The 72,089-nt window shown below is 38.2% G+C and overlaps 4 protein-coding genes and 1 long non-coding RNA gene across 5 annotated transcripts; 2 read left to right on the forward strand and 3 right to left on the reverse strand.

The window, feature by feature from the left end:
- The first annotated feature begins 10,615 nt into the window (after positions 1-10,615).
- Positions 10,616-17,661, forward strand: LOC107790703 (protein STRUBBELIG-RECEPTOR FAMILY 6). The gene is made up of 16 exons (XM_016612659.2): positions 10,616-11,049; positions 11,779-11,914; positions 12,100-12,171; positions 12,264-12,329; positions 12,407-12,478; positions 12,584-12,655; positions 12,999-13,070; positions 13,155-13,220; positions 13,332-13,391; positions 13,487-13,800; positions 14,680-14,966; positions 15,278-15,543; positions 16,110-16,242; positions 16,809-16,945; positions 17,054-17,210; positions 17,321-17,661. The coding sequence occupies exons 1-16, from the start codon at positions 10,950-10,952 to the stop codon at positions 17,465-17,467; spliced, it is 2,157 nt and encodes a 718-aa protein (XP_016468145.1). The 5' UTR covers positions 10,616-10,949; the 3' UTR covers positions 17,468-17,661.
- Positions 17,662-21,404: 3,743 nt separating this feature from the next.
- On the reverse strand, positions 21,405-27,385 carry LOC107790702 (26S proteasome regulatory subunit 7 homolog A-like). The gene is made up of 10 exons (XM_016612658.2): positions 27,167-27,385; positions 25,874-25,955; positions 25,520-25,611; positions 25,363-25,440; positions 24,859-24,920; positions 24,534-24,678; positions 24,189-24,407; positions 23,693-23,874; positions 23,076-23,251; positions 21,405-21,942 (listed from the first exon to the last, which is right to left on the reverse strand). The coding sequence occupies exons 1-10, from the start codon at positions 27,257-27,259 to the stop codon at positions 21,785-21,787; spliced, it is 1,287 nt and encodes a 428-aa protein (XP_016468144.1). The 5' UTR covers positions 27,260-27,385; the 3' UTR covers positions 21,405-21,784.
- A 5,187-nt stretch (positions 27,386-32,572) lies between these two features.
- LOC107790701 (O-fucosyltransferase 36-like) lies at positions 32,573-36,660 on the reverse strand. Its single transcript, XM_016612657.2, has 3 exons — positions 35,178-36,660; positions 34,831-35,080; positions 32,573-33,145 (listed from the first exon to the last, which is right to left on the reverse strand). The coding sequence occupies exons 1-3, from the start codon at positions 36,416-36,418 to the stop codon at positions 32,969-32,971; spliced, it is 1,668 nt and encodes a 555-aa protein (XP_016468143.1). The 5' UTR covers positions 36,419-36,660; the 3' UTR covers positions 32,573-32,968.
- Positions 36,661-39,455: 2,795 nt separating this feature from the next.
- On the forward strand, positions 39,456-40,122 carry LOC142182123 (uncharacterized). The gene is made up of 2 exons (XR_012711015.1): positions 39,456-39,761; positions 39,873-40,122. It is a non-coding gene; the product is annotated as an uncharacterized LOC142182123 (long non-coding RNA).
- Positions 40,123-40,150: 28 nt separating this feature from the next.
- LOC107790700 (uncharacterized) lies at positions 40,151-46,024 on the reverse strand. The gene is made up of 7 exons (XM_016612656.2): positions 45,696-46,024; positions 45,163-45,573; positions 45,019-45,071; positions 43,704-43,741; positions 42,847-43,165; positions 42,225-42,541; positions 40,151-41,097 (listed from the first exon to the last, which is right to left on the reverse strand). The coding sequence occupies exons 1-7, from the start codon at positions 45,706-45,708 to the stop codon at positions 40,467-40,469; spliced, it is 1,782 nt and encodes a 593-aa protein (XP_016468142.1). The 5' UTR covers positions 45,709-46,024; the 3' UTR covers positions 40,151-40,466.
- Positions 46,025-72,089: the final 26,065 nt, after the last annotated feature.

Here is a 72,089-nt window from a genome sequence, read left to right on the forward strand (position 1 = left end):
CATGAATACCCTCTACTGATACAACATGACCCAAGAATGCAACTGAACTTAACCAGAACTCACACTTCAAAATCTTAGCATACAACTGACTATCTCTCAAAGTCTGAAGAACCATTCTCATATGCTGCTCATGCTCCCCCCGACCGCGGGAATAGATCAAAATATCATCAATGAAGACTATCACGAACGAATCCAAGTAAGGCTTGAACACTCGGTTCATCAAATCCATAAAAGTTGTTGGGGCATTTGTCAACCCAAATGATATCACCAAGAACTCATAATGCCTGTACCGAGTGCGGAAAGCTGTCTTAGGGACATCGGATGCCCTAATCCTCAATTGATGGTAGCCAGATCTCAAGTCAATCTTTGAAAATACCTTGGCACCCTAAAGCTGATCAAACAAATTATCAATTCTCGGCAATGGATACTTATTCTTGATTGTAACCTTGTTCAACTACCGGTAATCCATACACATTCTCATCGATCCATCCTTCTTTTTAACAAACAACACCGGTGCACCCTAAGGTGAGATACTAGGTCTAATGAAGCCTTTATCAAGAAAGTCTTGCAACTACCTTTTCAATTCGTTCAACTTAGGTGGGGCCATACGATACGACGGAATAAAAATTAGCTGAGTGCCCAGAGCCAAATCAATGCACAAGTCAATATCCCTATCGGGTGGCATACCCGGCAGGTCTGAAGGCAATATCTCAGGAAACTCACGAACTACAGGCATATAATTCATAGAAGAAACCTCAGCACTAGAATCACGAACATATGCCAAATAGGCCAAATACCCCTTCTCGACCATACGTCGAGCCTTTATATATGAGATAACACTATATGTAGAATGACCATGAGTCAATCTACACTCTAAACGAGGCAAAACCGACAAGGCTAAGGTCACAGTCTTGGTATGACAGTCCAAGATAGCGTGGTAAGGTGATAACCAGTCCATCCCTAATATGACATCAAAATCAACCATGTCCAAAAGTAACAAATCTACTCGAGTCTCAAGACCCCCAATCACAACTACACATGAATGATGGACATGATCTACCACAATAGAATCACCCACCGATGTAGACATATATACATGAGCACTCAAGGAATCACTAGGCATGACTAGATACAGTGCAAAATAAGATGACACAAAGGAGTACGTAGATCCTGGATCAAATAGAACTGAAGCATTTCTACTACAAACCAGAACAGTACCAGTGATAACTGCACCGGAGGCCTCAGCCTCAGGCCTGGATGGAAGAGCATAATATCGGGGCTAGGCCCCCACCACTTTGAACTACATCTCTGGGACGGCCTCCTGTTGGCTGGCCTCCACCTCTAGCGGCCTGAGCTCCACCTCTAATACATCTACCTCCACCTCTAGCACCTCTACCTCCACCTCTAGCTGGCTGAGCGGGTGGTGGAACACTCGGTGCCTGAACCATGGCACGGGAACCCTGATGCTGAGAGCTGCTTGGTGCTCGAGGGCAAAATCTAGCAATATGCCTCGTATCGCCACAAGTATAACAAACCCTCGGCTGCTGACCCTAATGGCCTGAATAACCACTCTAAAAACGGAGGTGCACTGATAGGAGCTGGCGATGCACTATAGGACTGTTGATCAGAATACTGCATGTGAGAATCACGACCACTTGGGGCACCGTGGGAAGCCTGAAGTGCTGAATGAAACGGCCTGGGAGGATGGCCCCTACCAAAAGAATCCTTGTCTCCAGATGAGGCACCACTGAACCTACCAGAATGACGAGGTCTCTTGTTAGACCCCTGACCACCCCCTATGATAGAACCATCCCAACTCTCCTGGCCACATTGGCCGCATCCTGAAAAGAAATCTCGCTCCCCATCTCCTTAGCCATCTGCAATCGAATAGGCTGAATGAGTCCCTCAATGAACCTCCTCACTCACTCTCTCCTAGTGGGAAGTATAAGAAGAGCATGACGGGCCAAGTCAATAAATCTGGCCTCGTACTGAGTAACAGTCATAGAACCCTGCTGGAGATGCTCAAACTACCTCCGATAGTTCTCCATCTAAGTGATAGGAAAAAACTTCTCCAGAAATAACTGAGAAAATTGATCCCAAGTCAAAGCTAGAGACCTAACTGGTCTAGCCAAACAATAATCTCTCCACCAAGTCTTGGCGGATCCAGATAAGCGAAAAGCAGCTAAGTTGACCTCATTGGTCTCCACTATCCCCATGTTTCTGAGAACCTCATGACAACTGTCTAAATAATCCTGGGGATCCTCAGAAGACGCACCATTAAAAGTGGTAGTGAAGAGCTAGGTGAACCTGTCCAACCTCCACAAGGCATCAACAGACATAGCTGCTCCATCACCGTTCTGAGCTACCACACCCAGCTGAACTGCTTCAACTAGCTAAGTTGCTGGAGTCTAGAATTGGGGATCCATCTGCTCCGGAGTGCGGGTAGCAGGAGTCTAGGCTCCTCCTCCAGCCTAAGAGATGGCTGGTGCTACATGAAGCAAGCCTGCCCGGGTGACACTCTCCATAAGTCCTACTAGATGAACCAGAGTATCCTAAAGTACTGGGGTAGCAATGAACCCCTATGGGACCTGAGCTGGGCCTACCGGAACTGCATGGATAGAGCCTCATCATCAAACTCAACCTGAGGCTACGCCGCTAGTGCTGCTGCTCTAGGCTGAGCCTTGCCCCTGCCTCGGCTCGCCCTTTGCCCCTCGTGGGAGCTGCTGCTGATTAGTGGATGAGAAAGTGTGTTTTCTCGCCATCTACGTAAGAACAGAGTAGAAATTCAATTAGCATTGAGAAATCAAACCGCACGACAGGAAAGAATAGATGTGAAGTTTTCCTAACTTTGTAGCCTCTGAGGGATAAACACAGACATCTCCGTACCGATCCCTCAGACTCTACTAAGCTTGTCCGTGAATTCTGAGACCTAAGTAACTTAAAGCACTCATACCAACTTGTCACAACCCAAATTTTCCACCCCCAGGAGTCGTGATGGTGCCTACCCGTGAAAGCTAGGCAAGCCTAGTGTCACAAATTCATTATCCTTTTTATTAAGTCTTTTTAACATTTTAATATAATATGAGATCAAATAGCGGAACAAATTAAATAACCAGAAATATAGAAGACGAAAACTTAATAGTTTAACCAAACATTACTACAAGAATCTGAAATACAACACTACCCAGAATTTGGTGTCACAAATTCACGGACTATCTACGAATACTACACATAGAGGTCTGAAAGATAAATACAAGCCGTTTTAGAAATACGTAGAAGAAACAATATATAAAAATAGAAGGAGATGCGAGGGCCTGCGGACGACTGCAGGACTACCTCAGGTCGCCTAAATGGATTGAAGACGACACCCTCATTGCGATCCAAAAGCTGCAGCTCTGGGATCTGCACACAGTGCAGAGTATAGTATCAACACAACCGGCCCTATGTGCTGGTAAGTGCCTACCTAATCTCGACGAAGTAGTGACGAGGCTAGGACCAGACTACCAAATAAACATATGTAGTTAAATCATATACAACGGAAAAATAAAAGCAGATATTTATAGTTAAAGATGAGAGGGGGAAAGCATGCTGTGGGGAGTATCAAATAACAACAGAATACTAAAAGAGGAATGTAGAGAATCCAAAATTCAATTGCCAACAAGAATAAGAGAAACAAACACAGTATTCACCTTTATTTTTTTCTTGTTGCAGGCGTGCAACCCGATCCCATTTCATATATTTCCGTGGCGGCGTGTCACCCGATCCTATTTTATATATCTTGTTGCAGGCGTGCAACCCGATCCCATTTTAAATATCATCGTGGTGGCGTACCCCCCGCTTCATTTCATATATCTTATCTCAAGCGTGCAACCCGATCCCATTTCAAATATCACCGTGGCGGCATGCCTCCTGCTCCTATTTTATATATCTTGTTACAGACGTGCAACCCGATCCCATTTTAAATATCACCGTGGCTGCATGCTACCCGCTCCCATATCATATATCTTGTTGCAGTCGTGCAACCCGATCCCATTTACAAATCAACATCAATCATAAAAGAATCACACTAAGGGAACAAGAATATAACAACAATATCCCGGCAAGAGAGACAATATCGTAAACAATAACATCCCGGCAAGGGAGACAATGTAATAACAATAACATCCCGGCAAGTGAGACAATATCATAAATAATAACATCCCGGCAAGGGAACCAACAATGATAATCAACATATTAAGCATGAACGAATTCATAACAATTACAATATGAGACTCACGGGCATGCTTGACACCGACGTATAGATACTCGTCACCATGCCTATACGTTGTACTCCATAATTAACACATAGCAAATAAGACACAACTCCTAATCTCTCAAGCTAAAGTTAGACCAAACACTTATCTTGATGCCACAAACACAATTCAAGCCTCAACTACTGCTTTACCTCTTGTTTCTACCACCAATTCGCTTATATCTAGACACAAGTTATTTAACTATATTAATAAATACTAAATGAACCAATTCCAATGCATGAAAATAAGTTTTCCAATGATTTTCCCAAAAAGTCAAAAGTCGACCTCGTGCCCACATGGTCAAAACCCGAGGTTCGAACCAAAACCCGATTATCCATTCACCCACGAACCCATATATAATTTTTTTTGAAATCGGACAACAAATCGAGGTCTAAATCCCCAATTTTTTTTAAAAAAACCTAAATTCTACCCAAAACACTCACTTTCTCCCATAAAAACCAATGATTTTGAGTTGGAATCATGTGAAAAGATGTTAAAGATTAAATAAAATGAGTTAGAAATGACTTACAATCGATTTGGAAGAGTAGTTGTCTTTGAAAAATCGCCCAAAGATGTTTTAGGTTTGAGAGAGTTTGAAAAATGAGAAATTTTCGGCTAAATTATGATTTTGCAGGTTGCAGATGTCGCAATTGCGACCAGGGTTCGCAATTGCGAACCCCTTCATGGCCTGCTATCTTCGCAAATGTGAAGAATATGTCGCATTTGCGACCATGAAGCAATCCGGTCACCTTTGCATTTGCGAGGGACCTGTCGCATTTGCGAAGGAGGGGGCTTCGCAATTCCCACCAATGTTTCGCATTTGCGAAAATAGTTTGCCCAGGCTTGGTTTGCATTTGCGAAGCCTGGGTCGCAATTACCAAGCCTGAGAACTTCGCAATTGCGAAGCCTGATCTCGCAATGCCTGGGCAAAAATACCAGATACTGTCACTTGATCCTAAGTCCAATTTTACTCCGTGACCTATCCAAAACCCACCCGAGCCCTCAGGGCTCCAAATCAAACATGCACACTAACCTAAAAACATCATACGGACTTGCTCGTGCAATCAAATCATCAAAATAATATCAACAACTATGTTGACCGTCGAATTACGGGTCCGGATCTGTTTGCTTAAAATGTTGACCTTAAGTCAACTTAAATTCATTTTAAAAGTAAAATTAACCATTTTCACAGATTTTCACATAATGACTTTCGGGATACACGTCTGGACTGCGCATGCAACTCGAGGTGAGACAAAAAGGAGGTTTTAAGGGCCTCGTAACACATAATTTACTTCCAAAACAAGTGATAAAAGGTCATCACAATGTTAGTTGAGTGACATTTTTAGGCCTGTTCCGAAAAATAAATAAGAGTAATTTCGTTAAATATCTTTTTTGACAAATATTTTTTTAAGGAGTGTTTAAAGGTAAAAGAGTGATAAGTAATTAAAAGGAAACGGAGGGGGTAGCCTCAATCATAAAAGTATGTATTTAAGATATCCTTTATTTTTCTTTTAATTAAATATCTCACATAATTAAAACTCCACTAATTAAAATAAGAGTAAATTTGAAAAAAAAAACAATAAATACATCATGTTTTTTTGTAAGATGTCAAATATATTTTTATACAAATTCAAATTATGGAAACGGCCAATATTTGGGATTGGAAGGAATATTAAATTGTTGGCCAGGTATTGAACATTGAACTTGAAAGAAACACCAAAAAAAGAAGAAGAGGATATATGAGTAATTGCAGGGTTTTGGTTGCAAAGAAAGATACCATTTCTTAAAGGAATCACGTCTACCTAATTTTGACGTGAAAAATGTTCTCCTTTCACTGCCAAGCGGCCATATTTCACGGGCGCCGTGGCCAAAATCTAGTAACTTTGGTTTAAATTTTATATTTATCTTAAGAAAATTAATTAAATATTTATAAATTATTGATCTAAAACTAAATAACTCAAAAATAATATAAATTTTAAACCCATAAATTTCAAATCCTGGCTTCGCCTCTAGCTATGATCGTTCTTTTTTTCTTTGCTAAAAAGATAAAAACGAGAACCCCACTTCAAATGCTTTAAACTTGAAACTCACTTGAGAAAAACTTGCAATTCAGTCTATCTCCCAACAAGAAAAATCGTTATATAGATATGAATACATGTCACATTCAAATAGTAAGTCAGTCATTAGATTTTGTTTGTTGGAAAAAAAAAAAAAAGCACATCTATCAGCTGTTATCTATTGGTACTCTAATCAGTAATATAATTGCCATTTCACCAAATTAGAGTGAATTTTTCAACGTTGAATAATTCACTAATTCATAGGAACGCGTTTCTTGAACAAAATAGAAAAGAATGTTTCTCTTGATAAAAAAGATAATACTCCACACCACTACTTTATTTGTCATATACTACTTTCATCTTGACAAAAAAGATATACTCCATTTTTGGCATACTTGTACACTACTAGAATATGTAAAACTAAAAACTTAACCGTTTTAAGTATTTACATCAAATTATATTAAGCTATTATAGTAAGTAATTTAACAAAGTAAAAATATGTATTAATTAACTATAGCTAAATTAAAAAAATATATGCAAATATATAACATACATTAATTTATTTGATATAAACACTCTAATTTTAAATTTATTGACAATAAATTAAAAAATTGTCAGATTTACAACTGGTCGTTCAAAAATAGCCCAGTTTCAAAAGTAATCGAAATTTAGCCATTTTTCATGTAAAGATAAATCTGAGCGAAAACACTGTTCAAAACCCGAAAAATACTTGCTGGAACTATGGTGCTCCAAACTCCAGTATATTATGCTGGACCGGTATACTTGCTGGAACTCCAGTATATTATGCTGGATTTCCAACATAAGTATACTTGAACTCCAACATATTATACTGGAGTTCCAAGATAAGTATGCTGGAACTCCAACATAATATGATGGAGTTCCTGCGTAAGTACGCTAGAACTCCAGCATAATATACTGGAGTTCCAGCAAGTATACCGGTCCAGCATAATATACTGGAGTTTGGAGCACCGGTGCTCCAGTCTCCAGTATATTATACTGGAGTCAACAAAGTATATCGGTCCAGCATAATATGCTGAAGTTAATATACATGTGCACCGAACTCCAGTATATTATGCTGGACCAGTTTCTATTACAGCGAAATAGTAGCTATTTTTCATTGACTTGATAAACGCTGACTATTTTTGAATGATCAGTTCGAAAACTGGTTATACCTCATTATTTTTTACGCAAAAATTGGTTCGACAAACCGGAAACGACCGAGAGCATGAAAATGAATGTCTAGTTGGTAAAGACGAAAGCTCACAAGAGAGACAAACAAATCCCACTTTAACGGATTGCCCGTGACTTGCTCCCTTTTGTTTTTTTTCTTTTCGGATCTTTACGCAAATAGACGGTCCTATTTAGCGTTTATTTTTTCTAGTCATATAATAAAAAATATATTAATTATATGCAATTATATATGTATAATATATAAATTATATATATATTATACATTCATCGGCTATTTTTGATTTAAGTAGTTGAATAAACATCTATTTAGGTTAATTCTTTTTTTCCTCATTCTTTTTTCAATTCATATTATGTACTGCGACTGTATCTATCTATAAAAATCTATTGTAGTATTTATCTACCGATACTTGAAACAAAAAGACGGTCACTCCAATATTTATTGGAAAGTTATAGCTGTCCATATGGGTATATATAAGTCAGGTTGGTTCGGATTTATAATTACCAAATCAAACTAATTGTGTCGGATTATTAAATCTAAAGACCAAATCAAACCAATATAACTTGGATTTTTCATCTGGGGTTTTCCCGAGTTTTTGGGTTATTCAGGTTTTTTCGGTTTTTTTTTTCCCGGTAAAATCTTCGTAGAACAAAACATATAACATGTGCTCAAAATATTTTTTTAATCCTAGTAAGATACAATAATATAAAGTATTTTCCAATAAAATAATATAAAATATGAGATGTGTCATGGCTTATCCTAAAATATTCAACAATAAAGACAATAAAATTATGTAATATAAATATTGCTAATTAAAAAACCATAATAAAAATAAACAAAATCTAAAAGTACTAAGTCATGCGAAAATAAGTAGACTAATAAGGGAGTATTAATTACATGACTAAACGCTAAAGAAAAAATAAAAATAGATTATGCATTTTTATTTAAAATATTGCAAAACAAAAATTAGATATTCGACACACTCCCGTTCGTAGTATTGAATTGAATGTCCTTTGTTAGCATTAGTATTGATTTGATTTTGGTTTGAACTTTTGTTAGCATTATTTAATTTACTAGTATTAATGGCTCTAAAACTTATTGGAACATTCAAAAGTTCTAAGTCCAACCTTGAAATAATATTTTAAAAGATAAAATTATTAATTTTTTTTAAGAAATATTTATAAATTATATCACAATAAGTATATTTATATATTAAATATATCTAAAATTTCTATATATGTAATGTCGGGTTGGTTTGGTTTCGGTTTGACTTTCTTTAGTTAAACCAAACCAAACCAATTATGGTCGGGTTTTTTTCCCAATACCAAACCAAATCAAACCAAATCATAGTCGAATTTTTTTCTCGGTTTGACTCGGATTATCGGGTTGGTGCGGTTTGTCGTTTTCTTTTGTACACCCCTAACTACCCACTTTATGAAGTAATCATATGTCTTTATTGAAAGAATTACAAAAAAAATACACATGACTTTACACCATAACAAAAAATGACTCATATTTTTAAGTTTTACCCTACCTAGCCTATATTGTATATATTTTGAAAGCATTAGCAAATCAAAATCTGTGTTCTTATAACCATTGCTTCTAAAAGCTATGGAGTTAAATCTCACGACTATTGCTTTCACTCTCTCTTCTTCTTATAACTTCTACATATGCTTCAAGGGGCCGTATATTTTCTGCTTCTCCCCCTGTTTGCAATGTTAGAAAATTGAAGAGTAGAAGTCCACCATTGGAGGCCATTCAAAGTTTTGCTTTCGAAAATAGGATTTTTTGAGTTTGTTAGTCGTTTGGATTGAGTGTTGTTCCAATTGATTGAAAATATCAAAGGAGTTCAAAATTTAAATTTGAAGAGATTTGGAGTAGATTTGAGCAATATTTGAGTTAAAGTTCAGAAAAAACGCAAGGTAGAAGACGAAGTCAGTTTTTTTGTATAATAGTGTATATGAGTGTATAACCACATCTTATACACTATTATACACTTTTATACAAGCATCTGTAGACGAATTTCTTCCACAATTTTCAGTTACAATTCTTGTTCAAAACCAGTTCAAATCTCCATTAAATGACTTCAAGTTTTATATACAACCTCCTTATACTATTTCTAACAAGTCTAAATAACATCCACTCTAAATTTCTCGCAAAATCAAATTCGAAATTTAAACCCACATATTTTAGCTTGTTAAAAATCTAATTTTCACAATCCAAATGGATTTGGTTTGTTGAACTAATATTTGCGTCACAGTTACTGATTCAAAAATTAACTTAAAAGCTTGAGCAATCTTTTTTAAAAATTAAATAGCAATTTTGAAAATCTATTGGAGTTGAATGTTGGGTATTAGCCTATTATTTGTGGGCTAGTCGGTTGTAAATTGAAATATGAGCTATAAAGTTAAAAAGTAGGGAGTGAAGTTGTTATTATGTGAAACTTTTCCTTAAATAAATGCCAAATATAGAAACCACGTTAAAATTAAAAACAAAATTGATTAGTGTTTTGAAAATATTAATAGTCTAAATTACAATTAAATTGAAATCGATTAATTCGAGAGCTAGATTAAACCCAAAAGAGCTGATATTCGAAGAAAGTCAAAAACACATGGTTAATAGCGTGTTTGGCCAAGCTCTTTTTGGCCAAAAACAATTTTGGCAAAAAATTGAGGTGTTTGGCCAAATTTTTGGAAGGAAAAAAGTGTTTTTGATGAGAAGCAGAAAAAAATAGCTTCTTTTCAAAAAAACACTTTTTTGAGAAGCACTTTTGAGAAAAATACACTTAAAAGCAGTTTTTTAAAGCTTGACCAAATACTAATTGTTGCTCAGAAGTGATTTTCAAACTAATTAGCCAAACACAAATTGTTTTTTACAAAAAGTACTTTTGAAAAAAATATTTTTTAAAATAAATTAATTTTTGCGGCTTGACCAAACGGGATATAACTCTACGCGTATGTCAATCTCAGACTGTAGGTCCGTACCTGTATACAGAAATAAATTCCAATTAAATTCTAAAATGAAAATAATAATAATAATAATAATAATAGGAAAAGGCAGAGTTCTGTGGCTTTGGATTCTTCTAGCAGATCGTGCCTGCCAGCTTTCTCTTGAATGGCTACGACCTCTCCCCACCCAACCACCTCATCTCTTTTTTCACTATATTTTTTTCCTATTTCTTTTTCAATTTTCTTCTTTATTTATAAACTACTTCTAATAATATTATAAAGGAAATTAGCCGAAATAAAAATAGGAAAGTTCTGACAAAGCCTTTCTGTTCCCGAGCTGAAACTTGGGTTTTTGTGACTGGGTGCCTTGGTAGTGGTGGTGGAGAGACTCTTTGAGGACTGTGACTGAGGAGGCGGAGGAGGAGAAAACGCCGCCGTAAAGATGAGGTTACAGCTACTGCCGGTGGTGGCGCTGCCGCTACTCATCGGCATTCTATTCTATGGTCCTAGCTATGCCATTGCCGACACAGATCCGAATGACGGTCAGCTATTCTCTCATTGCTTTTAATCATTTTTATTTATTATCTCTATCTGTTTGTGTATATGCTTAGTCAGCTGATGCATCATTAATGAAGACTGATTGATTTGGAAAGTAATGGCTAAGACTGAACTCAGCAACCGTGCAAAGTCGTTACTTTCTTCACCTGAATATATTGTCTAATGACTTAGATGCGTAAAACTGAAAAGTTTCTTGTCGATCAAGGCTTAAATCAGTTAGAGGAAGCTCTCTTGGATTCTTATTGTGTTTCCTTATTGTATGCATTGTGGCCTTGTCGGTGGACTTGTAATATTGTTGAATATTTGCATTATTACGTTCATTCATTCTGGATTGACTGATTTGCTTTTTTCGCCCAAGCATTACTCCAGAAGATTTTATTTCTTCTGCTTGGAAGGGACAGGGTAGTGGTGGTGGGCTGCAACGAAACAGGGAGGTTAAAGTTGATCAAGAACTTAATGAAACTTTAAAAAGACTGTTGTTCCATGATAATACAAAATGTTTCACTTCTTAATGGCTTGATTAAGGCACATACTGCGTTCTACCATGCTTGTTCATATGTCTTGTAGATACACCATTCATTAACAGTTTGTCCAACAGTTTTCTTTCGTTAATCAAAATATACAATTTCTTTTGAACATTATAAGAATTCTGTTGACAGACAAATATGCCATGGATTTCAGTCTAACTTTGCTGGTAGCTCTTTGATTTTCAGCTTCTGCTCTGAGAGTTATGTATGGCGCCCTAAATTCACCTGGTCAGCTAACAAAATGGACAGCCAATGGTGGTGATCCCTGTGGAGAGTCCTGGAAAGGCATTACTTGCTCAGGCAATAATAGAGTTACTGAAATGTGGGTTTCTGTCTTCCTTATTGCCTTATTTTTAATTATGGTAACATGATCCTTATTGCCTTTTCTTTTTTTTGGATAAGTGGTTTCTGTTTTCCTTCTTTATCTTCGTCATCATGTTTTTACAACCTCTTGGAATTGTTTGCTTGGGGATTTCTGATGGCTACTTACTTTTGGTTTTCCTTCAGCAAGTTATCAGGTCTTCAACTCTCTGGTTCACTGGGTTACCAGCTAGCAAGTCTTACATCTGTGACTAATTTGTAAGATAAATGGCCTTCAATAATGTTCTCGTAGATGTCTCTTCGATTTATATCAAATCCTTATACATGTTTATTCCTTGTGGATTTTGCAGTGACATAAGCAATAACAATTTGGGAAACCAGTTACCTTATCAGCTGCCTCCGAATGTGCAAAGATTGTATGTCTTATAGTATATTATCGTCATTCCAGACTGTTTTTTCCACTTCTCTTTCTTAAACGTGCCGTGTAATGCAGGAATCTTGCTGGCAATGGTTTTAATGGTGGCCTGCCATATTCAATTTCACAGATGACTTCCCTCCGATACTTGTATGTAAAATGTTTGAATTTGAGTGCGATTTATTTCCAGCAGTAAGCTTTTATCTGAGGTTAAGCTTGTCAATGACTTTCTGCAATATTTGCATCTGGCTGTAGAAATGTCAGTCATAATCAAATTCAAGGACAAGTGACTGTTGCATTCGACTCTCTGTCTTCTCTCAACACATTGTAAGGCCTATCTTCTTCTCATGCCATTTCTTGAGTGTTTTAACATTACCATTTTGGGGCCTTATATGAGGTGTCGTGGGTAAAACATGCCATTCTTAGCTCATTAACATAAGCTCTTTTTCCCATCTGAGTTATTTGTTGCCTAGGGATAGAAAGTCAATATCATGAAAATAGTATCTGATCTTTGTTCTGATCTGTAAAGTTATGTGGTTGTACGGATTGAGCTGAGTAATGTGGCTGAATACATTTTGATGTATTATTAAGCCAAGTATTAGAAGCCCAGTATGACTAGCTAATCATTCTTTGTTGCATATTTTTTGATTGATTAATCTTTATGCTTCAGGGATTTCTCATTCAATGCAATGACAGATAATCTTCCTCAAAGCTTCAAGGCACTGACTAGTATGAACAAAATGTGAGATGGTATTTTTATGCTTCATCCTTGTAGACAATTGGTTGAGTCCTTCAATGATTGAAGTTTACATGTTGAATTATGCAGGTATTTGCAGAACAACCAGTTCACAGGAACTATTGATGTCCTAGCCAATCTTCCTCTTGACGATCTGTGAGTTTTGAGTCCGTGCTTCTTTTTGTATATTATCTCTGATGTTTTATCTTATTTATAGAGTTTCAGTAAGCATCAGTTGACAGTCATGCTTATTCCTTTATGCTTTAGGAATGTCGAAAACAATCGTTTTACGGGCTGGGTACCTGATCAGTTGAAAGGGTTCGTGAAGTAAGTATCTAATGTTGAAGTAATTGGTTTTAATCTTCAAATTTATTTCGAAAGTAGTTTCTGGATTATTCAGGCCTTTATCACTTCTGTAACAGATCAAATGGTAATTCATGGAACTCAGGACCTGCACCCCCTCCTCCACCTGGCACACCCCCTGGAAGCAGGCTTAATCGGCACCACAAATCTGGAGGCAACAATAGTCCTTCTGGTAGTGGTGGCAGTGGTGGTGATGGTGGTGGTAAATCAGGGATAGGAGGTGGAGCCATTGCAGGCATAGTGATATCCATTCTAGTTGTTGGGGCAATTGTAGCATTCTTTGTTATCAAGAAGAGATCGAGACGGTCATCGACGGACATCGAAAAACATGATAATCAGCCATTTGCTCCTCTTGCTTCACAGGAAGTACAAGGTACTCACTCCTATTAGACCCTGTTATGGTCTCTGTGATTGTTATTTAATCATGAAACATAACAATCAATCATAGTATCATTAGTCTCTTTCAACTGCTTGAGAAGGTGTACCTGCTGCATAAAAAGAACACTTTCTGTAGTGAATTTGGGAAATCAACCTCAACATTGTGCTTGATCACTACCTATTTAGTGTTCATAGATTTTAAGTGGTGTATTACTAATAGTTGTTCAAAACTTAGCCAGCTACTGCTGTTGATATAGGAGAAAAAAACCAACACAGGAACAAACTTTACCATCAAAATGTAAAACTGCACAGATGTGGCAGGTCCTGTCTTCCGAGGAAACAAAACTTTGTAGTTACTAAATATTCCAAGAACTTAATTGTAGAATCCGAACTGATGTTTAGATTCTGACGTTTACCTGTTGAAGCTGACAGTGGGATAAAAAGAAAACTTCAGTTTTATGTTCTCTTTCAGTGGATCTGGTCCTATGCTTGTTCTCAAGATTTATAAGTCAGCCCTCTTGATGGTTTGACTTCCTATGAAACTAACACTCTTCAGAAATCTAGTTGACCTTCATAGAACAACTATTGATTCAAATGCAACTCTCAGCTAATTGAAGAATCATATTCATGTGCATAGCTGGAAAAATCATTTTTCCCATTCTAACCCATTGTATGCCAACAACCAAATTCATCTCTTTGCAAATTGCAATTCTTTGGGTTTCTCAATTTTATCAGTCAGTTGGTGGGTTCATAATTATGCCTTTTAAGCCTCATCTCACTTCCGTATCTCATTAATCTGAGTCTGGTCATGCATTTGGCTGTTTGTTTCCTTTGCTGTCTGGATATTTGGTTCATTGTCCTTCTTTGGCTGCAGAGATGAAAACTAATCAAGCGTCCTCTGCACCAAGTGTGAAAACATTTGAAGCTCCTGCTGTAGTAAATCTAAGACCTCCACCTATTGAACGTCACAAGTCATTTGATGAAGATGATATAGCAGCAAAACCAATTGTCCCACCCAAGAAAGTCAATACAGCTAAAATAAATGCTAGACAATATTCAATTGCGGACCTACAGATGGCTACTGATAGCTTCAGTATTGATAACCTTATTGGTGAGGGATCCTTTGGGCGTGTTTATCGGGCTCAATTCGATGATGGAAAGGTATGTTTTCTCGCTTATGACTGACTAATTATGAAAAGAAAACGTTTGTCTTTAACTGAATATGGATGTCATATCATGAATTGATTTTGTGCTGGTAATGAAGCAAGACAGTTGAAACGGCAGATAAATGTTCGATAAGAAAAATACCTATGAATTGAAAAAAAGAAGAGCAGTTTGATAACAAAACAAAAAAAAATTATTTAGTTGAAGAGTTATGTTTGCTCAAAACTTTTGTTTTGAAGATACTATCATCTATGCCTGTGTAACTGAACCATCTTCATAAGTTCCTTTCTAATTTTGAGTTGCCACAGGTTCTTGCTGTCAAGAAAATCAACTCTTCTGCACTCCAGAATCCTGAAGATTTTCTCGATATAGTTTCTGAGATATCCGGGCTGCATCATCCAAATGTAACTGAGCTGGTCGGATATTGTTCAGAGCATGGGCAGCACCTGCTGGTTTATGAATTCCACAAAAATGGTGCTCTCCATGATTTCCTGCATCTGTCAGATGAGGAAAGCAAGCCACTAACGTGGAATAACCGAGTCAAGATTGCACTGGGCACAGCAAGAGCATTAGAGTGAGTTTTCATGATCTACAAAAAATATCTGATGCCATTTTAATAATGTTCATGGAGCTTGTAGCTAAGTTTCATTTTTCCTTTGTATCTTTGGTTGAAGTGTTAGTCTCTATTATAGATCTTCTGGTATGTGTAGTTGACAATTATGAAGTTTCTTTTTTGGTGGAGGGGGGAGATAAAATAGAAAAGACCATGTTATGAAATGTTAATTAAAACGTAGTTATTTTCTTTTGGTTGGTTTTTTTTGGGGGGGAGGGGGAGGGGGAGGGGGGAGTTTGCATTTGAAAACATGTACAGAGCAACCCATTGTCCCTGGGTTTACATCAGACTTGGTGCCTTATTATGAAGGCCACTATAGTTCATATTTCTTAAACATGATATTTATCAACCCCCCAAAAAAAAAAAATCTTAAACATCAGTAGGCGCGCATGAAGAAGCTTCATCATCTGAACATTAAAAAATAGAATGTATGTCGCCAGCCATTATTTAGCCACCATGTTGAATATGCTAATCTTTCTGTCTTCTTCTCAAGTTTCTTGACTAGCTAAAATAAGCATCCTTTGCAGGTATCTGCATGAAGTTTGTTCACCGTCTGTGGTTCACAAGAATATCAAATCTGCAAATATTTTACTTGATGCAGAACTCAATCCTCATCTATCAGACTGTGGATTGGCAAGTCTTATCGCTGATGTGGATCAGGTAGCTTGAGCTCCTTGCTTTAGGATTCCTTGCTAGGTGTTTTTTGTTGGATGTTGCAATATCTTCTAATGTAAGAATGTGGATTCTGATTGACTAATGCACATGCATAAGGGTACTCATGCACTATGTTGCTCAGACTCTCCGAAGACATCGTCGGGTGCGTATCGGATCCTCCAAAAGTAGTGCATTTTTGGAGGATTTGAGACGGGTACGACAGCATTTTGGAGAGTCCCTGCAACATAGCTTCCTATATGCCTGTATTTGCATCCTCTTTGAATATTCATCTGTCCTTGGAGAAAAGAAAACAGAAATTCTATTCAGATCTTAAATATAGTTTATTCACGGTAACATTTGTATAGAAGGAATACTCTTTACAATGAACTATCGAATATCAAAATAGAAGGAATACTCTTTACCATCTTAAAAATAAGATTTGACTCATAAGCTGAGAAGTATCCACTAGTCTTTAGCAGGTGTCTTATTTCCTGCCTCTATCCTTTCAGTTGGTATAGATTTTTCATCATAAAACCAGTTTCCTGAAATTTTATATCGAACTCTTCTTGCAGGCACTGAACCATAATACAGGATCTGGATATGGTGCACCCGAGGTTGCTATGTCTGGGCAGTTTACCATAAAGAGTGACGTGTACAGCTTTGGAGTGGTTATGTTAGAACTTCTTACCGGACGAAAACCTTTTGATGGGTAATGTTATTTAGCACCCCATCATATTATCTAAATTTCTTGAAGAAGCAAGATGAAAATTTAGAGCTTTTCAAAATTTTCAGCATGTGTTATGTTCTTTTAATGCAGCGGTAGATCAAGATCTGAACAATCTCTAGTTAGATGGGCAACACCTCAGCTGCATGACATTGATGCCCTGGCTAAGATGGTTGATCCAGCACTCGAGGGGCTCTATCCTGTTAAATCTTTATCACGCTTTGCTGATGTAATAGCTCTCTGTGTCCAGGTAATATTTCGAACTGGAAGTGAGTGTGCTTCATAGATCTGCTTTTAGTTTTCATTAATCTAGCTGAATCACTCAACATTATCTCAATGTACCTCTTATTTTCGTGGCAGCCTGAGCCCGAGTTCAGGCCACCTATGTCAGAAGTGGTTGAAGCATTAGTTAGGCTAGTGCAACGAGCAAACATGAGCAAGAGGACATTTGGTGTTGATCAGGCTAGTCCAAGGGGTGAAGCAGATGCTCAGGACTATGAACCATAGTTTCCATGCGACGTTGAATACTCAGCATGATGCCTATTCTAACACACGTGGAGGTGTCTTTTTTTTTCTATTCTTTGCGTTTATGAGAAACAACTGATCCTGTTGTTTTGCAGACTTGGGGTGTGTTGTACCAATACGAGATGCTAAAATCTGTTCATAGTGCATAATTTATTTTTTCCAGTTCTTTTCCTCTATTTGAACTTCTTCTACCTTCTAATTGTTCTATAGCGGGATTAAAGAAATAATATCATTTTCATACTTTCATCATCACTTTAGAAACTATGATCTGATAGCTTGTTCTACCTTCTAATTGTTCTATAGCCTGCTTGACAAAATCTAACAATAATTGTCCATTGCTTCCTCAACAACATGTGAACTTGAGACTTCTAAATCAGTTGATCACGCCTTGCATGGCCCCACTTACGGACTTGCATTAAATTATAATGTAGTCAGCCTTATGAGATCTCAAGAAAAATAAGGACAAATCCACTGGGGCCTTTTACCGCTCTGAACTAGCATACCCAGTTTAGTAGTGTTCAACTTAAAAGTCATAAAAAGTGTACTAATCAACATGAACTCCAACAAATGTAAGTCGAAAACATTGGGTTGAGCCTCTTCCTCCTGATGGAGACTGACCAGTTGTCAGCAAATTGACCCATTGGCGGAGCGAGATCTGAAGCTCCCAACAACGATCAATCTCCCACTTGTGTTTCTATATTTCGGTTTGCTGCCAGTACAAATTGAAACACTTATATAATATGATTCGATTGTGTATACGCCCTTTGTATTTTAAAATAAAATACTTGATCCTCCTACATAATAGTAACTCAGTGTATTTTCATTGTATAAAGGAGTGGAGTGTTTTAGTTTTAAAAATACAGGTGTTTAAGCGCTAGAACCTCTTCTGAACCAAATCTTGCAAATAGAAAAGTGTGCATTCTGAACCAAATCTTGCAAATGGATCGACTTGCCGAAGAATCCCCTCCTTCGGATGATTTACTTCTCTCTAGAGCAAATCTTCAGATGGATCTTGAGGAGATTTTCAAACAGGAAGAGATATCTTGGAGACAAAAGTCTAGGTGTCTATGGCTGAAGCAAGGGGACAACTACACGGTTTTTTTTTCACAAGATGGCAAACTCGCACGGGAGACACAACCAAATTGACAAGCTGGAAGTGGGGGGAGTTTCTAAAAACAAAGATATCATCACAAATGAGATTCTTAGTTTTTATGAGGCACTTTACAGGGAGAATGAGCCTTGGAGACCACACCGGGAGTATCATAATGCCCCTTGTATCTCTAGTGATGAAAAGGAGAGGCTGCATAGAGCTTTTACAGAAGGAGAGATCTTATGCATCATTAAAAGTTGTGAAAGCGACAAAGCTCCAGGACCGGATGGTTTTTCTATGGGGTTCTACAAAAGGTGTTGGCCGATTCTTAAAGATGATTTGTTGAATGCTCTCAACTATTTCCACAACCATGAGGTATTTGAGAGAAGTTTGAACTGTTCTTACATTGCTCTCATCTCTAAGAAAATTAGTGCAAATGAACTTAAAGATTATAGACCTATCAGTTTGATAGGCAGTTTCTACAAGATTCTCTTCAAAGCTTTGGCAAATAGACTTAAAGTAGTGATTCCGAAGTTAATCAGCTCTTCTCAGATGGCTTTTCTCAGCGACATGAACATTACTGATGCTGCTTTGATCGCTAATGAATGCTTGGATTCAAGGGTTAAGTTAGGAAAGTCGGGGATCATTTGTAAGCTTGACATAGAGAAAGCTTTCGACCATGTTAACTGGAAGTTTTTACTGTGTATGATGAGTCAAATGGGTTTTAGCGTCAAATGGATTAACTAGATGAGATTTTGCATTTCTTCAGTAAAATTTTCTGTTCTAATAAATGGTACTCCACGGGGTTTTTTCTCTTCACAAAGAGGACTTAGGCAAGGAGATCCGCTTTCTCCGTTTCTCTTTATTCTAGTCATGGAGGGGCTTAGCAACATGTTACACAAAGCTTCACAAGTAAACTGGATTTCGGGCTTCCACGCAGACAATAAAGGTTTGGGGAATATTAAAATTTCTCACGTTTTATACGCTGATGACATCTTAATTTTATGTGATGCGGAGGAACATCAGGTCTTAATCTTGAATGATTTTGTCTTTGTTTGAATCGGTGTCGGGCTTGCACATAAACTTTTTAAAAAGTTCCATGTTTTCGGTGAATATTGTGCCAAATATCAGTCAACTTGCAACATTATTGCAATGCAACCACGGTTCATTTCCTACAAAATATCTGGGGTTACCTTTAGGAGCCAAATACAAATCAGTGTCAATTTGGAATGAGGTCCTTGAGAAGATGGAAAAAAGGTTGGCGAATTGGAAGAGACAATATCTCTCCCTGGGTGGTAGAATAACTTTAATCAACAGTGTGCTTGACGCACTACCCACTTACACCATGTTTCTATTTCCGGCTCCTTCTTCAGTATTGAAACGCATGGACAAATTAAGGAGAGATTTTCTTTGGAATGGCAATAAACTATCAAAGCCTATTTGCCTTCTAAATTGGAAAACAATCATCAAAGACAAAAGGAAGGGGGGTCTGGGAATTAAAACCCTTAAGAATCATAACGAAAGTCTTCTAATTTAGTGGCATTGGAGATTCAACATGGAAGAAAAGGCACTTTGGAGGAGAACTTTGGTGGAAAAGTTTTCGTTGAACAATCCATGGCGCAGCAAAGAGTCTAGAGTGCCTCATGGCACCGGTTTATGGAAACATATTAGAGGGATTGGAACAAGTTTGAGTTAAACATGGGTTTATTTTGCCGTCAATGGAAGGAAAATCAGGTTTTGCGAAGATGCATGGTTGGGTCATACGCCACTAAAAGACCAATTTTCAGATTTTTATAATCTATCCTTGCGTCACAATGGGGCAATTGCAGATTTTTGTACATCGCAAGACCGCAATTTGAGTCTTAGAAGGAATATTAATGATTGAGAAATGGACAGGGTAGGCCTCTTGCTATAAATGCTAAGCAACACTGTTTTAGATCACAACAAAATGGACTCTAGCAGTTGGAAGGGTCACCCCAAGGGCATTTTTTCAGTTAAAAGTTACAATATTCTGGGGTTTTGCAAAAGTGAGTTATGGCCTTGGAAAAAAATATGGTACAACATGGCACCTTTAAAGGTTTCTTGCTTCTCTTGGATTGTGGCTAAGGAGGCATGCCTCACAGAAAACAATCTCCAGAAGAGGGGTTTCAAGCTGTGCAGCAGATGTCCTTTATGTGAAGAACAATATGAAGATGTTACCCATCTTTTCTTGCATTGCAAGGTTACAAGCCAGTTATGGAACATGTTCTTTTCAATATTTGGTATGTCTTGGGCCATGCCTAACTCCATTTCAGAAATGCTGAAGTGCTGGACGAGGGAGGGTCTATGCAAGAAAGCTCAAAAGACCTGGAACACTGTTCCTCAAGTTATCTGGTGGTCCATCTGGCTTGAAAGAAACAGTGGAATTTTGGAAGGCAAAAGAAGAAATTTATAGTGCCTTAAACTTAATTGCATTTTGTTGATCGCTTTTTGGTGCAAACTGGCTTTTGCACCAGAGTGTAGATGATATTCTAGACACAATTGCTGATTTGCACAACCTGTAATTACGCCTGTTGCACTAGCTTAGTGCAAATATTTATATAATAGATTATTTACCCATAAAAAAAAAAGCGCTAGAACCTCTTCAGTAAGCCGATGTTAATATGATGTGTTATTAAAGCCAGGTAAGTGTGGAACACACTTACAAGCGTCTAAAATTCAACAAGCAATTAATCGGCATAATGCTAAGGTGGGGATAATTCCCTTTAAATTTTGCAAGGATTACCATTAGTATAAGAAGCACGCGGATTTTGAAATATAAGGAGTTTTGTTTTTGCATCCATTACATGTGGAAGGTTTAATCCTCTATATAAAAAGTTTTAAGTATATAATTTTAAATACAATATTATCGCTGAGTCATACTACAAGGTTTTCAGAATAACCTACTCAACAAAAAAAAAAATCAATATGCACATTACAAATCTATGAATGCAAGCAAGAAATGAAATTGAGAAGCTGAAACAAAGAGTTATCAGAGAAATACAGTTAATAGTTTTGGTACCGACAACAGATCATCAGACATTACAATGCATAAGTGCAGCAAATCCTGCATCTTCCAGGCAGTAAACACGAGCAGCCAGAAATTCATAATTTTCATGGTCAAATCAAAGCCCCTCGTTCCTGTTCATTGCCCCATGTTTCCTTCTTCAAGAGGCAAAAAAGAGGCTCAATCAATTATAGACCATGTACTTCGGTGTTGCACTGAACTTCTGATACCCTTTAATGACCTTATTGACAGCATCTAAAAAGTCTTTCTCCGTAACAGTTTTCCTTCTCGCTCGAATAGCATACATTCCAGCCTCCGTGCACACGCTTCTAATGTCAGCTCCTGGAACAAAAAGAAACATAGAATATTAGGGTGTATCTCCGTCTGCCTATACACGTATACCTGCTTACTGATAAGAGACTTTATCCAATGTGATAACTAAAGTAAACCCCTCTTCTCTAAGTTATCAACAATCCCTCTTACAACAACAAAAAACCCAGTATAATACCACAAGTGGGGCATCAACAATTCCTCTTGTTTTTGAAATGCCATTAATAATGTAATTGATATCCAGAACTCCATTTGTCGTTGTGTCATATTCCTAGCATTATAGAGCCATGAAGTTAGTAACGATGTTTTTTGCCTGCCAAAATTACCCTTCTGCTTCAAATACACTATACTCAACCAATGAATCACTGTCTACCACACATTTCCCCTTTGATGCTGCAACCTCAACTTCAGTTTTAAGTAGTGCATCAGTAGCACACGGAGATATATGTTATTTGCAATGTGATTGCTGCTGATATGACACATCCCACATTATGCCTACATGGCAATTAATCTAAGTTCTCCCACAACATTAAAGCCCTTCAAACTCCCAATAAACTCCCAATATGGCAATTAACTATTGTTAATTATAGTTAATTGCCATAGAACAAATAGAGATATCAGAATCAGTTATCAAGAAAGACAGCAACCATGTCACAGAATGACAGAAGACTAGGATTGAGAATTAAAAAAGTTAAAGGACCAAATTTATATTATAGAGTTCAAAAAAAATTGAAGTTCATTACACATCATAATAGTGGAGGTAAAAAAGAACATTAATATACTAGTTAATAACTAGGTCTAATAAAGAAAATATCCAACCTTGGAAAAAAGGGAAGAAATATCCAACCTGATTTAAGTAGATTATTAGGAGAATTTGATTTCTTTAAACTTCTAATGGTTAATCCTGTAAATTTTCTGACAAAACCTAAAATAGGAAGTTGGCACTTGAATAGGTGATGAAGCTAGTATGACAATAGTATGATATAGCACAAACATCCGCTCTAATAGAATAGTCTTTATGCTAGCAAAATAAGAGAGGCAGACATTACAATCAGAGACACCGTTAAGGCCCATCATCAAAAGGTCAGCTGTATTATTGTATAAACAAGAAGTCGAACATACTACTCATATGTATGAGACATTACCTGTAGAGTTAGGACAGAGACGGGCCAACAGTTCAAACCGAATATCCCGCTCACAGTTCATTGTGCGCGTATGGATCTTAAATATCTGTGTCCTACTCTCCAGATCAGGCAGACCAAATTCAACTTTGCGATCCAATCGTCCAGGACGTAATAAAGCTGGATCAAGTGTATCAGGTCTGCAAACAAGAGGAGGGGGTTAGAGCTTGAGCACAATGATAACAAGCTGTGAAACATAGAGATCATCATATTAAAAGATGAAATAGTTCAGACAACCAAAAGAGCACAAGAGAAGGAACAACATAGAGACAATGAGAAAAAATACATCAGGAGGGCCACAAGCCCACAAGGGACTTCAGATGTTCCAGCCAGATGTGCCTTTTCAGTAGCAAACATATAGGTAGTCAACTTAAAAACATGCAGAGGAAAGGGATTCATATGTCGCTGTGCAACACTTATTGGACCAATAGCTGCAATTTTTTGAATTGGAAAAAAAAAAAAATTGCAGCTATTGGTCTGCAATTTTTAATCACCAAAGCTTGAAATAACATAAACAAACCAACAAGAAAAAGCAGACGAGTGTACCAGAATATACATTTGCAACATATAGGCAAACTAACCTATTGGTTGCCATGAGAACTTTAATATTCCCTCGAGCATCAAAACCATCAAGCTGGTTCACAATTTCGAGCATGGTTCGTTGAACCTCATTGTCTCCCCCCACACCATCATCAAATCGTGCACCTCCAATGGCGTCTACTTCATCAAAAAATACAATGCAGGCCTTCTTGGAGCGTGCCATCTATCATATCAAAGCACTAGTCAAGAATCAATGCTACATTAAAATTGCTTAATAGAGTTCGACAATAAGAGTGTATCTTTGCCTAAGGATTTGGTTCAATGGTGAAGACGTAGCCAAGTCGGGTGGATTGGGCGTATGTCACGAGTTTGAACCCTGTCAGAGACACGATTTTTGCTATTTAAGTGAGAACAGGGGAGAGTGGCAGGCCATTACTCTCCCGAGTTTTGCACAGTGGGCCAATTGGATTGGTCCAGCTAACTCAACAAGGAATTCCTCAGTTATTGAAAAAATAATATGATGAGAGAGCATCTAACCTGGAATAATTCACGAACCATTCTAGCCCCCTCACCAACATATTTCTGAACAAGCTCACTACCAATGACGCGAATGAAGCATGCATCAGTACGATTGGCAACTGCTCTGGCAAGCAGTGTCTTCCCAGTACCAGGAGGACCATAGCAGAGAACACCCTTAGGGGGATCAATTCCAAGTTTGACAAATTTTTCAGGGTGAAGCATGGGAAGCTCAACAACCTGTTGTTAATTTAAGCAAGCGAAGGAACACAAACCAATTTGTCAAACGTCAACCAAAGAGGAAAAAGGGAAAAGAAAAGGAACACCACTCTGAAATACAACAAAATACTGTACAATCATCATCACCTCTCGCATCTTTTCAATTTGCTCCTTGCATCCTCCAACATCATTATATGTCACATCAGGTTTTTCCTCGACAGTCATCATTGTGACACTTGGATCAATTTTGGGGGGCAACGGAATCTGAATTTGATATTTATTCCGATCAACACTGCAAAATTAACAAAATGGCCAAACTAAGAGCCAATTAACTTTTAAAGGAGCAGAAGACTCGAGTTAATTTAAAATTGTTACACACAGAAACAGATATTCCCCCTAAAGTTCTTTGTTCCACCTAAGAGCTAAAGAACATCTACACTAGGCAAAGAAGAAGAAGAGGCAGAAGAAATACCCGACTCGCATGCCTTCTTCTATATCAGTTGGCGAAACTTTATCACCCAATCCAACAACAAACTGCAGTTACGACATAAGCACATTCAAACGAGTTAATTATGATCCACTGCAAAAATAGATCCAACCAACAGTACTGCAACACTTCTCTCATGGCAATACATCAGATACTCAAAAAAATAAAGGAAACTACAGAGCACAAAGCCTTCAGGCTAAAGACAATAACAAGGGAAAATATCCTGTTAATAAATTCAGTGTAGTTTCTTAGACGAACAGGAAGATGACTGATAGATATCCAATCATGAAGCATCAAACTTCTTATTTATGTCTTGCTGCTAACTAAAATATGCTGCTTACTACAGCTTAAGCAGAGTTCTATATCTCACGATCAGTTTGCAAAGAGCTTCTTAGACAAACTGCCTCCAAACACCAACACAAATTGAATTACAGTTAGAAATGAAGGTAATACAGCCAATACAATATTTAAAAAAACAAGATAACAGACCTTTGCGATTTGCTTGACGTTTATAACATATTTTGCATCTTCAGTATTGGGGCTAATTATCTTTGTACACCTAGCCACCTGCTCCAAAGATTTAGTTACAGCTTCAACGTATCTGACTAACAAGAATTATGCACTTTTCATTTCCAGAAAACCAAACCTGAAGAGGTTGCTCCTCCTGCATCATCTGTTTATCAGAAACTAGATCCCATTGACTTGGTGCAGCTAACCCAGTATCAGATTCCTTAATACCTGCAGATATTCAAAATTAGAATTCACCATACATTTATAGGAACTGTGCAAAAGAAAAAGTAGGAAAACTCATCACACCTTTTAACAGAATCAAAATAAATCCCAGAAATAAGGGATAAGAAAAGTTCTCTTTTTTTCCTATTCTTTCTTGCTAGCTCCCAAACAATGAAGACCAAATTCGAGGCAAATGAGCAGTATTATGCAATTAGAGGCACCATTATTTCAACAACAAAGAACAAAACTAAGATATACAAATACATACCACATAAATCATTTATCTTTTTTGCCATTTCCTTGATTTCCTTCTCAGCTTTCTTTATGCTTGTTGAATAAGGCCCCAAACCCTGCAAAAATCATTTTAATAATTTAATAAAAGATGCGATCTTAATAAAATGAACAGAAACTAGCTAGTGTATTTTTTTTAAAAAAATGAATAAAGGGGATTCTCCAAAAGGTGAACCTTTGGAGAAAAGGCACCAAACTGTAATTGAAATGGGAAACAAAAAGTAGTCAACTTTTCTTTCTTCGAACTCAGTATACATATGACTTGGTATGCTCCTCTGCTTGTACTGGCATACCACAAGTATATATATAGATATGAGATCACACTCTTTTTACATGAATAGCTTTCATGCACATGTCTATCCAAACAATGACATTTTATCGCGAGAACCGTATAACCCTATCACCTGATTATGCCATATCCTCGTGTAAATAACCCTCCAAGATGTAAGATAATTTAGTTCAGGTAATGGAGTAATAGAATCAAAGATAGCTCCAATATATACTTTTACGAATATATGTGTATCACATACACCACTGCCAGCTCCTTTCTACTTATACCAAGAATACATCAACGAAGTCCTAAAATGTATGCATTCATAAATGACCCGTAATCACAAATTAAAGTAGGAGACAGTCAAAATGTTCCTCCTAGTTCTAACAAGCATCATTTCATCCAAGGCAACTTAGTTAACTACTACCGGTTGTGATAACCAAAAATTTATACAAGGGGATTCGAAAAAAGTTCTAGGATGTCGCAGTTGGGATTTAAAACATATGATCTAAAGCAACTTTTGAACCCGCTTTACTGTTACACTTGAAATTTTCTTCATGTCAAGGGGATGCCACGGCGCACAGATAACCAAGAAAAATTGTTTTTACCCCATTTGCACAGTGTAATTTCTTGACAAAGGGGGTTCGGTACCCCTTGACTCTACTTAGATTCGCCACAGTTCACCCCCAGCTTCCTGTCAAAACGAAACTTATTTGCACTCTACATAAGACCCGCTAAACAGATCACAGATACATAAACTTTCCACTTTCCTTCCTGTCCCAGCTCCCAGAAACAAGCTGAATAAGTGGCACATTAGCTACAATTGATGGAGCTAAGGAACTGGTATAATGCTGAAAACATCAAACAAGGACCAAAAATCCTAAATTCAGAGACATGATTATATCAATATATCACCAGGTAATCTAGAGGTTAAAAATCAGTAGCAACAGAGTGATACGAAAAATTGGGCTTTACATAAGGAGAAAGAAAAGTGCGTACATAAGTCTTGAGAAGAGCAATATCATCTTCATCAAGAGGCGGAGGGTTCTTGTCGTCCTTGATCTCATCCTCGATATCTGCTGCGGGTGGCATCTTCTTCTACTTCAGAATCAGAAGCAAAAGTCTCTTTGTTTTCTTGAGAAACAAGCAGAGAACAAAAGTAGTACTTACCAGCAAATTGCCGTTTTACTTTGACGACCCATAAGACCCGAGACGTGTTAAATCCAATGGACTGCCCAAGTTTATGACATTGAAGTTGATGACCCTGTGGATCTTACTAACTCATGAACACAAAAGACACGTCATCTCTTAATGGGTTTTTATTAAAATTAATAACATGAAAGAAGTGTAAAAACTTCATTTTTTGCTTTCTATCTCCTGTAAGGCTTTTCTTATAAATTTTGTTGAATCTTCCAATTTTTGTCTATTCACCTTATGATATATATCCTACTAAATTTTAGAGGGATGAAACTCTTCACATATATTTATTCCTACAAATTGTCAATCAAAAGCACACTAAATTGCTTGTGTATTATAATACTTCTTGAATATATATTGGAACAATTATCAACTTCTTTTGGTAACTAATTATTTTGCAAATTGTACTTTTTTCTTTGTGTATAATTATGTGGGTATTTTAAATTGGATAAGAATTATATATGTCTCTATTTTGTATATTATGGTGTTTTCTTCGGTTTTATCTTACTTTTCAGGTATATGAAATTTAGTCAAATTTATTTTTTGCTTTTCAGTTTATGGTGTTTACATTTGAATTTTTGTGTTTATGTTACCACAGTTGAATCAAATGAGAAAATCAGAAGGAAAAAGGCCGAAAAAAGCTCAAGCTCAGGCTGGTAAAGGCAAGACTTAAGGGAAAAAGATAATAGTCTGACTCCTAAGTGTTATCATTTCAATTTTTACAAAGCTACTGAGATGTAGTATGAATGAAAAAAAGCCCTCAGTCACATTGCCATTAGAGGAAGCTACTAGATTGAAATGTCAAAACATTGGAGTATTTATTAGTTCATCTATATGTTGAGCTAGAAGGTAATAAACTGTAAATTTGTTTTGTCTTCGCTCGATGTATATCAATTCTTGCTCTTTTTCTAAGGTAGTCACATTTATATTGTATTCTTCAGATGGATTTTTGAACGAAATATAAATAGAGTTTGAAAGAAATACAACTGTTTTGAACGAAAAGAAACAGTAAAATAGGGAAAATAGAAGGGGACTCCAAGGTCTACAGACGCCAGCAGATCTACCTCGAGTTTCCAATGAGCAAATCCAAGCTGCTACGCCTCACGAACAGCTAGGGCCGGTACCAAAGTCTGCACAAGAAGTGCAGAGTGTAGTATGAGTACAACCGACCTCATGTACTCATAAGTGTCAAGCCTAACCTCGATGAAATAGTGACAAGGCTATGACAAGACACCCACGTGATAAACCTGTGCAAATAACAATATATGTATAAGATAACAACAAATAAAAGCTAAACATATACTATTGGGAGGGGGACATGCTAAAGGGGATACAAGATACGAGAGATACAATGGAAATGATAACCAGAACAGTCAATACGCCTTTAACCAGTAAAAACAATTAAGCACAGTGAAGAAAATTGCACGGCATCACCCTTCGTGCTTTTACTCTCAACATCACAATGAAAAAATATAAATGGCACGGCATCACCCTTCGTGCATTAACTCTCATAACATGACACGACATCACCCTTCATGCATTAACACTCACAATATGGCACAGCATCACCCTTCGTGCATTAACACTCTCTCTTACCACATAACAATGAACAAGTAATAACAGGGAGATAAGATCAAAAAGTACAAGCCTTACTTCAATAACGGTTCCACAATACCAATCTCAACTTTGGAATCAATACTCAACTATTACAAAAGCCCATAAACACAGTAAGAACGATCAATTTAACAAATAAAAACGATAATTGCAAGGAGCAAGTCCCACCCTCATGCTTTAACCTGACAACAACGCATAAGTACTCGTCACCTCACATATACATTGTACCCAATATCTAAACATGTAGCAAATAGACAAATAAGTCCTAATCCCTCAAGTCAAGGTTAACCACGACACTTACCTCGCCCCAAAGGTCCACTCAAATCTCAACCACAACTTTGCCTTTCAAACAAGCCTCCGAATTAATAGAATCTAGCAAATTACCAACCAAACGATTCAAATTAAGCCTTAGGAACTGCCCACGATTGCAAAGGATTCAATTTAGGTCATTATTGAAAAAGTCAACAAAAGTCAACTCCCGGACTCGCTTGGCCCAAACCCGAAATTCGGACCAAAACCCGATTATCCATTCACCCCTGAGTCTGGTTATGTAATTTATTTTGGAATTCGACCTCAATTTGAGGTCTAAATCCACATTTTAGAAAAATCCCTAATTCTACCCAAACCCCCAATTTCCACCATGAAAACACTAGATTTTAGGTTGAAATCTTAGAAAATGTAATGAAAGATTGAAAGAAAATAGGTTAGAATCACTTACCAATGATTTGGGGAAGAAGTGCTCTTGGGAAAATCGCCTATAGGGTTTCTAAGTTTGAAAATTTGAGAGAATGAATAAAAATCTCATTTCGCAGCTATTTGATCAGTCACAGATGTCGCACTTGCGACCTGGATTTCGCAAATGCGAGCCCCGCAAATGTGAAGAAACAGTCGCAAAAGCAAAGTCCTCCCATCTCTGCTTTCATCGCATTTGCAATGACTTGTTCGCAAATGCAAACATATTGATCTTCCGCATTTGCGACCAGATTGATCGCAAATGCAACTAAGCCTGTCCAAGCTCACTTCACAAATGCGAAGTGTTGGTCGCAAATGTGAACTCTGGCCTCCCCGCAATTGCGACCTCTTGATCGCAAATGCGAACTCATGATGACCCAGGTACTCTTCGCAAATGCGTTCTCGCAAATGTGAGCCTGTCGGGATTGGGGAATGTTCGCAAATGCGAACACTGATCTCGCAATTGCGAGATCAGACACCAGTTACCAGAAATTGCAGAACCAGCTGAGTTTTTTAAGTCCAAACCACTTCGTAGCCTATCCGAAACTCACCCGAGCTCTCGGGCTCTAAACCAAATATGTACACAAGTCTAAAAACATCATACGAACTTGCTCGCGCGATCAAATTGCCAAAATAACACCTAGAACTACGAACTGAGCATCAAATCAAAGGAAATTTTCAAGAAAACTCATGAACTTTTAATTTCACAACCGGACGTTCGAATCACGTCAAACCAACTCTGCTTCTCACCAAATTTGACAGACAAATCACAAATATAGTAATGAACCTATATTGGGTTGCGAAACCAAAATACGGACCCGATATCAAAAAATCAAACATTGGTCAAACTTTCAAAGTCATTAAGCTTTTAAACATTTAAATTTCAACAAAGTGCGATAACTCGGGCTAGGGACTTCCGAATTCGATTTCAGACATACGTCCAAGTCCCAAATCATAACACGGATCTATCGGGACCGTCAAAACACGAATCTGGGTCTGTTTGCTCAAAACATTGACCGAAGTCAACTCAAATGGATTTTAAGGTAAAATTTTCATATTTTCTTAGTTTTTAACATAAAAGCTTTCCGAAAAAATACACAGATTGTGCACGCATATCGAGGAGGGTTAAGATGAGGTATTTAAGGCTTGAAAGCACATAATTAGGTTCTAAAACATAAGATGACGTATCGGGTCATCACAAGCAATTTGCCAATTCTCATATTATAAGCGAGTTTTTAGGGTTGAGTTAAATCAAAGATCTATATTTTATAAAATAAAAAAAGAAGAGAGAAAGTGATACCTTTCACATATATAAAAAGCTTTTATCTAGTACTATACAAATCTCATCTTGTAAAAGCGTAAAGGAGATTTTCAAAAATGTAACTATAGACTGTCTTTTAGTTTCCTTCGTTTAGTTGCAGCTCTACAACATATGGTCTTTGTAGTTAACACGTAGTTTGCGTTTTAGTATTTCTTTTAAGTTTCTTTTCCTGAAAAATTAATGCGTTTACGAAGAAAAAAAACTAATGCGTTGGGAGATTTCTCTGAAGATTGCTATGTTTTTGGGGTATTTTTCGGTTGAGTATCTTTTTATAACTGAAAAATACAAAATTTGTGTGTTATAATTGAGTTTGTTAAGTTATATTAGGAGTCTATTATGTTAATTGATTCACTTTCCGTTTTAAAAACAATGTAATCCCCTATTTCACACCGTGAATACTGTCGAATATAATAATATGTCCAGCTGTAATCTCATGTTTCACTCCATGAATACAGTCGAATATACTCGAATACAACAATTGATTAGCTGGACTTCCCTGATTCACGCCTATTTTTGCTATTGTATTCATGAATACAATAGCTTAAATATATCAAATACATCTTATAACCACAGAAAAGGTATCTATATTCCGTAATATAGCAAAGGTATCTATAGATGGCTAATTACTACTAAAAGATAGTGCTTTATGAAAATTTCTCTTCTATATTCCTTATTAATGCAATAAGAAAAGTGTAAAGAGTTTCCAACAACAGGTAACAAAGTGGAGTAGTAATTTTTAGTGGTGGAATAAATTCCATAATATGGATGAAGACATTTTAGTAATTTTTCAGTGAAAGAGTAGGTACATTTTCTCTTGCTATTTTATTTTTATTCACTGTGATTTAGTTTATTTTTGAACTTTTAGAAAAACAAGAAATTTAATTTAAAAGGAAATATTTTAAGTATATGTTATTTATCGAGAATTAATTACTTCTAAGATTGTATGTTAAAATATTTTATTGTCTAACATCAATGTGAACTGTTCTAATTCTAATGAAAAAATAATACTTACTATTTGTTAGTTAATCAATTCATAGAATTCAATTTTTATGCATATATACGAAACTTCCCATCTCTTCTGTTTTGACTAAATACACAAAAAAATAGTAGTCATTCTATAAATTTAAGTTTTTCAAAACCGCGCAAAGCGCGGACGAATTCCCTAGTGTGTTATATAGAAAGCGCTCATGTATTATTTATGATCGTCTAAATTTAATCATTATAAAATAAGAAATTTTAACGTTTCCTAATATATTTTCATTTTCATTACAGGTGTATGACATAATGAAGAATAAATTTTGTATGTGGAAGTTGAAACCAAAGGTCCATCCTTCGAGCTGATGTAGAAGGTGGTTGTTAAATAGGGATGAAATAACGTTTGAAAAAGTAAAACTGGTGAATGGAATTTGCAAACATTAGTCGCTTGTTTTAACCGTTATCGATATTTGAATGGTCCATTTATGTTTAGCTGAATATACGCACCTATGATTTTCCTCAGTATGTAAAACAGAAAATCGTAAAGAGGCAAAAAAGAAAAAAACTAGAGAAAAGGGAAGTTTATGTTCTACCAGAAAATACTCAACTATTGAGATGTGTATTTGCAAGCCTACAAGCTAAAACTAGTGGCAAGAGACAAAACAGGTACACAGAACAAAACATTGTCTCTCTGCTAAGCAAATATAATACAATAGAATACCAGACCAAAAGAATCGGGCACAATAGGCCATCTGTGCTAAAGAATCGAGAAAACAAATATGGAACAAACATTAGAACACCAGATATCACTCTGACACCATCGCAATCTTTGATTTGTCTATGATTAAAGCAATTGCTTCAGGCATAGTAACTTGTTTAGCAAAGTCTCTTGCTCCTACCAGCTTCAGTAGCAGAATGTGCTTGCGGAGTACTAGAAGAAATATGATCCACCATTATCTGTTTCACTCATCATCGGCGATGAAATTTGGCAGTTCACCCTGGCATAGATACTCGTCACAAAGTGATGCAGATCCCCAGTCCTTCCGAAGCCGCAAAATATCATCGGTAAAAGTAGACCCTGATGATCCAATGAACACACTAGACATAGCACAAATTGTCTTGTCCAGCATAGCATCCACCTTAATGAAGGAAATAAACAGATAACTAAGAGTCAAGACCAAGAGCAAAAAGAAAAACACAAAATTCAAAAAGAAAATGCAAGAAACGCTGAAGCAGAAAGCAACACAGACTTCATGAAAGAGGTATGCTCAATTGCTCATGCACTGCCTGTGCCATGCGAGTGATAATAACATGAGCTATATGCATACATTAGACGGCCCTGCTTCTTCAACCCATGAGCTATCGAGAAAATGATTGTGCATACATTACATGACCCTTGCTCTTCTATCAATAAGTTCTAAGATCCTGCATAATGCTCTATGGTGAAAACTGTACCATCTAAAATGTGAAACATGAGACGGTTATATGATTTTATATAGAACATGAGAATTCCAGTAGGATCCGCAGATTTGAGAAGATCGTATTTTTTACCAATAACCAGGAGTTGGAGGTACCATCAAGCCTATTTACACACATTTGGTTCAGCAAAAATGATTTCAGGAAAGGGCAAAAATACATATCTGAGTCAAAAAATAACTTTCCTGTTAATGTAATGCTTCATGAGACCGATATTAAGCATCCTAGTTTCCTATTTTGTCATCCTAAAATTCTGTTCATGTTAAAAAAAGAGGGGAAAAAACTTTATTTTAGCAATGAACAAGGCCATTTCCTGCATTTTAACACACTCCTCTAAATGGAATAGAATTTCAAAATCCAACCTAAGCTGATGCAGAATCAAAGGACATCTATAACCAACCAAGAACCAAGTAGTAGCTGTTTACCATCAAAAGACTTTTACAACACACGTTATCCATCTGAAAAGTGGCCCCTCCTGACTCAGACACCAGCACCACCCTCCCAAACCTCAAACACTATGAACACCTATAAATGCATAACAAGGCCACCACTTCCTTTCCCTATAAGCTACAATAGCCACAACCCAGTAACACAATTCTAACAGCAATCACTCTGGCTACCAACCAGGCTACTTTACTACCCTCCAAGCACATATAAGATCTCTCTGTCTATAGGACTTAGAAGACGTAAATACAAACTAAAAATGTTTCTTATGCCTTATGTTTCTATTGTCTTTGCCGAAATTCAATCCAAGAATTTCCTAATTTCATCAATATATAAATATAAGACAATGAGATACACAGAATTTCAGTAACAATATTATGTAACACAACTCATTTTCCAGTACTGAGCCATGTGCAAATTAACAAATGGATTTGTCCAGGAATCTACAGAACTAGATCACATTAGGTCTAAAAATTTAATTTGGATACACATGGCTTTGTTGCATTTATTTTCAGTTGATTCTTATTAGCTAAGACTAAATTGCAGCTGGAATCAACTCAATTTTAGAGTAGTTAAACTTGAATACACTGCAAATATAATGGGGGTGGTGATCAAAATTATCCGAGATAATCTAGACCAGATCTACTATACCAATCTACCTTTCCCTAAATAAAATTCAAATTCAAATTTTACTTCCACTACAGACCAAGGTTGGACTCAAAGAATTCAAGGTTTGCTATTCCATAGACCATGATTAGAAACCAGAGGCTGGGTCCAGGATGATAGTGCATAGAAGTTCCAGTACCGAAGTGACCAACTGGTAGTGATAGACAAACTTCCAGGCCTTAATATTCTGCATATGAATATTGACAAATGCATCTCTAAGGTTTAAACTTCAACTCACCTGAGAATCTCCCTCAAGGCCATGTCTGTACAATAAAGCATCCCATTTTTCAGCTGAGTTTCGAGCGGGCCTTTTAACAAGGGGTACAGTCTTCCCATTGAATACAACAAGTGACTGAAGTAAACCAGTTTCACTTTCTGCAGCATCCGTAGAAAGATATATTACTGGAGAACTGGCTCTCTCAATAACACGATTGATACAATCTGCAGCTTGAGGAACAGGATAGAAGCAACTTGGCTTTTTGGCATTGCTAAGAAGAAGAACAACACACAAATTAGATACAGCAGATGCCAGATGCAAAACAAAAATATATTAAATACTAGATGCAGTATCAAAAAAACACATACCAGAATTTCAGAAAACCATGTCTGCGGAAATGTAGAGCGATAAAGTTATTTCCCAAGAATGTTTGGACGAAACGCTGGGCTGTAAGCATAATAAGACGACTTGGCTCAATGAGAGTCTTGCATTTGTGGGAAATGGGGCCACCAGGCTGCATCACCCAGTCCTTCTCCACATCAGCAAAGAACACATCGCCAATTGCAATAACATCATCATCCGTAGAAAACTTTGCCTCTATATCTTGGACAGTCCTTTTCTTTGGCTTCTTAACATCTTCATTCCAAGCAACTTCGAGCTTATTCATAGAAACTCCTAACGACTTTAACTTCTTAACACGTTCATCGTCCAAGAAACAAGGTTGTGGCTGAGAGAAATAACAAATGATCTTATCTATATGCACGTGGCTCTTTCGTCTTTCTGCAAATTCCTCGTAGGTTACAACTACTTCTCTCCCCAAGCATTTATTTATATGATCAACATCCAACACCCGATTAAACTCATAGTCAACTTTTGAGCTCGGAATAACCAAAATACGGTTTAGCAGAGCCGCAAAGAACATATGCTTTTCCAAACAAATCAAATGGTTTGACATTTGACCGGAGACACAAATAGCAAACAAGTATTTATCGGATCTCGGTTTCCACTCAACAGTTTTCCTCTGTGACAAGTTGTGATCCACCTTCCGACACCTACCTAAACCGCCGAAACTAGGGTCCGTAGAATTATCTGATATACTTAACAAGTTACCTAATTGATGAGAAGACAAAAGAGCTTGCTGAATTTGTTTATTTAGTGAAATCTGACTTAGCAAGTCGGATTTGAGATCTTCTACAGTAGAAGACTTTGAAACAGAACTACTTAATCCTGTACTAGAAGTATCATTAGCTAATGTGTGGTTCCACAGCTTAAAAGGCCCTAATTGCTGCTGTCTAAGCAAATAAAGAGCCCGCAATTCGGACTCACGCATAGAATTGATGGAACCATCATACTTGATGTTTGTAACGGTTGTTTGGAAGAGGTTTTTGATATCGGTAATGAAATAAAGAATGAGTACTAAGACTGGGAGAATAATTGCTAAGAAATACCTCTTACTGAAGGTAAAATTAAAGCGCCGATTAAAGGCAAATCGGTCCTTGACGTCGTCGATTTGGAATGTGGAGCGAAGTGGAGATTTCGGATGGTCATTTTGCTGGATCAAGTTCTCTCGATCATCTTCTTCGTCAGAGGATTCTCTATCCCTCATCATGTTGTTACGGATTTCGAATGCGCATTTGGTAATTCTGGTGAGTAGTGTGGAGTATTTCTTATACTCTACGCTGTCACTGTAAACAGAGGGGAGTGTTAACAGTGAGCTAAGAACACTGATAAGATCTGTTTGGTGCGTGGTCCCGTCAAGTTAACAACTGCTACCTGTGATTTGTAAAGGATTTCTAAGAGGTAAGGGTGTGGCCGAAGGAAGTACTGCCAAATTAATCATGAGACCGCTGTAACTCGTCCTTTGTCGGTAGAAGAAAATGACCCGCCATCGGTCTGCCTGGCCCCTCAAAAGTCTTGGGCTACATGGTTAGCATACTGCTTTAAGGCCCAGACCTTCTTTTCATCTTCCTGATTTACAACAAGATTCAATTGTTGGGCCTGGGCTAATTGCAAAAGATAACATGGTCGGACCAACTAGTTCAAAAAAGGTTCATAGTTGATACAGGGGTGTACATAGGTCGGGTTGGTTCGAATTTTCTAATTATCAAACCAAATCAATTCTATCGTAAAAATTGCATGGAGCGCTCTATTTACTCGCCCCATTTAACCTATACCCATTTTTTTTTTAAAGTTTTAACTTTTACCCACTTTTAAAACAACTTCAACCATCTTTCTCCTCCTCCTTCTCTTCATTCGCTTTCTTCTTCTTCTTCTTCTTCTTCTTCTTCTTCTTCTTTCTTCTGCTACTGTTGGTGCTGCTATGAAATTTCAGTTCATAGGTTAGACTCTTCACCTGAGCTTGATGATTTAGTTTCAGTCCAAATTTGAAAGTTTATATATAACTATATATTAGAATTTAAATGTGGGTTTTAACTATATATTAGATTATATTACTTGAAATCATATGAAGTCCATTCATATCTGATGGTTTTATGGGGAAATCCTCACGAACATGTACTGAGTTTTCAGAGTACTTCACGATTTTGTCCTCATATTCAACTTATGGTAAGATTGTTGACATATCTTGAGAGCATGTGTTGTGCAGCTAAAACGTGCTGAAGTTCATCAAATATAGAACAAAGTTTCAGCTAAAACATGATGAAGTTTAGCAAATAGAGAACAAAACTTCATCTATTAGAATGCTTAAGTTCAGTAATTACAAACAAAAACTTCAGCAAATAGAGAACAAAACTCGAGCTACTAGAATACTTAAGTTCTGTAATTACAAACAAAAACTTCAGCAAACAGAGAACAAAACTCGAGCTACTAGAATGTTTAAATTCAGCAATTACAAACAAAAACTTCAGCTACTAGAATGTTTAAGTTCAACAATTACAAACAAAAACTTCAGCCAACACTTGGTTCAATAATTTGCTACTTCAGGCGTGTCTACTAGAATGCTGAAGTTTGCGTGATTGCCTTTGCTACTTCAGGCCCGTATGGCTGAAGTTACGCAAAAAGTGGGTTCGCTTGTAATTTTTTTTGCAAAGCGGGTATAAGTTAAAACGTGACCCAAAAACGGGTATAGATGCAAATGCCCCAGTTCTATCGGGTTATTAAATTTAAAGACCAAACCAAACCAATAAAAGTCGGATTTTTCAATCTCGATTTTTTCGGGTTTTTGAATTTTTTCGTTTTTTTCCATAAAGTCTTCATAGCACAAAATATAAAATTTGTGTTCCAAATATTTTTTTAATCCTAGTAAGATAGAACTATATAAGGCGTTTTTCAATAAAATTACATAAATATGAGACGAGTCATGACATTGTACTAAAATATTCAACAATATAGATAATAAAATCACATAAAATAAGTATTATTAATAAGCCATAATGAAAACAAACATAATTTAAAATTCCTAATAAGTTTCTAAAATAAGTACGACTAATAACTAGTATTATTTACATGACTAAACACTAAAAGAAAAATAAGTTATGCATTTTATCTAAACCACGAAAAAATTAAAACATAGATATCCAACATTATTTTTATTCATAGTACAATTGAATTGAATTGAATGTTTTTTATTAACATTAGTATTGATTTGATATTAGTTTAGGATTTATTTGAATTACTAACATTTGCGAACTATAAAACTTATTAGAGCATCCAAAAATTATAAGTCTAAGCTTGAAATAATACGTGAAAAAATAAAACTATAAAAAAGCTTAAGAAATATGTATAAACTACACTACAATAAATACTTTTATGTATTAAATATATTTAAAACTTCTATATATATAATGTCGGGTTGGTTTGGTTTCGATTTGACTTTTTTAGTTAAAACCAAACCAAACCAAACCAAATATGGTCGTTTTTTTATTTTTACACCAAACCAAATCAAACCAAACCATAGTCGGATTTTTTTCTCGGTTTGACTCGGATTATTGGGTTGGTGCGATTGGTCGGTTTCATTTGTACACCCCTAATTGATACTATCAAGTAACGGAAAACATAATGGGTATGTTATGCATTTGGTCGATCGATCAAAAATAATTACGCTTATTAGTTAAATACATAAAAAAAATATACAGTAATTATGTACAAAATATCTATATTATAGATTAATATATAAAATATCGGCTATTATTTTTTAAAATGGCTATGTAGTGTAGTTTTTACAATAATTAACATTAGGGTAGTAGAGTAGGATATCTAGAGTTTTATAACAGTATTGACATGCAGTTTTGCTTTCTGTTTGTAGTAGGTTTTTATGACTAACCGCTATTTTTTTTTTATTATTGATCATCTTAGTATCTTATTATTTTTATTCTGCTTTTATATGGCTCTTTGGTACTGTTCTTTCGTATTTATATATTTATTAATATAGTGTTTATGCTTTACTGAACTAAGAGTCTATTGAGAATAACATTTTTATCCTCACAGATAAAAATAAAGTTATTTTATCCTCACAGATAAAAATAAAGTTTGCGTATACACTTGTTGTTGTGTACATTGGAACAAGTACTACAACTAAAATTGTGACTTCTTCAAACGTGTCCAACGTGTGAGAATCATCTAGAGACATCTGGATAGACAGCTCGAGAAAGAGCGAGACGTCAGAAGAAGACGCCACGTGGCTGCATAACCATAATGTCAGTGTCTAGAACTCTCCCCCAGTTCTCACTTTCTCTTACTAAAAAGAACATAGCTGCAAATCATATGCAAAGCGCATAAAAGTGATTGGAGATCGCCGTTGATTTCACAGGTTGAGCTAGTCTGAAGAATAATAAGTTGGGTTAATAGAAGAAATGAACGGAGTGATGAAAGTACCACACACATGGCGGACTACTGGAGTCGTTTTCCGTCATAATACACTGCGGCTCGTCGGTAAAGCAGCGAACCGCTCCGCCGTCCACGGCACCAAACTTCCAATCCCTGACGTTGTCGACGTAAGTGCCCGCATTTCTCTTCTAATCTCAATTGCTGCAAGCGAAATTTTAAGGCCTAAAATGCAAGGTTAATTAGAGAAGCATGTCGTAATTTAGAATATTATTTCGCAGAAGGAACAAGTTGAAGCGGAGATCAATCCAGCCAGGGAAGAGAAAGAAAGGAAGAGACGAGAATTGGAGAATGCTATAGACTCTCAACTCAAGAACTGGAATGTTATTTCCAACTCGAGCAACCCATAAATAAAGCCTTAACCCCCAAAATCCAGATGCTAGCAGCTGTTACATTTCCAAATCTTTGTACTCACTGCATTCGGATGTAATAGTCAAAACATCTATCTATATCTATTTGTTGGTCACGTAATCTAAGTTGCTCATGTTTTGCTTTAAGATTTATAGAAACGAATCAAATGTCACCATAATTGGAATAAAAATTAAAATTACACTGCGGCCAGTTCTATGCTGAAACTTTACAGAAATGGTCATGGAAAAGATATTAATATTACAAGAGAATATGTATCTAGCATGAAACTAGAGAAGGAAAAGCCTATTGCAACTATCAAGCAGCGCGAAGCTTCGACTGCGATTTGCAGAGAAAAGTGTTCGTCAAAAATTTGATGTAACCATAAATTATTACTCTATATTGCACCCATGAGATGCAATCCAAGTGTGTATAAATCAGATACTCCATATTTTCCTTCTTCTAATCTAAGATCCTTCACCTACTTCAACCAGCTTCCCTCGTACCCATTTCTTGGTGGTGGTTGTCGGGGGCTGACTCGGCGCCTCCTCAATCTTTGACTCAGATATCAATCCGTTTGGAAGTGGTTTCTTTTCATCTCCTGGGCTTTCATTAGCTTCATCCCCATCAAGTTTCTGAGTGGAGGTGGAGGGCTGTGTGATATTGGCTCCTTTTTCTGGAGATATGTCACTGGAAATCAATTGATAGACTTCGTCCCTGTCACCCAGTAAGCCATATTCACCCGAGCTTGACAAGAGAGCACTGCTTTTACCATTCAGTAAACCTTGCAAGGCATGTTGTCCATTTTCTAAATCATTGATACCACTTTCCAGAGGCATAACAGCATGCCAACCATTTATTCTTTCACCAGCATCATCTAGAGCTCCAATCTCATCTGCAGTGTGGCTTACCAGCTCAGTTGAAGGTGGTGAAAGATTTCCATCTGTAAAAGCCACCTCTTTCTCTATAGATTCAATAGACTGGATTGCTTCAGAAATGAGCTTCCGTGTTTCAATGAGGGATGCATGAGCAAGAGGGCTCTTCTGGGCAGCTATTTCCAGGGCCTCTGCAGCCTTCTCAGCCTCAGCTATCAATTCTCTGCAACGTTGTCAACACACCAAGAATTTATAAGTACTACCGAGCAGATTGATACCAAAGAGATCGAAATTGTTCTAACAATTTAGACCTTTGACATTTAACTCTTCGCAATCTGAAGCTTATGGTTTCCTCTACTATTACATTTTACCTCCGACCAAAAAGTAATGTCTGACAAGTGACATCTTCGCTCTTACAGTGTACTAACTATCTATCTAGCAGATGTAACAACATTTAAATCATTCACTTTGTTATAAAGTTGTTTGCACTAACCACATTTCCTCGTTAATTTAGTTAACGACAGTGAAAAAGGTTGGAAGAGGAGGCAATTTCCATTTTAGCATTCCCTGATCAGAAACAATTTGACAAATTTGACATGTTTGTTCATTATTTTTTATGAATACAAGGGTCACCAGTCAAAAAATATTTATTCGAACACCTTTCGTGGACTTCAACTGAGAGTGATAAAAAGCATCTTTGCCATTTCTCTCCCTTCACAACCCCCCAACCCCGCGAATAAATTGTTCATTTTACCACAAGTCTAGCAAAAGTTTTTATCGTTAATCTCTCATTTAACCTACATGAGTATACACTACAATCATATCCAACAGTTGCACTTTTCTCTCAGTAAGCTATTTTCATTTTCAGGGCCAGAGGGGAGATGGAGGAGCTGGGACGAAGGAAATTATTCTTCCCTCGCGTCCTGTACTGAATACAGAGACCAAAGCATAATGACATTACTCATTAGAAATAAACAGGACAAGAAACTCAAACCTCCTAAATGGAAACAAGAGGATCATTTGCAGATCTAATTAAAGTAGATGGAACATTGTATTAAATAAAGATTCCTGTCAATATATGGACTAACTCTTATTAATCATGTACTAACTAATAACTCTAGTCAATAACTTTATGGGGTCAGATTAGACTTATGCATTAAAATAGACACTTCTTCATTCAGACAGGAAATATCATTCACAATTTAGCAAGCAATTCTATCAGGTTTGCTAAGGTTCATGAAAACAAAGTAACGAATAGACCTCATATTGAACCACACAGAGTAAGGAAGCAAATAAGACTAAAGGAGTCAAATTGATAAGTCATTTAAGAGCAAAGATTTTATAACTTACTTTGCTCTCGAAATGGCTTCAATCTTCTTCTGGTCAATAGCTGCTCTCTGTGCCCTTATATTCTTTAACATTTCTAACTTGGAACTAGCCAAAGGATCCTTATACATTGGTGTGTTTTTTCTCCTCAATCGAACACGTTGAACTTGGCTCTTGGGCTCCAGCTTTACTAATTTATCCACTTCATCAGCTTTCTTTTTCGGGGGGCTTCTTTTTCTGGTCTGTCCATCACTAACAGGCCTTCGCCTTGGTTTTCTTTCAACCCCATCAGCTATGCCATGATACTTATTCAGAGCAGAACGGACCCGAGTACGGTATTCCTAGTTGGAAGAAGGTAGATTTGGTTAAAATTCAGGCACGGAAAATTACTAAAATGTGAGGAAGTTCAAATTGACAGCCATGAAACTATACTATGACCTTAGTCAAAATAACGCGCGGGGGGGGGGGGGGGGAGACAGATATGATTATAGCATATCAATTTCAAGCTGAAGCGGTACTTTTATAAATAAACTCAGATCATGGACTTTCATACTTGGCATATATGGCAAAAATGTCAGCAGATCTATAGAAGATTGAGTTATTCCCAAACACAAAGGAGTCTAGTCCAACAAAAATAAGCACTTACAGGATCAGCCCATTTGGCTGCAATGGCCTCGGAAATCTTCCTCCTCTGTTCGGCAGATTTGGGAGCTCTCTTGTTACCCTTCTGCCTGGGCATATTTTTCCTTTCTTCAACACTCTTTATCCACTCCTGCTCAAGCTGTTCGTTCAATATCTCGTAAGAGTCCCACTGCAACTCTTCCTCACCCTGAAGGCCTCTCCTAGAAGCTTCTGCAATTAAATTTTGCCACTCATAGTGGCAAGTTTCCTGGAGCATCAACTTCCCACGGCGCCTCTCCCACCCCATCCTTACAGCAACACCAATTTTGATCCTTGTTTCCTCACTGCAATTGAGGAAAAAAGATTTTCTTCAGTAGTTTGAACTTTGAAACACCAAATCTTCATTTTTACTTTAAGGTTCTAGATAAGGTGGTAATATTATTAACTAGGGATAAGATTTTTTTTTCTTTTTCACAAGGAAATGAATTAGTATGAAGTTACTAGGTTCAACTGAGTTCCCAAGCAAGAATTAAGTTATAAAGAAATTAAAACTTGCACATTCCATGCATGTCAACAAAAGGCAATGCCTCTCAACATCTCTGTTTCACACTCATTAGGCACAGTAAAGTCACTGGAGTTTGAACTTCATATATTGAAGCACAAGTTACATGAAACAGGAAGCACTGGTTTGTCCAATACTGTCTATTATTTTTTTTCCCATCATCGCTATGGTATTTCAGTATTAGAATAGACAAATTCCATATACTTGTACTGAATTTTGTCGTGGGCTGGTCATATTTCGCCCACGGCTTGATTATTGGACTCCACAATGCTATCAAAAGTGGGAAAACAAAAATTTCGAAAATACTTTGCAAAACCCACCTTTGAGCGTGCCCCAGATTAACTAACTTCATTTTGACCTGTGAAATCAAAGCTTATTAGTGATATTGACAAGCAAAAACACTTAAGTCTGAAGTTAAATGGATAATGTTGCTGACTAAAAATTGGTTATCTCAGATTTCACTACATCGTTTGCACAATCTGAAAAGAAATGAACAATATCTTTGATGTTCATTAAATCAAAATATGGTTATTTTAGATGCCAAAATGAAGGGAAAGAAAAAGTTCTACCCTGCCTAGGCAAAAATGTTGCAGCAAGATCATCAACATAGCTAGTGAAGATGAGACTACCTGTTGTGCATGAGTAGAAAGTTGTCTAATATACAAGTTTAAGATTTTTCTTGAATCATCACCTAACCACATCTTTCCTATTTAGGAGAGAGGAACACTACCTCGATACGGAACATTTTGAATGCGCATTGAGCTCTTCAAGTATAAAATGGTTAGTTCACAACCGAATTCAAACTTGAAAAATTCGCAAAGGGAAAAAAATACAATAAGGAGATTCAAAACACTCATACAAAAACACACAAAGGAACACAAAGATTATCCGACATAGATTTGGAATGGCACATATCAGTCCCACATTGCTGGAAGCTCCTATGCTGCTTCTCATTGTAGGCTTTGAAAATTACTTTTACATGTCCCTATACAGATAAGCCACCTAAAGGTATATATATAGCTTTGCTGGGCAGGACTAAGCCATGCATATCCAGATGACCACATATGCTCAGATGACACAATATCCGAGACAAAGTTATTTTCCCAGAAATGCATAATTAAGTTTACTGAGATTAGTAACATCTAGAGAAAGTCACTAAATACTGAGAGTATGAAAAATAGAAAATGTGATTATCTCAAACGTCTCCAAGATACCCAGGCAGCATGTGCCTACAATATAATCAGGAGTATTGATTCTCTAATCCCACACCGTGCACTCTTAAACGGGTTTGAGCCTAACATAATGACCATAAAACACATCTGTCAGTTGAAGCAAGATCGAACTTTTTCCCTAGTCGTAAATGTTAATCAGTACATCCTGCTCACATCCAACTTAGTTTCAGTTCCAACTTCTGTTCTATAATCTTTTCTTTGGCTCCCCACATTTAGCATTACACCTTCACCAAACAACCATAAGACGGTATAACTTCACATGCCGATAAATGTTACACAAATTTATAGAAGCCATTGTTCTATATCTTCTACTGTTTCTGGATCTATTTAAGGATCCCCTCTTCTTAATCAGATCCTCATCTGTTGTTCCTTTATTCATAAAATTATGCTTACATGACATCACCTTAGGATCCTGCATTGCAAGTCTGGTACGCTCTCGAATCCGTTGTAAAGTTTCTGCAAAATGGTTCAAACATGCTTGAAAATATTAAAACCTTATCCACATAACAAACAGCTCAAAAGAGCTACTGGGGCATGCTTTAGGTACCTGGACTGTGTTTCCTGCCTTTATTCCAAGGTGTGTTGCCTTTATTAGCTTTAGATATCCTCATCCTCCTCAACTTCTCTCTGTCATTCAACTCCATATCATCCTCACTTGGCTGCTCGGCAACAGCAGAATTGGAGCTTCCTGAATATTTGCCCATCCTCACACCACCAAAATTGTTTTGTTCCTCATTGCTTTGTGTGTTTTTGGTGGGTCCTTTTTCGAGGGTGGCTACTGCCCTTATCATCAATCCACCCCGAAATAGCTTAATTTTTGAATTTGGAGCTTTTTGTGGTATGCAGAAAGAATTCCACAACCTATACTCCTTGTTGTATACAAACCTAGTACTAAAGAAGATTCTAGAACTAACTGAACAGACATTGTTCTGAAAACAAGGCTGTGTTGTAGCAATATCTGCACAATAAAGAATTTTTTTTAAAAAAATAGTTAATTCAGTACATACATACCAAAAAGGCAATAGATTATGAGATTGACCCTTTGAACAGAAACAGAAAACGAAAATTCAAAGCGTTCACCTAATAAAGGCATGGGGAGCTCATCCAGTCTAAGTCCAAGTCGCACAAATTAAGAAGAGAAACCCAATGCAATATAATTTTCAGATTCCATACACCGACTAGTTGTTAACAGGCTAGGGATTGAACTGAAAGACTCTTTTTATATATTTTGGGGTTTATTCTTGGAGTGAAGAAGATAATGCTGGGAAAAAACACAAAGGCGGTTGCAGGAAGGCAAAGAGACTGTTGATTAGGGGAAGTGAGGAACGAAGCGGGAGGTTTGGGTTTTGGTCACACAGCGATAGCCACACAACTTTCAGTTTGTCCCAAAAGGGTTACAGGCGCTGGATAATATAGCCATGATATTTTCGAGGATTTTAAATTGGAAATTTTAAGTACAAAAGCTTATTACCCTATTTATTTTAAATAGATATTATTTTAAAAAATTATATTATATAGCTACCTTTTACCCTTTATAACAAAATATCTAATTATAGTTATATCTTGCACTTAAGGCACCATATATGCTAATTAATATTTCTCTCTCTTCTTTTCCAAATTTTCTCTCACATAATCGCGGTAAATTTCACAAACCACGTTCTCTCTCTCTTTTTACATACACTTTACTCACTTCTCCCACAAAACCACGATTGTTGCCTCTGTTCGTTGCCCTAGTGGTTATAGCAGAGATTTCTTTTCTGGTTCGACTACGTAGTCATACCTCAGTCATGGCTGCAACGGATATACGAATGGATTGAATGCAAAGAGCACGCGAAGGAACAATGATTCCCAGGCTCAAATTTGTTTCGCTATTCAAAATCAACGGCCTTTTCTTCTAAACCCTACTCTTGAACAAAAAGAAGGTAAAATGATGGAAATTTTTCAAAAGCTACGATGGTACTGATGTGTCAAAAGCAATGTACAGGATGCGTGAGAACAATGAGATTCAGGGTTTTTGCTCGACGACAGACTCGTCGAAAATTAGGGTTTGTTTTTGAACTAAGTAGTGGGTTCTTGAACAAAGACAATGTATCTTCAACGTATCACGCTGTATTTTCATGTATTTCATTATATTCATTGTCTTTTTTTCATTGTAATTCAATGTATTTCGTTGTATTCCATGTATTTCATTGTATTCACTGCCTTTTTTTCCATTGTATTTCAATGTATCCCGTTGTATTTTATGTATTTCATTGTATTAACTATCTCGCTATATGCCACGAATGTATTCATATATTTTTTTAATTAATATAATTTATGTATTCAGATGTATTATATAATTTCTATGAAGATTGCTATGTTTTTGGTGTATTTTTCGGTTGAGAATCTTTTTTATAACTGAAATACAAAATTTGTGTGTTATAATTGAGTTCGTTGAGCTATATTAGGAGTCTATTATATTAATTAATTCACTTTCCATTTTGAAAACAGTGTAATCCCCTATTTCACGCCGTGAATACAGTCGAATATAATAACATGTCTAGCTGTAATCCCACATTTCACTCCATGAATACAGTCGAATACACTCGAATACAACAACTGATTAGTTGGACTTCCCTGATTTATGCCTATTTTTGCTACTGTATTCATGAATACAATAGCTTAAATACATCTTATAACCACAGAAAAGGTATCTATAATCCGTAATATAGCAAATGATATCTATAGATTACTAATTACTACTAAAAGACAAGTGCTTTATAAAAATTTCTCTTTTAAATTTGACACATAAATTCGGAGTGAAATTGAAATATCTGTCAACAATTTCATCTTCTTCTTAGTTTTCGCAATGAAAAGTAAATTACCCTCGTTATTGTATAGACTTTGTTACTCCATATTTTTCATTTTATATGGAGTAATATTATTTCAAATTTCAGCCTTCGCAAAAAACAAAATTAATATATTTTTATATTTTAAATAATTTAATTTTAAACTTTTATGTTTCTCCCTTGATGTGATTCTAAGGTTAATGGGTAAAATCACGAATTTTAAGTATTTTTCTTTATTTCTAAACTTAGTGCATATCAAGAATAAAATAATACGAAAGGAGCATTCTCTTATATCATCAATGTATAACAATAACTTTTGAGATGTCACGCGATATTAAAGCGTTATTTTCCTTCAATAAATTTTGGTAGCTCGATGTTATGAACAATATTCTTGACACTATGATGAAAAATCAATTTCTTAATAAATTTGGTAGCTCGATGGTATGAACAATATTCTTGACACTATGACGAAAAATCAATTTCTTAAGAGTTTAAGTTTTATGCATCACTGAAAGAAAAAAATAACACAATCACGTTATACAATAGGTGATTACAAATAATTTCTTGATAAACATTAATTGATAATTTTATCATAGGTTAAAACTTACCGATAATTTAGAGAGAGAAAACCTTTATATTTTGGTGTGTATACCTTAAATTCATTATTTAATTATGATCTTCCTATTGTTAAGTAGCCTTTGGTTAGAACAATTTCCTTCTTTTTTCTTTTCACTTTGCAAATATATCACACTTTTCAAATGTGTAACCATTCAAATTTGAAATTAGTTTATTTGTTCGACCCCTAAGTAATTTTTGTTTCCTTCCAAAAACTAATTAAATGATAGTATAACCTTAGAAGATGTTCGTCCAGCCTACAAGAGCCTTTGGTTGACAACAAGCCAACAAGATGATAATTTAGCCCTAAACAAGGAAGCATGCCTCTGACTAGTATATAATATACGGATTCATGTGAACTCAATAACAAAAAACAGAAATAACAACAATCCAGTATAATTTTCCAAATAGCCCTTGATATTCTTCCCTCCAAAAGCTCCCTACCTTGCTTTTGAGGTGACTCGAACTCACAACCTCTTAGTTGGAAGTGGAAGTTGTTTGCCATCAAACCAACCCCTCTTGTCTAAATGTGAACTCAATAACTTGTGCTCAAATTTTATATTTATATTAAGAAATTCACTAAATATTTAGTATATTAATTTTATGGCAATAGGTTCGTCATAAAGTTTAAATCTTAAATGTGGGCAACAATTTTTGCTATATCAATGTTAAAAGGACATTCCACAACCTCTATTTTGTCTCGTGTTTTTTTTTTCTCCTCCTTTTCCTGCTATTTGAGTCTTTGACCAGAGTGCTGACTGCCCGCTGGAACATGAACCATGTTTTGTTTCGCTTTTCCCAAACCTTATCCACCTTAGTAGGTAAGTTCACGTGCCCTGTACGTCTATTCATTCAAACTCACCATTTTCTTTTGACTGCCAATTGTAAAATTGATTACTACTACTAAATAAGAGCCAATTCAGTTCCTTAAGAAATTTCTTCTCTTCTTATAGCTAGGTTACGTTGGTGCTTAATTATCAGTCAATTGCTTCAACAAACCATCTAAAGAAAAATCTCAAACCATGCACTATATATATAAACATGCTTCAGATATCAGACATCACCATTTTAATTAACACCAGGAGAGAGCAAATGGCAGGCCTAGTACAAAATATCACATCAAATAGTGAGATGATAGCCATTGCAGTGATTGTAGCATTTCCTTTAATGTCCATACTAAATACATATGCAGGTAGAATCAAGCCATTGTGGTCGCTTGTGTTTACCTTTTGCAGCTCTAAATATAGCAAGACAAGAAAACAACAAGGCAAATGTGCGGACTCAGTACTCTGTGTGATTTGTCTTAGTGACATATCTTTGGGTGAGTCAAGGCGATTTCTTCCCATATGTGGACATGGATTTCATACTCAATGCATTGAGCCTTGGCTAAAGATGAATTCCATTTGTCCTCTTTGCAGAAATCCTGTACCTACTACCATTTCTATGTGCTGTACCAGCAATCGTTTCGTTTCGTCTTTGATATCTGCTCTGGATAACATTTGGACTTGGTTTCTTGATCCGCTGAGCTCTGTGGTCATAGCTTCCCTTTCTAATGAGGAGTGCGATTTTCTTTGAGACAAAGCTCCCCTGCCGTCTACTAAAAACGAAAAGAACCAAGAAGAGGATCAACCCTAATTAACCAAATAGAAATAGAACAGCAGATACTAGAGAATTAATTACTTGCTTTCCCAGTAGTTCCAATTTTCTTTATCAGGAAGACCTGTGTATATACAATTCCTCCTCTGAATTTGCAGTTTGCTGCTATACAAATAGACATTCTACTTTCTTTAGGCGAGCCATGGCGATTTCTTCCTATATGTGGGCATGGATTTCATATTCAATGCATTGAGCCTTGGCTAAAGATGAATTCCATTTGCCCTCTCTGCAGAAATCCTGTGCATACTACCATTTCCTTTTGTTGTACCACCAATCGCTTCCTTTCGTCTTTGATATCTGCTATGGATAAAATCTGGACTTGGTTTCTCAATCCGCTTAGCTCGGAGGTCATAGCTTCCCTTTCTAATGAGGAATGCGATTTTCTTTGAGACAATCAGAGTTCCCCTGCAGTCTGTTGGAGGCTGCTAAAAACAAAAAAGAACCAAGAGTCAGCCCAAAGTAACAAAATATAAATAGAACAGGAGATATTTGAGAATTAGTACTTGCTTTCCCAGTAGGATATTAGATAATTTTCGGTATCAGGAAGAGCTATGCATGTTGTTTGCCCTAAAAACGTATAACAATTGAATTTATATGTGATCTTAAGAACACATGATTTTACTTGGCACAAACTGAGAAAAAACGCAAGTTGATATTGAAATTGATTGTAAAAGAATAAGTACAAACCAAACGAATAAATAGCCTTGGCCCTCGAATTCGATCACCCTTGAACCAAGTGAAGATTCAGTTGATACAAGAACAAAATAACAAGATAACGAAAACTAGAGAAAGACAGTATATTGCTTTGTATTGCGTTAATATGATGCCCTTTACAAATGATCAGCTCCCCTTTATATAGTAGGGGAGTCCTACCTTTGATACAACTCTAAATACAGTAAGAAATCACATGATTAGCTAATTAATCGGCCTCTTCCTAATTCGTGCCGAGATTTCCGCCGTGATCCTCGTCCGATTGCGGATATTTCGGCTTTCCGTTATTTGGCTTGGTAAGCTTCCCACGATCTTGATCAATCTTTGAGTCTCGAACTCGGCAATCTATCTTTATACCACTGTCCGATATAGCATGGAGTCGAACCTTGGCCTACCAAGTTCCAGGGCAAGCCCGATTTTAACCGTATACAGATAGTCCCCTCGTTTCTCAGAGAGAAGACGATGATAAACAATATGAATCTTTGCAATCCCATCTCGATGGGTCATGACGTAAGCGATGAACCCGACCATGACATCAACGACAAGTGGATACTGAAACGTCCCATCGGTTTGGGTATCGAGGCATTAAATACCTGTCAGTTGTTGTCGACCGCTACTGGTTCTGAACCGTCGACAGCTACCTATAAAAACCCTAGCCTTTCATCATTCAAATTTTTACATTCAAAGTCCTCCCTACCTTTGCTTTTTCTTCAACAAGTCTATCTATTTAACAATCTTTACACCCAAATTCCTTGAACCTTAATCAAACCCGCTGGCGATGAGGCTCCGGCGGAACCCCACCCTAAGGAATTCGTTCCTCCAGGTTGCCCAACCAACGATGACTTTAAGATCGAAAAGAGCCCCGTGGTGCCGGGTCGATGTGAACCGATCTCGAGGTATATATGCACCATTACCAAAGACACCCTTAAAAGGGTAAAAGAGGAGTGTAACTGGGTGAACAAGGATGCAATAGTTCCTACTCTTGAGGAATCGATCACCACTCACATGGATGGGTATCTAAGTGTTACAATTACCCCTTCACAATGGGTCCCTTAGACCCTATCATCGTTGCCTTTTGCAAGAGGTACGACATCACCCTTGGCCAAATCCACCATTTATTCTGGAGAATAGTCATTCTCCTCCGTTTCTTCAAAGGCAAAATAAAGGGATGTCCCTTCACCCTCGATCACCTCATGCGCCTCTACAGTCCAGGCTCTATCGAGGGGGACTGATTAAGCTTGTATGTCGGGCCAATAGAGCCCTGTTATCCAGCATAGACGAGTCTCGGGATCGAGGCTGGATGGGCCTATTTGTCTGAATAAAGACTTCGGACTTGATCCCTACTGAAGATATGTCGTTCCCTGAGAAGTGGAACATGAAACGTAAGTACACTTCACCTTGAATGTTTAATTTGCTATTTTACTTCCTATTTCCTTTGCTCATATATGTTTTGGTGTTGCAATTGTGGCCCAGATGCCGGAACCAATTCCGGAACTTAGGCAATGGGTCGAAAGCCTAGTATCACAGAGACCCTACTCCGAACGTGCCTGGATGGAGTTGTCAAAGAGCCAAACGGAGGCCCACAATCATGGTAAGCTTCTTTATTTGAACGGTTATCATTCGGGCCACTTTCTCAGGCTTACTCGTCTTTTTTCCTTTGTAGGCCTCGGGAAGGATGTGGAAATGAGGCTCCCATCGGAAGAAGAAATCTGTTCCCAACTACCTGCTTCGAAGCAGGTCAAAGAGAAGAAGAGAAAAGGGGTTCCGAGTTCCCCGAACTTGGAGGAGCAAAAGCCAAAGAAAAGGCAAAATCGTAAACCCAAGGGGAGCGTTATCGCTCTATCTTTGGACTCAGTCCGTATGCTAAGGGATGGGCCCAAAGATGAAGAAGAAGAGGACTCAAATCTGGTAGCCCGTGTGTGGGCTGGTGCTTCGATACAAAAGCCCCCCGTACCAGAGGAGGCTAACGAGGGAGCTTCGGCCATAATTCCCGAACTAGAAAGAGTTGAGGCCACTCTATCTCAGGCTGAGATGGTCGAGAGAGAGAGACTGGGGCGAGGCTTCTTGATCACGCCCAGCTATGCCTTATAAAAAGGACTAGCGGACGTTGCAAATATAATCTGATTATTTAGCCTAGAGTCAAACCCACAAAGAATTAACCTATCAATTACTCTTGTTAGACTCACTAAATTCTACAGAGTCAACTTCCCAAACATTTTGAATAACAATTGAGGATATTTATACTAACTATGACTGACTGTAATTAAGTAACTAAAAACTAACTATGATTAAGTTATAAAAAATTAAGAGAAGGATCTAAGGTTGTGATTTCCCCAATTGATGGAATCCCTTCCTGTTATGTTTCATACAAATTTGCATAATCATCTCTATCGATCATGAGCACTCTTATTACCGTAAATCTCTCTCGAGTAATTACAAAAATTTACTAGATGCACTCTCCCGAGTTACGCTAGCTGGCTTTGATTACAGCTCACTTTAGATCACACCCAAGGCTTCGTTATCCCTAATCCCGCCTTTAAACCCTCGGTTATTGATCCCTCATATACTTTGGGAGTGGTGATGTTCAATAGTTACTTAAATATGCACTCTCTCCCGAGTAATACATACTAAATAGGCACAGCTAATTGAGGATCCTATCAATTAACTACAACAAGAACATAGTTGAACAAATAGAGATTAAACCGGGCAAACTGTATTAACATAACACGAAGTTCATACTTCAATAGGTTCCATCAAAACCCTAGACTAAGGAATTAGCTACTCATAGCAAAGCAAGATAAAACTACAAAAGCATTCATAATGTGCAATTGAAATAACAAAGAGAAGATTGAAAAACTCTAATGGTTGATTGCTCTTCTCACACTTGTTCTTGCCTGCAAATCAGTCTAAAAACAAGCTTAACCTTAACTTGGGAGAGTTTGTTGAGTTTATAAAGGGTTGGAATAAGTTTTCCCCAATTTACACTTTAGTCCCAAAAATTTTGGGCAGTTACACAGTCGACCGCGACCGCAGCAGAACGCAGCGCGACCGCGGTGAAACTTAACTATTCTGCCTTACTTGCTTGTCCTAACACGGTCTAGTTGCGGTCGATCGCGGTCGCGGTGGCATCTTGCCAAGTCCTCCTTTGCCTTTTCTTGCTTATTTTCGCTTGGGTTCTTCTTGATTGGCTTTTTATCTATATTATTGACTCCAAAACACTCCATAGTCTCTTTCTAACTTGGATTAGTCCCTGCAAAGAAAAAGAATACCGATTAGAGTATTTTGTTATCATTTAGCCATTAAAACAACAATAAAGTATGGTACATTTAGAGTGTAAATAGCTTCTATATAGCCTACTATCAATACCCTGCACTTAAACTGTTGCTAGTCCTCTAGAAACAAACCACACTCTATAGGCCTAATCGTCATTGAGTCACTTCCCTACTCCCTATACCAAGAATAATTTATATGGATAGACTACTTCAACGCAACTTCCTCGCCTCAAGAGTGGACTCCTTCCTAGCCATGCAATGCCCCTAAACAACTCTCCTACTCTCAGTCAGAGGTCCAGACTTACCTTCCTTTCATGAATCATGTGCCTACTCACTACAAAAGAGACTTATATCATTTAAAAACCACACACTGAGGAATTCGAATACAACATTTCACTCACCCTCAGAACAAATTCTTATGCCACAAACAACACACCATAGGCTTACCCGTAGTGTAATACTCGACTAATCGAGCTCATTCGGTCTAGAATCAAATATGACTTTATTTGGTTGTAATGTTGGCTGTGGGACAGGTAGGATACATCTGGGTATAGTGACTACACCTCCCTAAGCACTCCGCTGCATTGTGTACTTTTAAGCTCTTCACCTTATCACACATTCCTTTTATCATTACATTATTGTGTTAACTCCACCTTTTTTTTCTTAAGCACACCTTTCTTTAAATAGCTGCCACCACTTTGAGGCTTTTTTTTTCTTTTCTCTGGTGGCCTTTGATATTGTTTATCCACCAGTGCACTTTTTTTCTTTTTGTCCCCTTAATTCCACTTAACATCCCAACCAACCACCCCACACTTATATTTTTCCATATCCGTTACACTTTGAGTGCTTCTAAGAGGTGATAGGGTCAACAAGATAGGCTATTTAAACTCGGGTTAGGCTTGTAATGTGGTTGCCAAGGAAAACAGGCTTACAAGCTCATCGGGGTTGACTAGGGTATACACAGTTAGGTGGGAACAAGCATACATAGAATGGTTAAGCAAAGAAATGCCTATATCACTTTCCAGACCAAACAGGGCTACCATTACGCTTTACACACATACATGGCAAGTTCTAGGCATTGAATGTTAACACAGAATACAGAAAAACCTCACTCACACACGGTACATGACTCAATTCAATTAGGATCATCCTCATCAGACTCATCATCATCATCAACCATCACTACTGGCTCTCTCCCAACTGTGATTTTGCTAGCCCTGAATGGGGCTTTCAATGGCAATTTCCCATCTACCTTGGGATTTTCAGGAACTTGTGCAGCACGGCACAACTTGGTAATCAGAGAGGGGAAGTAAAACCCTTTGAGTACTTCTGGGGAGAGAATGAACATCTCATCATGAAGGAGCTTGGTGACATCAAAATCCCGATGGGTCATAAAACAGTAGATAGCTGATGCTGGTGGCCCATTGACATCAGTAGTGTTGTTGGAGGGCAACAAATGATTGTTGATAATGGTGAGCTAACACTTAGCCTCCCAATTGAGAGACTGGGAGTTCAATGTGATCCGGTACTTTATCCATATATGCTCCCTGTCAGGCACACATATTGCTTTAAGAATCGGTGCCCACCAGATAGTGGGGCGAATGTAAGTATCTCTATCCCCAGTGAATACGGGCAGCCGGTATACTTGGCGGATGGCCTCAAGGGACGCATTTACCTAGATGTTTCGTACTGTGACCACCCTATTCTCATGCTCCGGGCAGTTAGCATAGAACTTCTTAACCATCAGTACATTCGCCTCCTCCGGTTTATCAAAAAAGATGTCCAGCTGACACCTCCTCAACTCTATAAAGATATTTGTGCATTACACTTGCAAGGCTTGCCGGTCAATATGTACTTCAAGTCATAATTTCTTGGATGCCTTGGCGTTATACCTGTCCTCAGCTGGTTTGGAGACAAACCTAGCGCGGTCAAACTGTTCCGCACTAGCTTGACCCCGAGCTCTAGAAGAACTGCCCGGTCCACTAGCGGAGGACCTTGTGGTACGTCTCTTCCTGGATTGATGCATTGTATCTGCCAAAAATAGAGCCTCCTATTAGTGAGGGTTTGAGTAGTGTGGGTGGTTACTCAGACTTCACCACTACCATGGTCACATTAGCCATTACAACTCCATTGGGGCAATTTCACAAACACCTTGTGAGGAAGGGCTCTATCCTAACACACTTAGCCCCATGGAAACATCAATTCTTCCCCCAAATCAACTATTCGTACTTTACCATTCCACCCCACCATTATTAGTTTTACACACAAAGTCACACACTTCTCATGCACACGCTTTTCTACAATATTGTGCACATAACCCACTACAAAGCAGAAAAGAAAATCAAATGAAAAAATCTATTATAACTACTACACAATTAAGGCATTGAACTTGCAAAATACTAAAACAAAAATACAAGAGAAGAGAGAGAGAAGCTTGCCATACCTAGTTTGAGTAAAGGGTGAGAGGAATGAAGGTTGGGGGAGAGAGAGTGGGAGATGGGTGGGAGTGTGAGAGAGGTGAAGAAGAAGAAGAAGAAAGGAAAGATAGGCGTTAGGTTAGGTTTTAGAGAGAGGGGAGATGGCGGAAATTAGGGGGTGGGGGAAATTAGAAAAGAAAATAAAATAAAAAAAGTTAGTTCTCACTTACTTGGGCAACTGTGAGGTCGCGACTCACCGCGATCAATCGCGGTCCCACCACGGCCGCGGTGAGTGAAGGGGCGAGAGATAGAATCTTCGTGTTTCACCGCGGTCATGCCGCGGTCCCACCGCGGTCGCGGTGGATTGAGCATTCCTAAGACAGAATACTCCTCTTTTACCGCGGTCGAGCTGCGGTCGCGGTCACGAGGATTTTTTTTTTTAATTTTTTTTTATCAAACAACAGACAATAAAAACAACAAAAATCATGGGTTTCCTTCCACGCAGCGCCTGATTTAACGTCACGGCACGACGCAGATAAGCGCATTTAAGGCTTGCTTGACCTCTGAGGTTCAGTCAGGTGGATCTCTGTCACTTCCTTTGGTTCATTCATGCCCGCATATAGTTTCAATCTCTGCCCATTGACTCTAAATGTATGAGATTCTTTCTCCGCGACAATCTCTACAGCCCCTGAAGGGAATACTTCGACTACTCGAAATGGTCCAGACCATCGTGACTTGAGTTTACGCGGAAATAGCCTTAATCTTGAGTTAGAAAGCAACACAATATCCCCGGGGTTGAAATTTCGCTCCATAATGTTCTTGTCGTGCAACCTCTTCATTCTTTCGTGTACAACCTTGTGCTCTCAAAAGCAAGATATCTGAACTCGTCAAGCTCATACAATTCTGTGATTCTAGTTATGCCCGCGGTTTCAATGTCCAGATTCAGCTATTTCATTGCTCACCAAGCTCTATGTTCTAGTTCCTCTAGCCAATGACAGGCCTTCCTGAACACCAACTTATATAGTGACATCCCAATTGGTGTTTTAAAAGCAGTTCTGTAGGTCTAGAGTGCATCATCTAGCTTTTTCGCCCAATTAGTTCTTGTGGCATTCACAATCTTGGTTAGCACACTCTTTATCTCTCTGTTTGACACTTCAACCTGTCCACTGGTCTGAGGATGATATGGGGTTGCCACCTTGTGGTGCACATCATACTTCGCTAGCAACTTCTCGAAGGCTCGATTGCAGAAGTGAGTGCCTCCATCACTGATAATAGCTCTCGGGGTCCCAAAACGGGTGAATATATTCTTCTTCAAAAATCCCACCACCACTCTTGCATCATTGGTGGGAAAAGCTGCAGCTTCTACCCATTTGGACACGTAATCTACAGCAACAAGTATGTACTTATTGCCAAAGGAGCTGACGAAGGGGCCCAAGAAGTCAATCCCCCAGATATCGAACACTTCAACCTCTTGAATTGGGTTCATGGGCATCTCATGGTGACGGGAAATGTTCTCAATTTGCTGATATTCATTATAGCCCTTCACCTATTGATGTGCATCCTTAAACATTATTAGCCAGAAGAACCCGACCACTAGCACTTTCGCGACCGTCCTAACTCCTCCAAAATGCCCTCCATATGCCGATACGTGACATGCCTGCAAAACAGAAGATTGTTCTATCTCGGGGACACACCTCCGGATCATTTTGTCAACACATATTTGAAACAGATAAGTTTCATCCCAATAATACATGCGGCAGTCACGATAAAACTTGTTCTTTTGTACAGAGGAAAGGTCATAGGGAACTGTACTGCTTGCCAGGAAATTTTCAAAGTCTGCATACCTTGGTACTTTCTCAAAGCTTGTAGCGAGCAGCAGCTCGTCTGGAAAGGTTTCCAGAATATCCTTAACCTCAACTGAGTTTTCAGCTCCCTCAAGTCGTGATAGATGATCATCGACTTGTTTTTTAGTGCCCTTACGGTCACGAATTTCGAGTTCGAACTCTTGTAGTAACAAACACCCAACGAATCAGGCGCGGTTTAGACTCCTTCTTCTCAATCAAGTACCTGAGAGCTGCATGATCAATATATACAATTACCTTAGAGCCAATCAGATATGATCTGAACTTGTTGAATGCAAACACCACAACCAGCATCTCTTTTTCAGTCATAGTGTAGTTCAGCTGGGCTCCACTCAGTGTTCTACTGGCATAGTAGATTGGGTGTATTAGCTTGTCTTTCTGCTATCCCAGCACTGCCCCTACTGCATAGTCACAGGCGTTACACATGAATTCGAATGGTTGCTCCCAGTCGGGGGCGACAATGATGGGTGCTGCGACTAGCCTCTTTTTCAACTCCTCGAATGCTACCCTGCAATCATCAGAAAATAAAAAAGGGTGATCTTTTTCTAACAACTTACATAGAGGGTTGTAATTTTTGAGAAATCTCTTATGAATCTCCGGTAAAAACCGGTATGCCCAAGTAAGCTCCTTATTGCCTTGACTGAAGTGGAAGGTGGCAGCTTTGCTATCACGTCAACTTTAGCACGGTCCACCTCGATTCCCTTGCTTGATACCTGGTGTCCCAAGACTATGCCCTCTTGTACCATGAAATGACACTTCTCCCAATTAAGTATCATGTTAGTCTCAATACATCTTTTCAGCACACGGGTCAGATTTATAAGGCACTCATCGAATGAGTTTCCCACCACTGAGAAATCATCCATGAACACCTCCATTATGTCTTCGATCATGTCAGTGAATATGACCATCATGCACCTTTGAAATGTGGCGGGTGCATTGCATAGGCCAAATGACATCCTCCAAAAAGCATAAATGCCATATGGGCAAGTGAAGGAGGTCTTCTCTCTACCCATCCAGAAAACAAAAGTGAGACCTCCCTGCCAATCTGTCTAGCATCTGATCAATGAAGGGAAGTGGGAAGTGGTCTTTCCGGGTGGCCAGATTTAATTTTCTGTAGTCCATGCAAATTCTCCAGCCTGTGATGGTTCTTGTAGAGATCAGCTCCTTGTTATCATTTTTACCACGGTCATGCCACCCTTCTTAGGAACACATTGCACCGGGCTAACCTAGTTGTTGTCAGATATCGGGAAAATGATTCCCGCATCCAACCACTTAATCACTTCTTTCTTCACCACTTCCTTTATGTTGGGGTTCAGCCTTCTTTCGTTCTCCCTGGAAGGTTTGTGTTCCTCTTCCAGCAGACTTTTATGCATACAATATGCTGGGTTGATCCCCTTAATGTCTGCCATGTTCCACTCAATGGCAGTCGCACTCCTTGAGTACCTGCAAAAGTTGCTGTGCCTGCACATCTAACAAACTAAATAAGATAATAACAGGTAATGTGGAGTTAGGCCCTAGGAACTCATACCTGAGATGAACGGGCAGTGGCTTCAATTCCAGCTTTGGTGGTTCTTCTATGGATGGCTTAGCTGGAGGAGTTTCTCTATTTTCTAAGTGCAGCGGCTCAAATTCAAGCGTTCTATCCCAAAACCTTCTGCCCTCTAAAGCCAACACCCATTCTGCCAGTTCTTCCCCATTCATCTCATCTGAATTTAACAGACATGCAGCAAAAAGGTCCTCAATAGTTAGCGTCTCATCATCAGCTTCTACGATCACATCCATGACATCAATAAGAGAACAATTGGCGAATTCACTTGGTCGCCTCATAGATTTCTTCATATTGAATGTTATCTCCTCATCGTTCAACCTCATCTTGAGCTCCCTAGTCTCACAATCAATGAGAGCTCTCCTAGTGGCCAAGAACGGCCTTCCCAAAATTATGGGAATTTCTTCATCCACCTTGCAATCTAGAATCGCAAAATCTGCAGGGAACATAAATATCCCTACCTGAATCAACACATCATCCAAGATACAAGAGGGTCTTTTCATGGTCCTATCACCCAGTTGCAACAACATGGAAGTGGGTCTAGCTCTTCCAATCTCCAACCTCTTATAGATCGACAGGGGCATAAGATTTATGCTAGCCCCCAAATCACAAAGTGCTTTGGCGAAAGCAAAGTTACCAACGGTACAGGGAATTGTGAAACTCCCTAGGTCAGACAGATTCTCAGCAATTGGTCTAGTAACCACTGTACTACAGGTCTGAGTAAGAGTCACTGTGGCCAAGTCTTGGAAATTGAATTTTCGGGACATCAAGTCCTTTATCATTTTTGTATAACCAGGCATCTCTTTCAAAGCATCAATCAATGGAATGTTTACCTAGATTTGTTTCAGCATCTCCAAGAATTTCTTATATTGTTCCTCTTTTTGGTACTTGGCCAGCCTCTATGGAAATGGTGCGGGGGGTCTCTTCTTCCCAATGATTTGGGTATTTTCTTTGTTAGCTACCACCTCAACTACCGGTTTCCTGGGCTGTCTTAGCTTCTTTCTCAGCCTCAATCTGTGTGTTATGTTCTTCCTGGGAAGGTTGTATTGTCACCTCTATCAGTTTCATTAACTCATCTAGCTCAATGGGCACTGGTACAAGTGTCTCAGCTTGTTTGCTTTCTCGAGCCCTGTCTTGCTCCAAGTCTAAGTCTCTGCCATTACGTAGACTCATTGCCATCAGCTGCTTCGGGCCTTGATCTTTTGGATTTACCTGCGTGTCTGCAGGCAATGTCCCAAGACGGCGATTATTCAAAGATATCGAAATCTGGCCCATCTGCACTTCAATATTCTTAATAGCTGACTCATGTGCATCTACTCTTTCACTCATTTTTGCATTTGACCCAATAACCTGTTGCATCATTGCCTCGAGTCTTGCAAACCCATCTTCCTGTCTCCCACCATGCTGCTGCTGAGGAGGATGATAACCCTACTGCTAATTTTGATTATTATATCCTTGTGGCCTTTGGTAAGGCGCCATATTATTGTGAGTTCTCATATCTCCCATCTTTCCATTGTTGAGCTGTGGCTGGACTGGCCTGTACGACTGATTTTGTTGGCCCCAATTTTGACCACCCTATCTCTGGCCTCCATAATTAGACACATAATTCATGTCCTCAGGGTAGTGATAATGATCACTTTCTGCATTCCACTGGTTACCAATTGGCTGACTAATGCAAGATGTGCATAAGCCCCCATTGGTAGTATCTACAATGTGTACCTGCTACTTCTACCCTGCCTCTTCCACCTTTTTGGTAAGTATACTCATTTGTGTCATTAATGTGGCCATATTTTCAGCAAGAGTGTTGGATGGATGTAAGGGCACTGAGTGAACCACTGGAGTGATAGGTACATTCCTGGTTGTCCACCCTGAATTCTGTGCCATCTTGTCAAGTAGACTCTGGCTTTCTCTCTATGTTTTGCTCAAAAATGCTCCACCAGCTGAAGCATCAACATTACCCTTTGAAATAACAACAGCTTTATTGCTTCCTAAGTTACATTAGGTTGCCTTTGAGTTTTGCAGATTGATAGGAAATTCTTCAAGTGCTGTTGAGGATCTTCGATTTGTGACCCCGAAAATAGTCCCTTGTTTTGCAACAAGTGTAGCATGTTGTTCGAGATTTGAAACGATTCAGCCCGTATCTGCGGGACTAAAATTGTTGTGGCCAAGTTCTCTGCTGTGGGTTGTGCCTAGTCATATAGAGCAGCCTCTGGCATAAGAGGTACCACTGGCGCTAATGGAGCAGCTGGGTCTACTACGTGATCCCCCATGTCTGGTTCGAATTGTTCAGTTGTTTGTTTTTCCGGTTGGCTCGATTCAAAGCCTTGAAAACTTTCTCGGGATCTGATAATTCTTCAAATACTTTACCAGTTCTCGATGAGTTTCTAGGCATGCACATGTACAACCAAGTCAACAAACGTTAAAATTTCAATGCATAGATTGGATATAGAGAAAACTGACTACACTAAGAATTTTTGTACTTCTTTCAATTATAATTGATAACACCGTTAATTCCCCGGCAACGACGCCAAAATTTGATCACGCCCAATTATGTCTTATAAAAAGGACAAACGGACGTTGCAAATATAATCTGAGTATTTAGCCCAGAGCCGAACCCACAAAGAATTAACCTATCAATTACTCTTGTTAGACTCACTAAATTCTACGGAGTCAACTTCCCAAACATTTTGAATAACAATTGAGGATATTTCTACTAACTATAACTGACTGCAATTAAGTAACTAAAGAGTAACTATGATTAAGTTGTAAACAATTAAGAGAAGGATCTAAGGTTGTGATTTCCCCTATTGATGGAATCTCTTCCTGTTATGTTTCATAAAGATTTGCATAATTATCTCTATCGATCATAAGCACTCTTATTATCTTAAATCTCTCCCGAGTAATTACAACAATTTACTGGACGCACTGTCCCGAGTTACGCTAGCTGGCTTTGATTACAGCTCACTTTAGATCACACCCAAGGCTTCGTTATCCCTAATCTCGCCTTTAAACCTTCAGTTATTGATCCTTCATATACTTTAGGAGTGGTGATGCTCAATAATTACCTAAATATGCACTCTCTCCTGAGTAATACATACTAAATAGGCACAGCTAATTGAGGATCTTATTAATTAACTATAACAAGAACGTAGTTAAACAAATAGAGATTAAACCGGGCAAACTGTATTAACATAACACGAAGTTCATCCTTCAATAGGTTCCATCAAAACCGTAGACTAAGGAATTAGCTACTCATAGCAAAGCAAGATAAAACTACAAAAGTATTCATAATGTGCAATTGAAATAACAAAGAGAAGATTGAAAAACTCTAATGGTTGATTGCTCTTCTCACACTTGTTCTTGCCTCCAAATTAGTCTAAAAACAATCTTAACCTTATCTTGGGAGAGTTTGTTGAGTTTATAAAGGGTTGGGATAAGTTTCCCCCGATTTACACTTTAGTCCCAAAATTTCTGGGCAGTTACATAGTCGATCGCGGCCATGGCAGAACGCGACGCGACCGCGGTGAAACGTAACTATTCTGCCTCACTTGCTTAGCCTATCGCGGTCTAGCCGCGGTCGACTGCGGTCGCAGTGGCAACTTGCCCAGTCCTTCTTTACCTTTTCTTGCTTATTTTCGCTTGGGTTCTTCTTGATTGGCCTTTTATCCACATTATTGACTCCAAAACACTTCATAGTCTCTTCCTAATTGGATTAGTCCCTGCAACGCAAAAGAATAGTAATTAGAGTATTTTGTTATCATTTAGCCATTAAAACAATAATAAAGTATGGTACATTTAGAGTGTAAATAGCATCTATATAGCCTAATATCACTTCTCGAGTGGCGGAAGATATTCCGAGGGACGAGCTTGGTGTGATCAATATTTTTGGGTCCCGTCAGTTTTCGGACGCCACGACCCATGAGGCTAGTATGTTGGAAGGTCGCCCTTGCGAAGGTCCTCAGGGAACGATCGATATCTATGGCTTATTGGATGGGGTTGAGTTTGCTGCCTTGGGAGATGTCATCGGGTTTAGTAACTAATCGGTGCCAAAGAAAACATCATCCCCGAGCGCTATTGAGTCTTCGTCGAGCCCAAAACTGGTGGACCGATTCCTGGCCCCAAGTGTTAACCCCGACCATAGGCGGAATATAGTGTTATTCATGCCGGAGGATACCCGGGTCTTCTCCCCCCCTCCCCCGTGGGGATTGCCAGCTATCTGAGGTGCTTGGTGACCGAATAAGACCAAGTTGTGATGAATTTAGTAGAAGCTGCTTGCTTGTTCAACGAGACCAAACATGCTCTGAATCGGGTAACTTCGAGGGTCATTCCATTATCTCTTTTAAACTTGGAGTTATAGGTAATTTCAACATTTTCTTGCTTGCTTGCAGACTTTAGTGTTGCATCACGAAGCTTTTCTTCGAATCTGGGAGGAGCACAGGGCTAAGGTTCGGGACCTCACTAAGAAAAACGACACCTACAAACTTCTCAGTGAGAAGCTTCAGGTAGATTTAGTGATGGATCGGGATGAGCATATTGAGATGGACGAACAGGTATTCCGAGTGCTTTATGATAGCGAAGACGAATTGGAGATAACGACTAATGATCTGATTTTGCAAGTTCTGCAGAGGCTTGAACAGATCAAGGACCTTTAGATACAAATAGATGATGTACGAGCCAAAGCTAAAAAGTTCAGGGGGGGTGTATGGACATCTTAGCTTTAAAAAAGGAGGCCATCCAAGCAAAGCTGGAGTTGGTTGAGTCTCAGCTTCAGGCTGCAAGGGAGAAAAACTTGGCTCAGGCCACGAAAATCGAAGAGCTTCAGTCCCAATTGGATTCGGCCATCTCTGACAAGGCAAACTTGGCCAACAAACTTGAGGTGGCCAAATCTGAGGTGGCCATGGACAACACTAAAGTTGATGCTAAAGTGGCACAATTTAAGGTTAACGTTGAGGCCATCTAGGCGAAGGCTAGGAGTATGGTGGATCAGGTGAAATGGCAAGCTCGAAGGGAAGCCCTTGAGGAGGTTCAGGCTCAAGGTTTTGATGTTGTGGCCGAACTCGAGACTGCCAAAGTAGAGGAGACCAAAACCTGGAAATTAGCCTTTCCTGAGGAAGACTCCGAGAGACTAAACGGATCCGAAGATGGGGAAGATCCCGAGAATGGAGATGCTGCCATTAATGAAGACCAGGCTACTTAGGCCTTTGTGTTTTTGCTTTCTTTTGTGTCTTTTGCAGGCCATTCTGGCCGTTGTAAATTTTGTATTTGGCCGATCTGGCCTTTGTAAAAAGATAGTTTATATATATATATATATATATATATATATATATATATATATATATATATATAAGTGGACGTATACTTTTTGGCTCTCAAATTTCTTCATTTGCTTTATTATTCGTATTTACAAAGGTTGGAATGCCTTAGCATGAAATAATAAGGTTGTGTTCAAGGGTTCGAACAAAACCTTGCCTTTATTGCCTTTCTAGGTTAAGGATTTATTGGGGTCCGATGTTACCGAAGTTTTCTCCTGAAAATATCTGAAGTTTAAGATTCTGCCGAGGGTAGCCTTTAGAACCAGTTGTGAAAGATTTTTTCTTTTTCGAAGGCCTATTTTTGTTACAGATTTTGGACGTCTCCAAACCGCGTTAAACTGGCCGTAGCCTTTTAGTTTGGGCATAACCCAGTGAGCTTGCTTCCCCGAGTTATCTAGGCTTGCCTAAATGTTAGTTTATATGAGTCCACCAAATTATAGAGTACTTGATCCTCTATGAGTTTCCACTGAGAATACTTATGAAGCAGTAAGTAAAAGAGACACATGATTTTTACATGGAAATATCCCACTCAAGGGGACAAAAACCACGACCTACACTTGTAGGCTTTCAACTTCACTAACTTGTAAACACCTATTACAAGCCACTTTGTAATGACTCCATTACAAAGATTTCAACTTCAACTAACTTGTGATACTCTTACCACAAGCCACTTTGTCACTCTCTAGTTACAAAGACTTTAACTTATGACTAACTCTAGTCACAACACAAACTTATAGGTTTGTGATTTTGGGTTTCCTAAAATACAGCTTCTAAGAAAGCAAGATAGGAGTTACAATGAAGAACAAATAACAAGATTACAACTCAACTACGGATACACATAGACTCATTGTGAAACTGATCCTTTAGTGGAGTTGTCTTCTTGTTATTGACACACTAGTGACTTCAATGCTCGATCAACACTTTAATACTTGGGAAAATATCACTAAATGCTCAAGTTAATATCTTGTTCCTTGCACTAGGTTGTTATACTACCAAAGACATCACAATAGTGATGTCAATTCATGGTACACGCTTCTTCCCAATGAGAAGTGACCGCCGCACTATCTGCTGCATTGTCGCATGTACAGTTGCAGATAATCACTTTCTGCATATAGTCACATTCTGCATTTGCATTCCAGCTATTGTTGACTTGTACTTCTGTCAAAGAACACCAAGGGATCAGGTCCCTGTTGTGTTCCTCTTTGTAGTAGTTCATTTGCTGGAGATCAGACTGGACTTTGTTCATTTGAGATGTGTACCAAGTGAGTCTGGTTCTCTATCTGGTTCTTAACAATAAGTTTGTTAGATCATCAAAACATGAGAAGCATAAGACAAAGACATTGAAAACCCATCAATTTCCCCCTTTTTGATGGTGACAAACTTAGGCTTTGATAGTATTTGTTTAGAGCAGAAATAACCAGATGAGGTACCAAGAACTTCACAAGTTCCCCCTGACCTTTTGCTTTTGACCCCTGTTTTTGAATCAATTTTTCACAAGTTCCCCCTGACCTTTTGCTTTTGATCCCCCATTGACAATACATCCACTTATTATCATAGTGCATACACTACTCACTAATACCACAATGCATGCACTATTATCTACTATCTATCTTTCCCCCTTTTAGCATCACTAAAAAAATACACAAGTAGGCAAACAACATAAAGAAGTCTAACACAGCCAACTCATGCCCCATATGTGCACACAACATGACTGAAAAGAGAAGCCAAAGGAAAACAACATTGTACAGGCAAAAAGAAGAGTTGTTTCATTGATATTAACAATGGACTGAGCAAAACATGAGCAATAATGGTGAAATCCAGCATGCCATCAGCAAAGAGATAAACAAAAATGGAAACAACAGCCACAAAACATCATAACAGAAGACGCTGGTCACTGGGGGTATCTAAGAGGCACTAGAAGAGGAAGATTAGGAGAGAGAAGTAGCAAAGGTTTTGAGAACCAGGTCAAGTCGGGCATTTGCAGACAGCTGCTCTTCAAGCAGTTTTGCGAGAAGCTTATCATTTTCCTTTGTTAGGTGGGCAACTTCTTCATTAATGGAACCGAGTCCTTTAACCGCTTGACTGAGCTGAGTTTCTAGTATGGCATTCTGAGCCCTCAACCTTCTGATCTCTTCAGAAGCAGCATTTTGAGCATTGATCAGCTGAGAAATGGTTGGGATATTTCCACCAACCCTTTCTACGCACTCACATTCTTCCAGAGTGGTTTTACAGAAGGTTTGCTTGTGTGTTCCCACTTTGGAATTACCCAAGGGGACCTTGTAGAACTTAAATATTTGAGTGAGTAGAAAGCCATATGGAAGCCCATAATTCCCACCTTTAAAGTTTGCTACTTTTTGCATATGATCTATCATGATTGTTGGCAGATTGATCGGGACAAACTCATCAAGAGCCTCCATTAAGACTAGATCAGATTTTGTAGCAATAGACCGCCTCTTAGAACGAGGTAAGAGCACCTTATTAACAGTTCAAAGAGAAGCTGATACTCAAGAAGTAATACCTTCTTATACACCTATTCCCCCTGTTGAATAACTTGCTCTTTCATGATAGCTCTCCTAAAGTTGACACTACAGATACCTTTGACTGAGGACATTCCTTCACATGGAATTTGGAGAACATTCCCCAATGTTAAAGCGTCAAGTACAATGTCTACTTCATTTACTAGCACACATATGTGATCCCCATCAACAGTGAAGAGAGATGCGTAGAAATTTTGTACAACATCTTCGTACACCATAGGCATGTTCTCCTGAAACAAGTGCTCCCATTGCTGAAATTCCACTATCTCTAGAATTTGCCTCATACCAGCCATCTCTGAAATTGCCGGATCACACGTACGACCCCACAAGATTTTCTGAGTTCTCAATCTCTCCTGCCAAAGACCACTATCACTAGGCATGGTCTTCAGAGAACCAGGTTCCCCTACAGTTTCCCGTGTTTGTTTTCTAGATCCTTCAAAAGACTTCCCTTTCCAACTTACAAGCCAAACATTATCACTTTCAGACATAGCTTGCTCAACTAGATTCTTCTTAGACTTACTGCTACCCTTCACGGATGCTCCCATTTGTTTCTCAATTGCTTTATCGGAAGCTTCATCCACAGACTTCTGGGCTTTTATAGATTGTTTTACTAAGGAACCGGGTTCCTTTAAAGCATCTTTGTCAACCTCACCTACTGGAATGCTCTTGTCAGTAACAAATTCCCTTTGATTCATCAACCTCTTTTTCCTTGTCTTGACACTCATCCTACTTTTCTGCAATGTAGACTCGAAGCCCTCTTTCAGCTGCAACCTGATAAGGGGTGACTTGGAGGAGGACTCTAAGGACTTAGGATAATTAACAGGTTCAGAGGTGGATTTATCTGGAAGAGAATCAGGTCCTCCAGTAGTTTTTTCTGGGACAATTTCATGGATTAAAGACTCGAAGAGTACCATGGTTCTTTTGTCACCTAGGAATGGAGTTTCTTCCCCTTGATACTTTGATAGGAGATAGGTTCTTTCATTTAACAAACTCTTAGCAGCAATAGCCATGATATTGTGCGCTGCTTCCTTTTCTGGTGACTCTGTGAGAACCACTAAGTCCAATAGGGATGAGTTCAGATATTAATCAGGATCATCCTCAGAGACCTCTAACACCTGAGAGGTGACCCTTTCTGAGTGTTCTTTGGTGAGATCAGAGGAATGAGGAGACATGGAGTTTTCAACATATGGAAAAGAGACATAGTTTGACAAAAAAGGAAAAATAACAGGAAATAAGAAGGAAACAGGTGTGGGTGCAGTAATATTGGAAAGAGTGGAAGAGTGAATTTTTGGAGATGACTTTAAGAATGATAGGGAAGTGGGAGTGGTGTTAATGGTGGGAGAAGGAAGAGATCATTCCATTACCATTATAGGAGGATTTCATAGGGAAATTGAGTGAAAGAGAGATGAAGAGAAGATCACAGAGATACAAAAGAGATTAAGGTTCATGACTTGCTGTGAGAGAGAAAAAGAGTTTTATGGGAAGAAGGGATAATGATGAGAAGAGAGAGAAACGGGTTCTGAACAATCCTGAAAATGGCAGTAGGTTTGTGGGAAAGCGTTATCATGCAGAGGGGATGAAGGGATTTGAAAGACAAGACATGACATGCAGATTTTGAAAAGTCGGATGATGTGGCAGTTGAATTAATTTTGTTAACCCTTTTTGAGAAAGCATGCAAAACAACACATTACTACTAACCCGTGGTACATGAACCTGGTGCCCGAACAGTTTTTTGAAAAAGGTTTTAGCAGTTCTTCTTTCGCAATTCATAATTTTACCTTTAGCTTCTATGATCGTCATGCGTGTTTACCTGCAATCGTATCGATGTGAGTTAGGCTTGGCTAGAAAACACTTTAGCTCATTTTACCTGAAGGTGATTTCATAGCCAACTGATGGAGAATCAGGTTCTCAATTTGGCTTCAATAACCCCAGCTTCACACTGTTTCCTTCAGAAGGTTCTCTACTCAAGGCTTAGGTGAAGATATCTAGAATTTGATCTTCTGTGCTGCAGAACTTCATATAGATCAACCCTTTATCCACATTGTCCCTCAGAAAATGATGTCTCATATCAATGTGTTTGGTCTTTTTGTGTTGAACTGGATTCTTGGCCAAGTTGAGTGTACCAGTGTTGTCACATAGAAGAGGCTCCCAATCAGTAAATACCCCAAAATCTTCCAGTTGCTGCTTAATCCATAGGAGTTGAGCACAACAGGATACTGCAACTACATATTCTGCTTTAGCCATTTCAGGGACCACTGAGTTAGCTTCCTTGTGCACCAAGAGATGAGACATGATCATAGAAAGTGAGCCATTCCAGAAGTACTTTTTCTATCCACAAGATAACTTGAATAGTTAGCATCATCATACCCAATAAGATTTAAAGTTGTCACCTGAGAGGTAATACAGGACCAAGTCCTAGGTTCCCTTAAGGTATCTCAAAATTCTTTTGGCAGCCTTCAAGTGAGATTCCTTGGGATTTGATTTTGGGTTCTATCTGGGATAGGAATACAAAAAGGGCTAGGGATTTTTTTTTTGCTTTTGATCTAGTTTAAATCCAGAATCAAGAGGGATGATTATGTTATCGAGTGGATGGGAGCTTCTGTGTTTCCAAATGTGGACTGAAGATTGACGAGTGGAGGAACTGGGTAAATTAAGAGGATTTCCCTGCACTACATGTTCTGTTACTTGTGGAGTACCTTGCACTGTATCTCCAACTGTTTCTTCAGCTACAGTGGTAGCAATTTAAGTACCAGGTTCCTCGTGAGAAGTGGAAGAGAATGTTGCATTGTCTTCACCTGTCTCCTTCATCTGAATCATCATATCAGCCTTTCCCATTTGAAATATCAGATATTTCCCATGGACCAAAAGTAGTTCATTATCTTGATCGTTACTGTTTCCTCCTTTGTTTGAAGAAGGAGTCTTGTTGAATAGCTCATTACCACTTTCTTCCACATATTGTGCTATTTTGTTGCAGACTTTGTAGACTTTTGCTTTAAGAGGAATATCTTAGAAGGATTTCTTCATCACTTTTTGTATTAGAATTCCCAAGCTAGTTCTTTCCGTTGTTTAGATCATAGCATTTGCATCCAAGAATTCTTAGAAGAGTTATCTTTGGTTGTCTTTCGTTGAGCAGCTCTTGGAGATTTTAGTATGGACCTGATCATATACCTGTTCGCCAAGTATTAAGCAATGTTTGTTGCTTCTGCCCAGAATTCCTTAGCAATTCCTCTGTTGATGAGCATTGTCCATTTCTTCTAGAGTTCTATTGTTCCCTTTACCAACACCATTTAGCTGTGAAGTCCTTGGTGCTGAGAAATTGTGAGTGATCCCATCTTCATAACAAGACTCATCAAATTTTGGCATTGACATATTCTATCCCGTGGTCAGATCTGATACGTGTTTCCTTCAGTTCCATCTTCACTTGGATCTTCCTGACAAGTGTTGCAAATGCCTCAAAGTATCTTTCTTTGCTCTAACACATAGTGACCAGGTGGGTCTTGGATTTGGCATCCCACGAACCAGGTTCTTCTGTATCAATTCATTCAGAAGTGAGAGCCTTGCATGTTCCAATCTTTCATCCCACGGTTTGGCATCATTGTCAGCTGTCTTCAAGCAGCTCATATAACAGGTTTGTAGGGATTTAGAGTCATCGAAGTAGATGTTCTTTTTCTTTTGGCGACTAAGACCACTTCACCAGTTACCAGATTGGCAATTGTGCGCAATTTTTGATAAGAACTCTACTTCGCCCCCTTTATCACAAATTTGAGAATCACTCAAGAGACTATACTTCAGGCAATCCACATAGCACACGCTCTCAATCGAGCATGACATACACTTTCCAACTTTTCCAGCACCGAGAATGTACCCATTCCCTTTTTTTATATATATATATACATAGTATACATTCCCTTTTCTGCAAGGCTTTCAGTGAGAGATAGTCCATGGTGTTTCTAGTCATGTGCTTTTAGCATCCATTCATGAACCATTGTAGTCCACTTCCTCTCATTATTGCCTGCACATATAAATCATAGGTTAGATTTAGGAACCCAAACTAGTTTGGGTCCCTTGTTATGAGAAAAGGGATGGATAAGAGCTTTTCTAGTCCATGCAGGCAATATTCGTTTCTTGCGAGCAGTACCTGGTCCCTCTTTAGTAGTCACTTTTTCAGTAAACACTTTGTTTTTCTGAACAGATTGAACCCTGGCCTGGCAATTTTCTTTGAAGTGCCCATTGTTCCCACAGTGGGTACAAAGCCAGTTATCAGGAAAGTGACGTACTTGCTATGAGGGTTGTAAGGAGTTTTCTCCTTTTGGAACCCTATTCCCTGCCTGTTTCTACTATTGTTGAAGTACATGACAGTGACAGCATCTGAGGACCAGGTCCACTTCAGAGATTTCTCAAGATCAATTTTTACTTTCTCCAATTCAGCTTGAAGATACCTATTTTTCTCAAGTTTACCACATAGACTAGTTTTCACATCATTTAATTCCTTCTCAAGCTTGATTTGTGTCTTATTAGATACTTCATTCCCTTTCCCAATACTCATAATCCTATGTTCTGATATGAGTCCCTCAATGGTTTCCTCCAGGTCAGTGATTATCACTAAAAAGTCATGCCTCTCTTGATCAGTAGCTGCAATTTTCTCTTCTAGAGTGTGTTTTTCATTGCTAAGGCCTTCTATAGTTTCCTTCAAATTAACCACCACTACTATCAGATCA

Source organism: Nicotiana tabacum, chromosome 6 (genome assembly GCF_000715075.1).
Source record: "Nicotiana tabacum cultivar K326 chromosome 6, ASM71507v2, whole genome shotgun sequence".
NCBI classification, from domain to species: Eukaryota; Viridiplantae; Streptophyta; class Magnoliopsida; order Solanales; family Solanaceae; genus Nicotiana; species Nicotiana tabacum.

Excerpts from the sequence above, each read along its gene's own strand:
- LOC107790703 (XM_016612659.2), top strand. The coding sequence starts at position 10,950 with ATGAGGTTACAGCTACTGCCGGTGGTGGCGCTGCCGCTACTCATCGGC. Across the intron at positions 13,221-13,331 it reads AATCTTCCTCTTGACGATCT|GAATGTCGAAAACAATCGTT; the intron begins GTGAGTTTTGAG and ends TTTATGCTTTAG. Across the intron at positions 15,544-16,109 it reads GGCACAGCAAGAGCATTAGA|GTATCTGCATGAAGTTTGTT; the intron begins GTGAGTTTTCAT and ends CATCCTTTGCAG.
- LOC107790700 (XM_016612656.2), bottom strand. Across the intron at positions 43,742-45,018 it reads TTGCAATGCAGGATCCTAAG|GTCAAAATGAAGTTAGTTAA; the intron begins GTGATGTCATGT and ends TTGATTTCACAG. Across the intron at positions 41,098-42,224 it reads GAAGCCATTTCGAGAGCAAA|AGAATTGATAGCTGAGGCTG; the intron begins GTAAGTTATAAA and ends ACAACGTTGCAG.
- LOC107790701 (XM_016612657.2), bottom strand. The coding sequence starts at position 36,418 with ATGATGAGGGATAGAGAATCCTCTGACGAAGAAGATGATCGAGAGAAC. Across the intron at positions 35,081-35,177 it reads CATGGTTTTCTGAAATTCTG|CAATGCCAAAAAGCCAAGTT; the intron begins GTATGTGTTTTT and ends TCTTCTTCTTAG. Across the intron at positions 33,146-34,830 it reads GCCTTGAGGGAGATTCTCAG|GTGGATGCTATGCTGGACAA; the intron begins GTGAGTTGAAGT and ends TCCTTCATTAAG.
- LOC107790702 (XM_016612658.2), bottom strand. The coding sequence starts at position 27,259 with ATGCCACCCGCAGCAGATATCGAGGATGAGATCAAGGACGACAAGAAC. Across the intron at positions 25,441-25,519 it reads AGGAGGAGCAACCTCTTCAG|GTGGCTAGGTGTACAAAGAT; the intron begins GTTTGGTTTTCT and ends TCTTTGGAGCAG. Across the intron at positions 24,921-25,362 it reads ACGTCAAGCAAATCGCAAAG|TTTGTTGTTGGATTGGGTGA; the intron begins GTCTGTTATCTT and ends TCGTAACTGCAG.